Here is a 72,089-nt window from a genome sequence, read left to right as displayed (position 1 = left end):
AAGCAATGGTAGACTTTGGGCTTTAAAAATTCAGTGGCGTCCTGTGCGATGCCAAAATTTGTCCCTCCTCCTGCTTTCCATTCATCATGATTGCAGCGTCCCCTGTGGTGCCCAGTGCAGACAAACCAGTTATGGTCCCCTAAATCCGCCTCTGGACCAAGGAGGCAAAGGAATTGGGTAAAGACTTCACACGCAGGTCTTAGCAACAGAAGGGAGTTAGTGATATTGAAAGGCTTGGGATTTGGTTATTGAGGGGATATGAGATCACAGTGGGAAGAGTTTGACTTCCAGATGCGAATTTGAAACAACTAGACATATTTTGACATTCCTAACAGAACAGTGATTGGATTAGTACCATATAGTAGTATGATAAAACTGACCCGTTTGGTCAGATATAGTGAGGGCTGAGAAGGAGCTCATACTTTGAATGTGTTCTGCACAAAAATAGATTCCTTTTCTTAATTTCTTGAAACAGAGAGCCAGTCTCAACTAATGAGTCCTGCTAGCAGAAGCCCATGCAAGGACTTGGGCTACTGCAGTAGGGCTTAACTCCCTCTCCTCCCCCCATAAGCTGCCATGCCCCTCAAATTTGGCTCTGGGGTGCTGTTGGGAGAACCCCCAGAACAGCAGGCAAGGTGAGGAGAGAGGGGATCATTCTGTCTGGCAAGCTGAACTGCTTTTCATAGCACTACACTGGATTCCCCCAGAGCTTGAGGCTGCAATCATCAATGCACATTTACCTCGGAGTAAGTCCCATTTAATTCAGTGGGATATATCAGTTTCTATTCATCTTAGTCTTTTATGATGTGCTGCATTTTAACTAAACCACTTTAAAGTCTAAGAAATAGAAGGAATACCTCTGTTTTAGCTTTTCTCTTAGCCAATGTATCTGAAATGCCCTGGCATAACTTCACATTTTCTCCTCGTTGAGTATGACATTGCATGACCTGGAAATCTGTCGGTATCAATCAAGGAGCACTTTCATTTCTCTTGTTTGGTTCAGCTATTCTGTTTGGCTTCGGCATCAAATCATTAAACAATGTCAGGCAAAGAAAAGAAGGCAGAGCTGCAACAGCAAGAGCTCAGAAGGTGTACATTCTGTTCAAGGCCTCTGGTTATGCCACTTTTAGAAGTCCTGGTTGGTCTAGATTCCCAGGAGGAGCACTCTTAGGCAAGGCAGAAAGGAATGTGTGTGTAGCACAGCGTTCCCTAAAAGAATAATCTAGTTGGAAACATCTTACTTTTGAAAAGCTGGCCATAGTGGCTTCAAAACACAAAACAAACATTAGTCGCAATCCAGCCAATAATGCCCTTGTGGAGTCACACTGTTTACCGTTATGAAAAGTGTTGTGAGCATTTATTCCCACCCTTTACTTTTTGCCTTTTAACCAGTTTCCAATTCATGAGAGCACCACTCTTTGAAGTTTCCTTACATAATCTCTTGGGGTCCCGTTATGCAGTTAGACCTTTGAATCTTTGAATCTTTTCCAGCTAACTTTTAAACACCTGGTGTTAGATTAACCACATTCCTGTAGGATGCTGACCCTTCAGAGGAATCCTATACATAAACATCTTCTGAGTTCAGCAAGGATTGCTTCCTACCAATTGTGGAAAGGGATTGCAGGTTTAATAATAATTACACTTTAAACAGAGACATCTGCAGTTAACTTTATATTGAATCTGACCATTGGTCTATCCAGCCCAGTAGTGTGTACTGCAGCTGTCTGGAGGTCTCCAAGGTTTTAGACAGATGTCTTGACCAGATCTGCTTCCTGAGATCCTGTTAACTCAACGTGCATCCAAACTTGTATCACCTCCATTTCAAAATGATCCTGCAGTGTTACAGTCAAGCACACTAGTGCAGAACTGTGTGAATTCTTTCAGGACCACCAGGACAGTGACTAGTTACTATTTGGTTTGCATTTAGCAAGGCACTAGATGTTACAAGCAACACTGAAGTGCCACTTCAAACATCTAATCCAGGAGTAGTCTTCTAGATTTCAACTCCCACCATCTCTAACCTTTGGCCATCCAGTACGAAGGACGCCTTGTGCAAAGGCATTTATATTACATTCCAGGTGAGGTCCATGGGGATAATGGAGAGGGAAGAACAAATGTTGCATTTGTTAAATTTGTTAAATGAGCATTTGCTAGAAACTCACAAATTACATCTAAAATTTTAATTCCTGTGGTGGCAACTTTGAAATTCAGTTTACAAATATGGCTTGAGAAGTGGCAAGTTATTTGCTCTTTAGTCACATGACAAAACAACCAGAGTGCTATTCCACTGCAGATTTCAGTATCCACCACTGATACTGTGATTTACCCTATTAAAGTCCATTGTGTGAATTTCTGGCCTTCAGAAAGAAGGCATTTTATTGCAAAAGTGTTTCAAAATACAGAGACAACCTTCTGCTTAATGCCCCACCATGTCTACCTTTTGTTCACCACAGATGCAGGTTGTCTAAAAGTAGTTGCAGCTCAGAGAGTCATCTAGTGGCTGGAAAATAGACATCTCGTCACACTGTGTGCAGCCCATCTTGACAAAAAGTAAATATTGGCTGTTGCTGCTGTTACTCATGCAGTGCTTACACAGCCGAGACAGCTGGGACTTGGAGAAATGCAGATTCTATTTCTTCTCTGGCCCTGAGGGAAACCTTTATTAAATTCTAATCCCTGTGCAAATTTACTGAAGGGTCTTAATTGGGAAACACCATGGCTGCAAAGGTGTAACTGACAGCTTAATTTGGCCTTAGAAAGTGTGTATTCCTGCTGATGATGTTGACTGAGATGGGAAGAGTCCAGGTCTGCCTTTCAGGCTATGTCTGCTCCAGCAGCAATCACTGTGCAGCATTTCCAGACCTGGCACATAGTCTAGACAGGCAGCCCAGTCTTGTGCAGAGTTAGCTGTACCTAAGAAGCTCATTGATTCCAGTGGATTTGGAGGGTCCAGAGGTGCCTTTGGAAATCTAAGACACTGTCATGGGCACCACAAAATGCCCATTTCAGGGGGAAACTCTTGATGTTCAGAACCCCTACCTCAAACAAAAGGAAAAACACCTGCACACACCCCAGACAAATAAAATATAGACCAGAAAACCCCCACAGGTTATCCCCCCCAATGGGTAGCATGGGGCTTGTCTAACGGCACCATGATGCTCATGGGAGCTACACTGGGGAGCCCGGATCTAAATTATTCAGGAGTAACATGTCCCACATATGATGTCTGGAGCAAGCAATAGGATGGGGCTGCCATAGACCATAGATGTGTTTAGATCAGAAGCAGTGCTGGAGTCAGCAGGAATATGGGAGAAGTGATCTGACCTCACTCCTATGCAGGGGCATAGGAAGGGGGACGGTGGGGGCGGTCCACCCCGGGTGTCATCCCTGGGACAAAATCCCCCCTGGGCGGATAACCGTGCCACCCCCCTGGATGCCAATCGCCCCCCTGGACACTGATCACCGTGCCGATTGCCCCCCTGAGATGCTCACCAATCACCGCGGGCGGCACCCCCCTGGGATGCTTGCCCCGCCCACACGGGATGTTCCCCCCCCCCGGGTGCATAGCATGTGTGCCACTCTGGGTGCCGGAACAGCTAGCTCCACCTCTGCTCCTATGCTGCCACCTTGAGTTTGGGGGACAGTCGTTTTCACAGAACTGAGTGTGGGAGATGAGATTCAATGTAACTGCAACATGATACATTCTATGTCAGAAGATCCAAGCTGCATATTCATTTTATCCAGATTTGCAAGAGTGCATGCATTTGAATGAATGCACATTTCAAAAGACCCATTACTAGTTCTGAGGTTAAAAAAAGAGCAATAAAATGAATTAAAATAGGCTTTTAAAGTTTTCAAGAAGGAGGATAAGCTGGATGTAAAAATATTTAAAATTATCAAATTATCAAACAATGTATAAAATTATAAAACAATAGTTGCAAAGAGGAGACCAATGTGTAGATGCAACACTGCCCTCTGGTGGGTGGAGTCAAACTATGTAGGTCTCTCTCTGGGCAGGAAGCAGCAAGGGAGAGTTTCCTGTTTGGTGGAAGGGATGGGTCTTAGCAGGAAGAACCAAGTTATGTCTTTGTGGTTGCTTTCTTTTTCACAGCCATTGTATGTGTGCAGCAGAGTGACAACCATGAAGTCCTACACTGATTTGCTACAATACAAAATAAGCAAAAGAGTACTTAAAGGGAAACATAAGAAGCTAAAGAAAGAGTCAGAATCAGGAGAGAAGGAAAAAAGGCCTTAGAGAGATGAAAGAAGGATGGCATTAGAGGGACACAAATAAGGAGATACAATGAAACATGAACAATACACAGTATTAGAAGAGCCAGTAAAAAAAAATATTGAAAGAAAACTGGCTAAAATGCTAAACAGACAGAAACTCAGATGAAAGTTAAAGAATGTGAGGCTTGGTTTATGGTCTGTTTTGAATGTATTGTTGTTTATAGGCCAGTTTTCTCACCTGCTGATTATTAGAAATTCTCATTCACATAACTAAAAGTACAACCCTATTCATGTCTAGGCTAACTGTTTCAGAAAGCTGTCTTGTCTCCTTGTCCTACAGACATGGTACTCTTGAGAAGAACCCTGAGTCTATACAAAAAAGATGCTATAGAGCAGATGGTGCTCTGGAACTTATTTTTGTGATATGTTTTAAAGTGTCTGATAGCATGGAGAACCCGTGCCAGCCCTATAATTTGACTACAGTGGATGCTTGGGTTGCGAACGTGATCTGTGTGGGATGCACGTTTGCAACCCGCAGCATTCGCAACCCGCAGCGGCATGTCTGTGCATGCACGGGTTGTGATTCGGTGCTTCTGCGTATGCGCAAAGCGCGCTTTAACGCTTCTATGCATTCTCGACTGCCGAAACCTGGAAGTAACCCATTCCAGTACTTCTGGGTTTCGGCGTGTCCTTAACCTGAAAAAACGCAACCTGAAGCATCTCGTCTTCTGTCGTCCTCTTCTCCTTGTGCCCTCCATCTTTCCCAACATCAGGGTCTTTTCCAGGGAGTCTTCTCTTCTCATGAGGTGGCCAAAGTATTGGAGCCTCAGCTTCACAATCTGTCTTTCCAGTGAGCACTCAGGGCTGATTTCCTTAAGAATGGATAGGTTTGATCTTCTTGCAGTCCATGGGACTCTCAAGAGAAGGTGCCTTACACCAATTCTTGCAGTCCATGGGACTCTCATGGGAAGGTGCCTTACACCAATTAAGAACATTGCTCTGTCCAGTTCTGTATTGTCTATGGTAGTGGCTCTCCAGGGTTTCAGGCAAGGATTCTCCTCCAGCCATTCCAGGATATGTCAGGGACTGAACCTGGAACCTTCTCCATGCAAATCAGATGTTCTACCACTGAGCCACTGTTCTCCCCCAAAGAACCATGGGATATATGTGAAGAGTAAGTGTACATGTTCTTTTACCAATGGTTAAAGTGTGTGGGCTGCATATTTTTGAGTCAGGGTAGAGGATGCCAGAGTTTTACTAGCAACATGTCGGTTATGTATCCATTGCATGTCCAGGCTCCGTGGTCCAGAGTCATGAAGGTTTCAGCCTATGCAATTACATTTTGGAGCATTCTCATGGGACTAATGCACTCCATAGGATTTGCAGACACTGGTGTGGTGATCACCCTTCTTTTTCACTGATTGATTCCTGCAGTCTTGGTTTGTGCATGAACTAAGGACAGAAGCAACTGCCATATTTGTGAAGTAGAGGCTGATCCTCTCCACAGTTCACAGGTGTATAAGCAATTAATCTCTCTCATTGCAATGTCACTCCTTAATTTCTGACTTCCTGCCTAGTCTCAAAATCTAGCACAAACTGCTTGTCCTGGCCTTAGAAGTAATCCATGGTTTCCCTCCCTCCCAGTAGATATCCTTTTTGTGACCTTCTCACCACCTGAACCATCCTCAGCCATCTGAGGAAGTCCTGCTCCTTCAAACATCTCCACCTTCCCCCCTTGCCTTTTCCTTATGCTCTTTCCCCCATTCCAGCCAAACAGCAACAGTGAAGCATTACATCTCAGACTGAATTTGGTTTCCCAAATTCCCAAATTGGGGTGGGGGAGGGGGAGAGATAAGTTCTGGGGTCATGTGATATTGTTAGAAAGCTCAGTGATTTGCAAATAGAATCAAATGAGACCTTGGGCAAAAATGTCAGCAGACATAGTGGGACTTCTGCTGGGGCAGTTGAATATATTTTGCTGCCTGAGTTGAAGGACAAGATGGTACCCTGCCCTCATTCCATAAACCAATCTGATTGGCAGTTAAATCTTGCTTCAAAGCTAGCCATGGGAGAGCATCCTCCATTGCACCTGAGAGCAGGAGGGTAGCTCAGGTGGTGCAGGGCAGGCCATGTGGCACACACAGCTCCATCTCCCCCCCTCCTGCTGCCAACCCTTCAACATCGGCTACCTTGGGAAGCCACCTTACTCTACCCAATGGTAGGGATGGTCCTGTTTGTGGCTCTAATTCTCTGGTGTGTTTTCCCTGTGTTAAGTTCACTTCTATGAAATAGGTCTTGGGGCAATTTCTAAAGTGTCTTGATCCTTCCTTCCTTCCTTCCTTCCTTCCTTCCTTCCTTCCTTCCTTCCCTCCTTCCTATGCTGTTTGAGACTGAATTGTTTTGGGAAGCAACAATGATGCATAACCGCTAAAGAGTGGTGATGGAAGGGAAGAATAATAGCTTAGAATATGCAGAACTCATAACCTTATGAATGAAAGAACAAGCTATAACATTGCCTTCAAAGAAATGTCGCCTCTCCTCCTTCTCATTGAAATTACTGCCTGCCTAGAACCTTTCTTAGTAACCTATGCTTGGCTTCCTACCTTGGAACTCAATGGGGCAGCACAGGAAGCAGTACAGACTGTCTTTTCCAAGGTTTGAGTGATGCATCTCTCTCTTTAAGGGGGCCTGCTTATAGGCAGAGATAACACATTTAGTGCCAGCCTGGAAGGCGGGAGATGAAAACACTGGGGCCCTGATCAGTGCAGTGGTGCTTGACTGCCTCTTTCTATCTCTCTCAGGCCCAAAGACAGCTGAGCAATAATCTCTCCAGTCCCTGATTACAGCAGGGAAATCCATGACTTGGCAGCTCATAGGACTCTGGCAGCTGCCCAGGAAATATGGAAAACTCAGGAATTCCAAGCAGCACATTGGGCAGGTTTCTTGCTACCCTCCAGCATACGGCAGGTTTTGTGGTGATTGTCTACTTAAAACACTTCAGTGTCATCTTAGCCAAGACACATCAGCTAGGAAATTACCTGCTCCGTCCAGGACAGGTGGTGACTGTTGTTGAGCAATGGTTGGTTCCACGTTTGGCAGGTAGCAGAGTAATAATGTAGAGCAGGGGTCACCGATGTGGTGCTTGCAGATTCCAGTGTGTGTTTGAGAAACCCTTATGGCACCTGCAAAAGGTCTCAATAAACATCCCCTCAAAAATCCACAGTGCACAAGAGGCTGCTTGTTCTTCCTGCTCAGTTCCTCTCCTACACTGAAAGCCGCACTTCAGGGTTGGCACTTGAAGGCAAACCACAAAATGGCAGACACCCACTCCAGAAAAGAAGTAGGGAGAGAAGTTCTACAACAGTAACAAACAGGGAACAAATTGGGTACAGGGCAGGAGGAGACCAGCAGTGCTTCCTGTTTACTGAGATGTGGCTGTGGAGGCTGCCAAGGAGGTAACAGATCTGGCTTCCAAAGAGGTGGTGCGTTCCTTGGAAGCTGGAAATGCTGCCCCTTATATCCTGCCACCTGAAGTAGGTCGCCTCACCTTACCTCATGGGTGAGCCAGCCCCACCCTACCCTTTAAACATGATTATTATTTATTTAATGTATGAATCACATGCCCACCTTTTATTGGATGCCAGGATTGGCCACATACCCTCTCTTCCATTCTGGGCAGAGGAGAGGTTCAAAGATCATTGTGCTGTGATTCAGTGTGGCAGTAGCATTTCCCCCTCGTTGTTGAGGGGTGGGGAGTCTGGGGGGCATTGTGGTCCTGTATCTTATTCTGCTATTTTAGATGTGGCAGCCATTTTGTGCTATACCGCACACCCCACGGCAGCCATTTTGTGGCTGGTACCCATTACACTTCCACAGAACCCCAAATGTGCCCAGTGGCCCCCAAAATGTTTGGCAACCCCTGATGAAGCAGGACATAAGTACCAGTAACATAGAGGGCATATGCTGCTTATTTTGTGTACCAACTGTGCCCACAGAGTGCAGTCAACAGGGGCCAGGGGCATTAACCAACCTGGCGGCTGCTGAGGATGGTTGTAGCACCAGTGTAGTCTACACAGTGTCCTCAGCTGGTTTCTTGATTTCCACATATGGTTGTCCCAAGGAAAAGCTACCTAGAGAGGTGCTGCCATGCATGTGAAAATGAAACAGACACCATACCTGAGAATGCTCCTGTGTATTTAGAACTGGGGGGGAGCTTCATTCCCACCCCCCCCCTTAAGACTGGGGTTGCTTCCTATTGCCTTTGCTGAGGAGGTCTATACAGGCAGAGAACTTGTGGTGCCTCCAGCATCAAGTCTGGATTACAGAGTCCTATGTGGAGGTCAGAGAGGGGAGAGCTGTTAGCAAGGATTTTCACTATCTGAATGAAAGCTTTAGGATTTCCCTTCACTTCAAAGAAAAGATGCCAATAGAAGCACATCCTTGCCTTGTCACATTGGTAGGCAGAGGCAGTATTAGCATCATTGACATGTAAGCAGAGGAAGCCAGGGGCTCAGAACTGTGGTTCCACGCTGTCATAAACTCACAGGAAAATTTTTCAAAGCATTGCACCGAGATTCAGCCATGCAACTCCCATTGACTTATGTATTAGTAAAACAGCTAAATCCCCACGCACCACTTTGAACATTTCTCCTTAGGAGACTGAAAGGGACAGCAAGCTTCTGTTTTATTAGATCTAAAAGGAGAATTAAAGGAATATTTGTGTGGGAGTCAAGGAAACCTGCAGCATATCTTTGCCACGCTCTCCATCCTTCTGAATGATCAGTGCTGGCCCCAAGTACCCCCACGATTAACCTAGCAACAGGAAGTTATAGTTTGTTGTTTTTAAAACTTACTTGAATCTCAGTGTATTCCCTGGGTTTTACTCAGTCAACTGGGGAGTTACACAGGAATTTACCTTATGGATCAAGTGCCAGATTCCTCAGTTTAACAAAGCCCATTCCCCGGCATTTTGTTCCCAGGGAATAAATGGAGGGCATAAATGGAGAATAAATGTTGTTGTTGTTGTTGTTGTTGTTGTTGTTGTTGTTGTTGTTGTTGTTGTTGTTGTTTCAATGAATTCTGCTGGAACAGAGGAACAGGAAGTTATCCAGAGCAAGGAAACCTAGGGATCTTTGAGTAATTTGAACTTTGAAATTTCCTCCACGAAATGGTCAGATCCAGACCTCCACCAGACCTCACAGTTCTTTAAATGTTACGATACAGTTCTCAGAAGTTTAAATGCATTTAAAAGAAAAGGCACATTTGTTACTTTTAACTGGTTTTTTTTAAAGTAGTTTTTATTGTATTCTGTACATCACCTTGAGATATATACCAGTATATGTCAAAGGTGATCAATAAATAACATCAACAACATTTAAATATTTATTTTTAGAGGACTTTAGAAAGAACAAAATCCACAGATTAATGCAGAAATGGAATGGGATTATGGGTAAAAATAATGCAGAAATGACAGAGATAAAAAATAGGCAGTTTTGTCCATCCATATTAAAATCTCATCCCCTGACCATTGGTCTTCTGAGACCTCCGCGGGCTCTGTCTAGTCTGTTTCACAAATGTCCACCCCATTGCACAAATAAAATAATGTTCCTTAGCACCTTTTGAAGGTTTTTGTCCTTCTGTCTTTGATCTAAAAAAATCATTGTTGCCCACTCTTTTTTCTCCTTTATGGGCAACTGGTAAGGCTTTGCTGGGATTGCTGGGATGCTTTCCTGTTTGGTGGAACCAGGAATTCCTAAGCAGATGTGGACATTTTATTAATGCCATCACCACAAAGCTTCTGTCTGACAAACTGAACTCTTATCATCTCATCCTCCTCCCCTCCTCTGTGCAATGGCAGGGGACCACTTTTGCTTGCAAATTGATGTTCAAAGATAATAAGGGTGTTTTTTCTACACATCCCCTTGAAATGTGATATTATTTGCACAACATTCTAATAACATTTGGTTCTTTGTTTGCCTAGGCTATAATTGCTTCTACATGCAAATAGTGTGCATTGAATAAATGAAGACTTGACTCATTTATGATGCTTCAGTCTCCTTTTTTCTTTTTAGCTCTAGGATACATAGACAGCCGGGGCCACTGCACATTTATCCATAAAGGTGCATTGCATTTCCTACAGACATCACATTGGCAAGTCTATCGCCTTGATATTTTGAAAGCAGCATCTTTATTACTCAGAAGGGTGAGGCTAATCAAAGCCTTTCTGGTGGGGATTTTCACATGCCTGATTTAGTAGTGAGGCTGCTGTGTCTTGGAGTAAATGTAAGTGAGCCTATGGCTTTTCAAAACCATTTCTTGTTGTGGGATGCTCAAGCCTTCTGATTCCCTGGCTTCAGCAATGAGGAGAAGTTGCCTTTCTTCCATTTACAAATATATTTTTCTTGGTTTATCATAAACATATATACAAACTAACCACATAATCATACAAAGAATAACAGGAGCATACATGCAAGATATTCAGTACACATAAAAAACAAATTATAGAGATGCAGTTCTACATATAGCCAAGATTTTAAGATGATTCTGTACAGCCCAACCACAACGAAGTGTGTGTCATAGGAGGAGTACTTACTGTACATGCCTTTCTGATGTGGACTTTTCAAACCCTAAAACCTTGTCAGTTTTGTGCTGTGTAAATAGGAATCTGTGTTTTATATCTAACCTAAACCTAATATCCTTTCTTTCAGTAGATCTACACTCTGAGGACCATTTATTGTTATTATATTAGCAGTATTTAGAAACTTATTTTTAAAACTGCAAAAGCTTTCCCCATTATTGCTCACAAATTTTGAAATTTATAAAGCAGAATGCCATTGCGAAATAGAATTAGAACAAAAATAGAACAGAGCATTCCTTCAGACTGGCGTGAACTTCCTCAGGGAGGGAGTGCCATGATTTTGGTGCCCTTGTCAAAAAGCTCCTGACCTAAGTAGCCAAACTGTGAACAGCAACAAAACCTGAAACAGGACCTTTTAGGAAGATCTCCTGCTAAGGGTAGGTTCATATGAGAGCATGCAGTCCTTAGATGCCCTGGGCCCAGATCTTTTAGATCAAGAATAGACAATCTGTGGTCCTCTAGGTGTTATTGTCCTGTACTTCTCATCATCCCTGTCCATTGGCTAGGCTGGCTGAGACTAATGGGGATTTGAGTCCAACATTGTTTGGAGGGTTACAGATTCTTTATACCGGGCTTAGGATTTTAAAGGTCAACATCAAAACTTTGAGCTGGGCCAAGAAACCAACTGAGAGTCAAAGAAGCTAATTTCAAACTGTGAGATGTGTTCCCTACATCGCCTCCAGTTGTAACTGTAGCATCTGTGTTTTGAACCAGTTGTAGTTTTCAAGAGATCATCAAAAAGATCATGCCGACTGTGTCTTACGTTGGCATCCACTCAGCTCTGCAGCCTGTGGTCCCTGCTTCCAATTCCTCTGCTTCTTATTTCTTTGGCTACTTATCCTCTGAATTCCCATCTTTCTGTTCCATACGCACAGCATTAATTCAGTAGTTCCCATAAAGAGCTGGTGCACTCATCATTGCACTAAATGCAAAAGCAAACACCTAGCTCTTGAGCTGCTACTAATCAGAGTGCGGTTATTTTTCCCCATTAGCATGCATTGATAGGGCAAAAAGGGGGGAAGTTCCACTATTTAACCATCCTGACAGTGGCTTGGATTGTGCGCGATCACTTTCCCCATTCCTTGAATGATGCTGCATGTTTATTATATCTCACCCTTCCTGTCCTCCTCCCCACTCCTTTGCCCAGTTTTTAAGCCCCAAGTTAAGGGTTTAAGGCCTTTTAAAGGTCATTCTGTAATCCCACTCCCAGTGTCATTTGTAATTCATGGTATATTTTCCAGTGCCTTTGGGTCAATATGGGCAGCCAAAATGTGACGCTGTATTCAGGTCATGATATTTTGGCAGTATATTTTTTAACTTTTCACCATTTGTTATTTTAACATTCTGTTTGCCTTCTCTACAGTGATACCGCAGGTTGTGTTCAGTGACCTGCATGACTTGTGACCCGCCAAGATGAAGTCGGTCTACTGCTCATATATTTTTGGCCTGTCTGGTGCTTGACTGCTACTAATTTGCAGTCTCTGTTTTTGCGGTGCTAGACAAGTAGCACATAAAAAAAATTATAGCATCCCAAACACGGCCTGTGGGTTTCATTCAGCTTGGCAGGTCATAAGTTTTGTGAGACTGTAGATCTCGTTCCTGAATGACTAATTAAGAAATAAACACTCATAGGGAGCTGCCTTACACTGAGTCAGACGATTAATCCATCTAGCTCAGTATTGTCTATGGCTCTCAGCCTGTGACTGGCCATGGCTCTCCAGGATTTCAGATAGAGTCCTCTCCCAGCACAGCCTGGAGATCTCAGGAACCTTCAGCATAAAAAGCAAATGCTCTTCCACTGAGCTATGGCCCTTCCTTCAGATTAAGACCTATACTTCTCAGAATTTTATTTTGTTTGTCTGCTGTTGCCTCGGGAATTCTTCTAAGTCTGGAAACACCAGTTAACTGAAGGAACGTCTCCACCCCCATTGTTCAACCTGGACACTAAGGTCCATATTGTTGTTGTTGTTGTTGTTATGATTATTATTATTAACAACTAGATTGGTACAAAGGCCAAGTGGAAACTATTTAGTCAGAACTGAACATGGATGAAGAATCCATAACATGTGATCACTTGGGACCTAGCAAGTTCTACACTTACATCTTGCTTAAGTTGAGATGTGTTTCCAAATGGAACATTCTGCCACAAATAATCTTGCGCAGTTATGAATTTAGTTACAGGTAGGTCTGCCATAGTCAAAACAAACAAACAAACAAAATTCCTTCCAGTAGCACCTTAGAGACCAACTAAGTTTGTTCTTTGTATGAGCTTTCATGTGCATGGTATCTGAAGAAGTGTGCATGCACACGAAAGCTCATACCAAGAACAAACTTAGTTGGTCTCTAAGGTGCTACTGGAAGGATTTTTTTTTTAATTTAGTTATGAATTTGTTAGTAATATGAACACTATAAAGCACAAACAGTTCCACTGAAAATGATCAAATTATACTATGAGTGGTGTTCTCATTGGCTGCTTCTTAGTTGGTATTCCATCCCCCATAGTGGATAGTACCTGAATATCTACTGGAAAAGTTAGTAGATATCATCATTAGTCTGGTTGCAGGAGTCTGAACCAGGTTACAGCCATTTGTAAAAGGAGTTATATTATCAAGGGGGCTATGAATCCCGGATGCAACAGCACAGTAATGTGTTTCTATTAACTTGACTAAGAACAGTAACTTAAAAGCAATGATAATCAAAGATCATCCTAACTGCTAACACGTTGTTAATCTATTCTTAGGAATATGGTTGGTTAATTGCTGATACTGTGGCAGGAGAAATTGCCCAATTGGTAGTGATTCTTCCTAACAAAGGGCATTAATATGGAATGCTAAGCTACTAAATCTTTTGATGCATAGAGCTTCGAACATGCTGTTGGAGACAAGAATGCCACCAGTCATCTCTGACACCTGGGAAAACTTGTGGAAGACCTCACCAGCTTCATTGGTTATATATCATTGTAAACTATCTCAAAAACACAGCTGCATTTGTTTAAGAGTTTGTTTGCTTTTAAAGTCCTTCACCTTTCTACACTGGTACCACACTGATAGGCTCAAACTGGGGTACCACAGAGTAGGAGGAATTTGGATTTTGATCTTATTAGAATTAGAGAGGATATCTTGATGTTTTATATGCTATGTGTTGAGAACTTATTTTTATATAGTTGGCTTTTTAATTATTGTAACATGAGAAAGGATGGGATTAAAAACCCAAATTAATATTCATAAAGCACTTATCTGACTGGGGGGGAATTATGATATTTGTTTTCTCAGATAGAACTCAAATCTGTGCAATTATACTGAGTGACTCATCAGAAAAAGAAATCTGGAGTGAAAACTAGAAGCTATCCTTAGTATTTATGCAGATTTGACGTCTGTGCGTATGTAGAAATCATTCTTTAAGATTACTTCTGAGGTAAAGTTTTGTTTTGAAGAATTGTATATGAGCTGTCTAGGGCTCCAGGCTTTCGATTATGACCTGTGGATGCCTGGTACAGTGGTACCTCGGGTTACAGATGCTTCAGGTTACAGACTCCACTAACCCAGAAATAGTACCTCGGGTTAAGAACTTTGCTTCAGGATGAGAACAGAAATTGTGTGGTGGCGGCAGTGGGAGGCCCCATTAGCTAAACTGGTACCTCAGGTTAAGAACAGTTTTAGGTTAAGAATGGACCTCCAAAATGAATTAAGTTCTTAACCCAAGATAACACTGTATTAGACTGAGAGCTGTAGGTGCCTGCCTGACAGCTAACTGTCACACCACCAAGAAAACCAAAATAGTTTTGAGAGTGAGGTCCTGTTTATACATAGAGATCAAGGATTGAAATCTGGTAGATTTTGATTGGTCAAGACAGTTGATATTCTGCCTCATTCCATTGGATCAGAGTGGTGGCTTGATGAAAGGGGCATCTCTGAAGCGATTGGCTGGAGAGAGGCCCTAGCTGGAAATTATAGGGCAAACTTGAACCAGACTCTCAAGGAGAGTCACTGTGGGTTGGTTGTTGATAAGAGGAAGACCGAGGCCATCATGGGAAGAAGACAGAATTTCTTACATTCTAATGAACATCATGGCTTGGAAAAACTGAGAAAACTCAAGAACTGAAATCATTGGTTGGATCTGAGGAGGTATATGAGGGAGTGAAAATGTCCAGAGAGGCCGCCTTCATGAGTCAGTGGAGTTGTGAAGCTCCTGAGGCAGGAGAGATTGCTGGACCAAGGTGAAAACTATATCAGAAGTCCTAACAGAAACCTGAGAGACTTCAGAGATAAATAGTTGAGGGCCAGAGGGGAGACTGCAAGTGTAGTCCTCAGAGCCTAGTTGATGAGTGCTAACTGGGTTGGAGCGTGTAAAGGAAATTGGCAATAGGTTTTACATAGGGAGAGGAAATGAATACCTCAAAACTGTCTTCTTAATGATACAATAGAGATAAATACATTGTATGACAAAGGAGCTGTTGCCTGACCGTGTTTACAAGAAAGAAGATATTTATATAGTTTTCAAACAACAATGTATTGTGGCTGGAATGCTGGGGAAAATGCCTGAGCAGTGGAAGCACAATTTTGGGTGACAGTGTTTGCATCACCCACAGGAAACAAGTGACAACTGTTCTCCCATTCTATCCTGCAAAAGATCGTGTGTTTCTTAGTTGTGAGTCCAACACTTCGTGATCTCTTTAGCATGACCTTGGGGGCTGATTCCTTGTTTTCAGATATTTGGAGTGGGAAAACGGATTGCCCTCTGAACCAGCCCCAGATGTACTTACTGCCCTGGAAGGGTACCCAAGAGGTTCATACCAGTATACCTGAAGGAGCATCTCCAGCCACATCATTCAGCTCGGACACTGAGGTCCACCTCTGAGGGACCAAAATCTACATGCCTGAAACCATTGTATGCAATGACATGTAAGAGATCTAATACAATTTCCTCTTCATAATCATCCAATTAAATCATTTTAAAATAAATGTAAATACAATTGCATATTACCAAAAACCTCAGTGTTTGAGAATATATGGGAATATGCAGTGTGAGATGACTTACAACTGAATAAATGTTACCATTTTCTCCTTCATTCTCCATTACAGTAACATACAAGACTCCTATTAGCTAAATAAATAAGCAAACAAGTGTGACCTTAACTTACAGCTCCACCACTTAGAATTTGCTGTTACTGATTAAAATGGTCATCTCCTGATGAATCAAGTCAGGCTTTGACTGATTAATCTAACTGTCAAACCGGTCAAAGCTTCCAGCTCTAATTTTCATTATGATACTTTACATAAATATCACTAACCAAGGACACAAGTGTAATCTGTGTCATACCCAGCTCAAAAGCCAAAATGACAGAGACCCAGAAAATCCAGTGTTCCTGAAAATACCACAACAGATTTTCTGCATAAAGAAGAGGATCACAATGGGCTGTAGTAAATCTAGGAAACAACATCAAGACAACTTTATTATACTTAAACACCCTCCCCAGAAAAGCTAGTGATACCAGTAATTGGAAGGGGCTCCATTTTACTAACCAGGAACAGGTTAAAAATCCAGAAAGATGTTTTTAAAATTGAGAAAGGTAGTTAACACAAATTTATGCTAAGTTGTGTTCTGTGTGCCATATAATCTTTATCATATATAGAAAATACTAATGCCTGGTATAAATAATACTTAAATATAATACAGCTGCCTAGAAATGTGAAGCAATAAATGCTGGATGAATATTGGACTAAGTTTATCTGACTTTTAAGTATTTTAGGATATATGCTGACATAGTTCAGATAACCACATTTTATGTACTGCCACAATGTTCCATATAATAAATAGACCCTCCACAAATAGTATCTGCATGTGTGTGTGTTTAAAAAAATAATACTGTTTTTAAGAACATTTCAAGTTTCTCCACCTTTAAGAATACAAATGGCAGCCTCACCCAAAAGAGACAGAAACGGACTTATTTGAAACATGAAATGGAGGTTCCTTATATTCCAATATTCATAGCTTCAAGCTCAGGCAGCCCAAGACAAAATAATAGAATTATTTGTAATCTACTCTCTCTAATATCTTCAATTACTGTATATTTTGGGAGAATAGCAGGGAGCCAGGCAGAAGTCATACGCCCAATTTTCACATGTTGGCCTCCTACGTTAAACGTCGTGCTGCTTCCCATTCTGCACCACAAATCCTCCCCACTGTTTTCTTTCCACAATACTTACTGCTGTGAGGTGACTGGTGGGGATGGCTCACTGAAACGGTTTGCCTGGACAACGCTCCCCCCCCCCCCCCCCGTAAGCATGCACACAGCAGCATTTAGGCATGGAGGTTTGGGGAATGTAAGTTCCCATGACTCCTGCTATGCATAGACACTTCTGCACATGTTTCAGCAGCATCCATGGATGCAAAAGAGAAAACCAACAATAGGGAAATAATTGGATGCTCATGGCAATGTATAAGCCCCACTACAGCACACCAGTTTCCTTGAGAGAGGCAGCAACAAGAAGGGTTTGAATGGAGGGTAAGTGTTCCAGGGTGCTTCAAGATCCTGGTGACTGCTCTGGAAGTGTAGCAGGGGCCATGGGCATAGCCAAGGTGGGGCAGCTGCCCCACCATCAAGTAAATCAATAAAAACATTTTACTAACTGAGGTTCTGCCCCCCACAACATAAAGCCAGCCCCACCTAACATAAATCTTGGCTACACCTATGGCAGGGGCACAATTCACCAAACCAATTAACAATAATTGTTTTCAAAGTTTAGCCAAATTCCAAAACAAATGGAATCATTGAACATAATTGGTTTAAAGTATCAAATCCACATTCTTCCAAATAATTTCATTCGGTTGTATTCTGAATCGGACCATCCCTTACTGATATTTCACTTCTAGCTAATTATCACTGCTGCTGGGATTTCTTAGTAATGTCAGTCAGTCAATCATATTAACTAAAAACTACAAACTATCAGAGAGCTATTTTAGCATAGATGACCCAAGGCACATTGAACCCCTATTTGCATGAGTTGCCTTGTTGCAAGGCTTCTATTAGCTTTGCCTACATTTACAAATAAGGGGAGGGCTCAGAGTGAGCTGATCATTTTAGCATCTAGCGAACTGAGAGCCGCTATCTAATCCCTGTATTTTCCCATCTCTTCCACCTTCCATGGTTTTTTTTAGATTTACCTGGCTCCAAGGTTTAGTGCAGGGATATAGATAGATATAGTCTGCAGAATCTAAGGATTGTAGGAAATGCATATGAGAAAATCTAAACAATGTGTTATATCTGTCATGACATCAGGCCTTCATATAATAATTGCTGGTGGCTTTAATACCAGAATGGGACACGATTATAAGCTGTTAATTAAGCATCAGCTGATCACTTGTTGAGGAAGAGGAGGTAGAGACTGCAAATGTCATTATATTTTTCTATCTTCATAAGGGGGGAGCATCAGTTCCATGATTGGATTATTTTATGGTTGCTGACTGGGAAGTGACCAATTCCTAATCAAACTCACCCCCCCCCCAATAAGGCTGAGGTGTGCCTTCAGTATGGAAAGACATAGTTAGAGACATAGTCAGATAGCTAAGACATATCCTCCAAGGCTCTAGGCAGGTTTTTTGGTCTATTCCCATTAAAGAAGGAGTAACCAACCTAGTTCATGATTATAACTTTCCCTTAACATGACAAATTAGGTCATTTGGTTGACATCTTGAAGGCATCCTAGCCATTTTTGTTGCAGTCTAATCCTTCCTAGTTAAACAATTTAATGGTGGCTGATATGGTTTTGAATGCTGGAGAGCCAAATGTTCTATTGAAAAAAGTTATGAGTTTTCAGAAGAGAAGGGAGCCAATCTCCCCCAGCAGATTACTGTGTCCCACCCCACATTGTTCATCATGATCCACCAGAGAGGCTTTCTAGAGCATGTGTAGTGAGTTGCATTGGGGAGGAGGGGACTTCCTTAAGTTAACTTTTCTTGACATCTAACACATTTCCAGCACTTCCCACTCTCAGTGTAAATGTTAGAAAGTTAAATGTGAATTAAGAGATCCTCTGAAGCCAACAAGATTTAAGAGCCCAGTAAGTTTTACTAATTTAATAAATGTTGTTGGTTTTCTCCAAATTGTGTTCTTTATGTTTTATGGCCTGAATGTAACCCTAAATTTCTGGTGTTAGGTTGATTCCTTAGTTGTCATGCAACTTAACGTAATCAGTTAAGTACCCCAGCTAATCAACTTCTGTTTTAAATTACAGATAAAATCAAACATATTTGAACTGCTGAAGGGCCTGCCGATGCGCAGTGCAAATAGCCAACTCTATCCACTGTATATTAGTTCTGATGAAAAAGACAAAAGCAATGCCTTTTCCTTCAAGTTTGTATCCAAAACTAGCAAATATTTGCATTTAGGGAGAAATGGTTGTGCTGTTAATTCTAGTAAAAAGAACCTATGGCAACAGAAGCTGGCAGCTCTTGGCTGAAATCACTGCTGATATCACACACACACCGGCAAAAAAATAATAACCTGAATTTTTCACAATACTGATGGAACTTGAGCTTTTTTGTGAAGCTATTTGGGGATGTTATCATAATAGGAAATATCACATATTTGGTGGATAGAGAAGAAAATGAAGGTGACTCTTCCTTCTAGCAATAAGGGGTGGTTTTGTTCTGTTATTCAGTTTAATAAAATGTGCTGCCTTGCACTTAAGGAAAACTATCCCTTCCCTTCAGAATCATCACAAACACATTCCCATGGATGTTCTAGTATATGTGCACATATATTTCAATAGAACAACCCTCAGATTACTCTGCTAAAAGGTTAACTAAATCAGCTGGCTGAAACTTACTCCAAGGTACTTTCTGCTCCTTTCCCCCTTAGCTATTGTCCAGAGAAGTTTTACTGCAGTGATGCTACATAAATAAACTTTCTGCAGTGATGCTACATAAATGATGGCATATACAGATTTCCATGTAATTTAGGAAAAAATATCCAAATATATGAGAGTTATAATAATGTTTGAGAAGCAAATTCTACTGTGTTTGTTGGGGCTTGCTCCCAGGTATGTGTACATACAATGTGTCTTTACTCAGAAGTAAACCCCAGTCAATGTTTTAGTTCCAGATACTTTCGTATATGACTGCAGCCACAGACATTCATGCGTTACATATGAGTGACAGGAAAATGGCTTTTCTGTGACACAGGAGGGCCAAATTGAAGACTGTGTTAGCCTAGCCTCAGATTTTATTCTAACACCATTCATGTGGCAGTTGAAAGACAGGTGTTCATTTGACTTGCAGTGGTCCTTGAATGAGGGAATAAGTAAGAGATAACAAAATCTGACAATTCTAAAAGATGTTTAAAAGCTGCAGGCCAGCATTCAGGTGTGACTCTAGAAATTTAATAAATTTATGTACAAATTTAATGAATAATAATAATAATAATAATGTGTTTGGTGAAGGGAGTTAGTGGTTTTCTTTTGTTTACATATGTACCGGTATATTGTGTTCTCATTTTGTATTTTGTATTTTTTATGTTGCGTACCATCCTGTGGTCTTTGAATGAAGGGCAGCATAGAAACTTAATAAATAACAATAATGAAGCGGTTGTTTGTGAAAGAAACCAAAATGCCAGCAGATGTCAATGTGTTTGCTTGCAATTCCAAAAATAACACTGGCATTTATATGGAAAATAAGAACAGAGACTTGAACTTAGCCTCAGCATGTTATTAACAAGTTACCCCCTCTAAAATCAACTGGACTTTCTTCATGTTAATATGTTTAGGACGGTGGCCTCTTGAACAAGGAAGAGGGCTTTGATCCATGACTAAGGGCTATCTATTAACTTCACTTATCTTTTCTCAGGCTAATTCAGGCTAATCAGCAGTGATGCTCAAAGTGATCCTTTGAGCATCACTGCTGTACCAATGCCACCTTCAACCATCCTTAAAGATACAGGAATAGATGGACCAAAGAGATGGTAGTGGTCATCGTCATCGTGGTTATTGGTGATGATGGTGATAATGGCAGCATGAAGAGTGGTCGGATCTCTTCATTGCTTTAATAGTTTTGTATTGCTTTCTGCTGAAACTATTAGCCCTATCCTAATAATTTTTAATCAGTGTAAGTCCCATAGTTGCCAATACATATTCAGGATCGCAATCTTAAATGCTGTTACTTGTAACTACTCTGGGGACTCTCCGAAAGAAGAAGAAAAGGATTCAGCGCCCGCACTTATTTTAGTGGAGTTCGTGGCATGTAAATGTCTGGATATGCATTGCATATATATCGCACAATACTTCTGGTCCACATATTTTCATCAAAATGCCGCTCCAGAAAACCGCTTCTCACATCGCCAAGGGAATTAACTGCATGTGTGGAGTATGTGAGGACAGGGAATGGATTGTGATGCTGAAGTTCTTGACAGTGTCTCGAAAACTTCTTACGCACCCTCTGAGACCCATATACTCCCCCGTTGACTTTGCTCTTTTGTGCGTGAAAAGCAACGCACTTTAAAGTTGATTCATTCTTAGCATTGAAACGAAGTGGTTAACTTGCTCCCCGCCCCCCGTCTCCAATTTAACTCAGAACTTCTCCGGCGCGTCCAGTTAGATGGGTGCCGAGAAGAGAAGAATATATTTAACCTGGTCGGTCCTTGTCCTGTTGCTTCGCTGCTATTTTCTCCTGCCCCCGAAATAGCAAGCGCGCCCAGTTCTAAACCGGGATGACATTCGCCTGTGCAGAGGGCGCCTCCTAATTGGGCTTGAACGCGATTCCCAAAGGAAGCTGGACTGCCTTCGGGCGCAGCATTTACTCATATCTTTTGCTCTGCGGGAAATAACCCCCCGCAATTATAACCCCGTCCCCACCCTTCTCTCTTGTATACCTTTTGGTGGAAAGAAGCGAGGGGAGGGGGAGCCAACCCCACAAACTTCCTCGCAAGCTTGCTGAAGTCGAGCGATTTGTCTTTGCAGCAGGTGGGAGTTCTCTTTTCCTGAAGACGAGGTCGCTGGAATTCCATGAGGGACTTAGTGGGCTATTCAATAGAATCCCCCATTTGGGTGTTCCTCCCATGGGAAGGAACGATGTGGACACAATGCAAGAGAAAGTGTGCGTGCGCGCGCTCTCCATTTCCCTCCCAGGCTGCTTAAACGCGCCTAGACGAGCGTCCGGGAGTTTATTGGCAGAGCAATCTCGCTCCATCAATAGTCCCAACAATTATGGAGTGTTTTTTGAAAGGGTCTTCGACAGCCAACAAAGGGCAGCCTTCAACTCCCAAACGATTGGTCTTGCTATCTGGATTATTTTGTAAACCCAGAGACCAAATTTCACTTGTTTCTAAGCGGGGATAATGATAGCAGGTCCCTCCCCCCCCTCAAATAAATACATACTTCTCCTCCCACCCATCCCCAATAACAATGTTTTTGATAAAATAAATAAATGGATAAAATATAATTTGGCAGGAAAGGAGGAGGAAAGAACCGATATGTCATCGAGCCTGAGTCAAAGGGACCGCACACCCAAGCTCAGATCTGTAATGTGATTTTCCTGCCTTTTATCAAGCGCGGGTCTTTGCCTCGTGGCTCTGCGCACCTTGGTCCATGTGAGCTCCCGACCTTGCGCTACAGTCGGGAGACAGCGCTTCCCAGCCAGACCCTCGCAGCAACCCCGGCTGGAAAGATCCCAATGCTCTTTGGGAATGCGAGCAATCCGCGCGCCCGAAGAAGGGATCGCATTAGGAAACTGGTTGCCCCGCGCAAGGCGCATCTGGCTGCTGACTAATCCCAGACTACGGCCATGAGCCGCGGGAGAGACGTTTGCCTTGGCAAAGGGCTCTGAGTGGCAGTTTCTCTCCTATTGGTCCTCCGATTCTACCCTCCCCAGCTTTTTTTAGTTGCTGGTGGGGAATTGAGGCAGAGAGGGAACCTGCCCCGAGGCTAAACAATCATTTCGGTTTGAGACTTGACGTTTCAGCTGACGAATAACCCCTGTCCATTTAGGCTAAGCAGGAGGATCCCTCGCACAGCGTTGCACCTGAGCTGTCTTGGAGCTTTCCCAAGAAGTCGGAGGGGGCGAACGGGCAAGAGGGGAGCTGCTTTGGGTAGCCCCTTACAGAGACCCGATTTAGACCTGGGATTATTTTCGCAGTTGAGGAAAGAATGTGGAAGTTGCGAGAAAAAATCAGTCAGGATCGTGAGCTGTGTTCTAAAACAGGGCGCAAACTCGGTTCAAGAGCGCGCTTTACGAGTATTTTGGAGAGGACTTTTGTTCACCCGGAGACAAATAGCATCTGTAGCCCTGACTAAGCAACAACACGCCGACCGCTGTCCCACCCCACCCCGCTTCTCTTTGCCCGCCTGGTTGGGGTCTCCTCCTGGCCTGATAGGCACCGTAGTTTCTTTCCCAGTCCCCACTTCCCAGCGCCCTAATACAATCAGGCAAATGGCGTGAAGTGATTTATCCAGGAGTTTTCTGACCGAGGAAAAAGTAGTGTGCGTGTGCTTGCGCGCGCGCCCTTGCCACTGCGGGTGCGTGATGGGAGAGAGGGAGCGCTCACCTGTTCCCAGGGTCCCCGCCTCCAAATAGCCAACGAAATTTACTAAGAAACGTCTGCTGCAGCCTTTGAATCATATTCCAATTCCCCCGGGGGTAGGATGTGAGGGCAAGGGACTGCGGCTCCTTCCTCCGACCTGGTGAATTATGTATCTTATGTGCAGTGATTTTTTTCTTAAAAAAATAATGTTTAGGAGCACTCTCATTTTCCGACTCATACTGAAATACTGCCCTCAATGAGGCCAAACTTAATTCACAAAATGTTTTTTGTGCGTACCCCCGCGTACCCCCACAAAAATCACTGCTTATGTGTATGTTTAGCGCCGTGCCGCGCGCAATCAGCTCTCTCGTCGGTGTTTTGGTGCCCGGGAGGGAGGGGAGTGAGCTCATAGATTATCGCTATTGGTCATCTTAAATCTGGAAGTATAAAAATCGACAGCGGAGGAAAACCCCCCTTTAATCACGTCCGTTTACTTAAGTTACACATTGCGTTCAAGCCGTCTACGCGGGCCCTTGCAATGAGACCATTCTTGCCGCGTAAAAGCGCATGTCGAGCGGGGCCGGCCTGTGCCAGGGTTTGCTAGCTGAGCACCGCGCCGGGCTCAGAAATAGCAGGCGCGCGCGGCCATTACTTGAGCTGAGCCCACAGGACGGGAGCACGCCGGCGAGTGCGGGAGGAATAAGCTTTATAGAGCCTTATTCGCGGGCGCCATCAATTTACGACGGTGGTGGGAGTTGGGGAGGGTGGGAGAAGATGTCTGATGTCTCAAAAAGGTACGTATGGACGTGCATCGCCACAGGCAGAAGACACAAGCAGAAGCCAGGGTCCCAGACTTCAGCTATTTAAATCGTGGCAGCTAACGAAATCCATGTATATCCCCCTGAGCATTTGAAATGGCATGGGTTTTCTTTCTCTCTCTCCCTCCTGTTAGTGTAGTTTTCATTCAAGAGATCACTTCATATATATTACGCACATGCACATGCAATTCAAGAATCAAAGGCCACTCTGCCCTGCATTAAAAAAAACACCAACACCAACAGTGAGGTGGTTTTTTTGCTCTAGACACTGATATATTAGAAACCTTCCTTTGGATAAAAGTGTGGCAGAATTGAGAAGCGGGGGCGGTCGGATGGAGGATTCCGTTCGAAAAAGACATACCAATACACACGCAGCACAGCACCGATGCGTTACATATGCATGAACCAGCCGCTCGTATGGGGCATGTAACCTCTAAATATACCTTGGGGAGCAAAACGCAAAGGGCCCCGGGCGCAGAGGGAGGGGGGAGAATGTCTCTGGCTGAAAAATGATTGGTGTTCTGCAAATATTTGCGATCTATTACCTACGCCGTTGCCAAGCGCGGGGAGAGCTGGTCGCTGCTGTTTCTTCCCAAGCTTGAAAAACAACAACAACAAAACAAAACTATGGTTTGGACTCGGCATCGGCACTGATTTCGAGAGAGAGAAAGCCGGCGGCACGGGGAATATTTGTGTGCGCGCTTCTGTGTCCCGTGTGTGTGTGTGTGTGTGTGTGTGTGTGTGTGTGTGTGTACTTCCGAGATCTTTTAATATGAACCAGGATGAGCTCGGCAGCAGGTGTTGCCTGCGGGGAGCGGTTTAAGACGCCTCTCTGTACAGGTGTAAGGACTGAAACCGGCCTTCCATTGCTTTAAATAGGAAGTTGAGTAAAATCAGATCGTCAGTCGAGGTTGGGAGAAGGGGGGCTAATGGGTAAGCATTATTCTACAGGGCCCCCCATAACAACGGAGAGGAAAGAAAATGACAGGTTCCCGCCCCGCCCCTTAGACAGTGCTGCAAATCATATGGTTTTATATTTGTAAGAATGTTTAACACCACGGGACATAGTGGATGATATTATTATTATTATTATTATTATTATTATTATTATTATTATTAATTTATTTGATTGACATTTTAAAAAATGGATGAGGCGCCTATATTTACATCCTGACAGCTTTAAAATCACGGGTGTAAAATTACCTGGCGTGCTCTTTTTCCATTTTTTGTAAAAATCAAAATCCAATTTGAACCATGCAGTTGGCTAAATGAGCCTCAGAATTCCTATATTTTAAAACATCCTCTCTCCTCACCCCCACCCCGAGACGCGGAAAAGGCATCATCAAAGATCCGGATCTACAAAAGAAGGGAAGGTAACCCAACTCCTGTTAACTCTGACGCGCCTTTCGAACGAGAGCAGCTACAGAGCGAAAGGAGGCGATGGGAAACTATGGAAGAGGGTCGAGGGGCGGGGCGGGGGTGTGGAGGAAGAGAGAGAAGGCTGATGTTGGACCAGTTTTAAACTCGGCAGGTGCACAGAGCCAATAGGCCCTTCAAGAACCCGGGCTCTTTGGGGATTCGAGGGAAATGGTTTCCATTTAATAAATATTTTCCCCAAGGGCATTTTGCGTTAGGCAGCAATTATTCAAAGAAAACAGGCGTGGAGGGGAGAGAGGAGGGAGGGAGGGAGAGCTCCTGTGGGTATTTTGTTCTCTTTAGAAGCCAATCTTTTAATAGTTACCCGCCCCCCCCCCCCCAAAGCAACAACAAAAACCCCAGGACAGAGAAAGGCTTGGATTTAAAGCAGAGGAGAAGAATGAGAGAGCGCATCACAAAAGGGCATCGTCACCAAAGCGCAGGGGACAAATGTCTTCCTCGCCGCGCCCGCCCCGTCCAGCGTCCCCTCCTAGCCCAGTTCACTTAAGTCGGGCAGAACTCGTGATCTTTGAGGCTCTGTAGATTTTCGCCTCCATAAAGTACGTATTGACTTTTGGTATAAAAATGAACTCCAAATAGCGCTGGAAGTTTAGGTCTATCCTGTTCCACTCCCGTCCACCCCATCGAAGTGCCAGACCCCCTTAATGCATATGGAGACAGCTTCGTCCTTCCACTGCCCCCGCTCAGCCCCGTTTCTCCAGGTCGGCATTTGCCAAGCTCTCCCCGGCTCTGCCCAACTCCTTGAGGGGCAAGAGGGGAAGCTGGAGAGAGACGCGTGGCGACCTTCGCGCGGCTCTGCTCACTTTTGCTTTTCAAACAATCGCCCCCCCCCCCAGTCGCCTGTCATTTCTCTCTCCCTCAGTGCCCCCCCCCTCACATCTCTCTCTCCAGCCAGAGCTGGTGCTTTTCTGGTGGGGTCGAACACAAGGGGGGAAACATTAACAAGGACGCCCTTGTCCTTGGCTCGTGCTCTTGCCCCATTGACAAATTTACTCCGTTTGTTTGGACCCCACTCCCCAAATTAGGGGGAGGGTTGCCACCACTCTGCCATGCCCCCTCCCTGCTCAAAAGAGCTCTTTTCACCCACTCCGCCCTAAAACGAGGGGATGGGCGGAGTTTTATTGGCTGCTGCTATTAGCGCGCCGTCTAACAAAAGCGGCCCCTTTAATCCTGTGTCTTTAGTGATTTCTGCCCTCTCCCCTCCTTCTCCCCCTCCTCTTTTTTCCTCTTTCTCCCGCTCTCTCTCTTCCGAAGGTATTCGTTCTCTCTCGCTCGCTCTTTCTCTGGCCGCTGATTGGGCGATCAGGTGAAGGGAGTGAACGCCCTACTCGCCGCTCCGTCAAGCTTGCGCGCCGTCCCGAACAGCCTCGCCTTTGAACTTCCCCGCTTTTGGCTCCGAGTCCGCTCCTTGTCCTCAGTCCCTTGCCAGCCGAGCCAGACACCCTCCGCGTCGCCACCGATCCCCGGTTCCAGGGCCGTCGAGGGGACCCCCCGGCAATCCTCTGGAGAGAGGGAGAGAGAGCGCTCGCTCGCCGGCGGACTAGGCGCCCCTGGATTGCCTTTGGCCTCGCTCCTCGGGCTCCTTCGCCCTGCGGCTGCCTCCTCCTCTTCCTGCTGCTTGCTCGCTCGCTCCGCTTCTCTCCTCTCCTCCCCTCCCCGCTCCCCAGCCATCCATCGGGGTACCTCGGCGGGGACTGGATCGCCCGGAGAACTGGTATGATCAGCTGAGCGTGGTGGGGGGTCGCCTTGGCTGGAAGGCAGGAGGAGGAGGCGAAGCGGAGCCAGGTGCGTGGGGCTGGGGACAGCTGGCGGCGGTTGGGCTGCTCGACGAGGCGTCCGTCCGGCACACCACCATGTCCAAACCTTCCGACCACATCAAGCGCCCCATGAACGCCTTCATGGTGTGGTCCCGGGGCCAGCGTCGGAAGATGGCCCAGGAAAACCCTAAAATGCACAACTCGGAGATTAGCAAGCGCCTGGGCGCCGAGTGGAAGCTGCTGTCGGAAGCCGAGAAGCGCCCTTACATCGACGAAGCCAAGAGGCTGCGCGCCCAGCACATGAAGGAGCACCCCGACTACAAGTACCGGCCCCGTCGCAAGCCCAAGAACCTCCTCAAGAAGGACAGGTATGTCTTCCCTTTGCCTTACCTCGGAGACACTGACCCCCTCAAGGCGGCCGGGCTCCCCGTGGCAGCCACGGACTCTCTGCTCGGCTCCCCGGAGAAGGCGAGGGCTTTCCTGCCCCCCACCTCCGCGCCCTACTCCTTACTTGACCCCAGCCAGTTCAGCTCCAGCGCCATCCAGAAGATGACCGAGGTGCCCCACACCTTGGCCACCAGCACCCTGCCCTACGCCTCCACCTTGGGATACCAGAACGGGGCCTTTGGCACCTTGAGTTGCCCCAGCCAGCACACCCACACCCACCCGTCGCCCACCAACCCCGGCTACGTGGTGCCCTGTAACTGTACGGCTTGGTCGGCGTCCAGTTTGCAGCCTCCCGTGGCCTACATATTATTCCCAGGCATGACCAAGACTGGAATAGACCCCTACTCGTCAGCGCACGCCGCAGCCATGTAACCCCCCCGGCAAGCTCCCATCATTGACAGCCCCACATAGGGCAGGCGGCCTGGAAACCCCCACGTCGCCATAGCCTTGGCTTGCCGGTGGAATCGGAACCCCTCCGTGGTGCATGTGATATTTGATGAGACTTCAGAAACAGAGATATTTTAAGAGCCTAAGCGAAAGCCACCTGAGCGCGGGAGAGATGTCCCGGAGACCTGATTTCACCTGGGGAAAGACTTTTAAGACTCGACTTTTTCCGAGGGTGGGAGGGCGGGGATGGGGAGACTCCGAGACTTTGTAGTCGAATCCAAAAACAAACACACAAAAGGTATTTTTCTTTCTGCACTTGGGGCTCCGAGGGGCCCCGAAACTTGTAAGAATTGTAAATGTGTCAAACTTTTAATTGCCCTTTTTGGCCGAAAGGCCAAAGCATCTTTGATGATGATGATTTTCTTTTTTATTTATTATCTCAATGTCTATGAGTTTATATGATCGGATGTGAATCGGACTTGAATTCCTAAAATCCCGGAAGTATTCTGACTTAACGATTTCCTTTTTTTGCACATTAAAAAACAAGAGTTAGCTGTGTTATATATATCTATATATCTATATTTTACCATCCAGCACTAATAGCTAAAATTGCTTTTCATGTCAAAAAGATTAAAAAAGAAGCTCTTCAGAGATATTAAAAAAGGGTGAAAAACGTTTATATTTCAAACATGGTATGATAGTGTTTGCTTAATTTAAAACAGATAGTCCTTCAATTTGTGTGAATCAGTGCAAGTAGACCTAAGTTTACTTTTAGACAGAATGTCAGATATGAAGTCAGGCAGTAGAATTGTTTTTTTTAATGGAAAATAAAATTTAAAAAAATGAATAACACGGTGGTAATTTAAATATGTTTTAACAATGTATTGGGGGAAGAATTGTATCCAGAAGGATTTTACCTCGTTAATTCTGTTCATTTGCTGAACAAAGACATTTTGAATAAAGACAATCTGTCGTCGAACACGTCAGTTATGTGCTTGTGAATCCAGTCTCGATCCACACAAAACAAAACCTTCTAGACAGCGAGGAAGCTGGCCAAGTCTACCTGCGTCTTGGCGGTGTGGCAGGGCCTGCAAATACTACAGAAAGTAGCGTCAGGATACAAACAATTTCTAATATCGTCCTGAAAGCTCGAAGATTTTTAAAGATCTGGGCACAATCTTCCGGGAAATTATCCTGCTTACGCTCTATTAAAATGAACTGGGTTTTTGTGGGTAGCGAAAGCAGTTGCTCAATCTTTCCTGCCGTGGACGAACTTCCAGGGAGATCGTGCCCATAGCTTGTCAAACTCCTTTCTTTCCATCCATCCACCCACCCACCCACCCATCCATCCATCCATCCATCCCATCCATTTATTTATTTCGATTTCTGGGTTCCTTTGCTTCTAAGGCCCAGGGGCGTGTATGGTGCTACATTCTCTCTCTCTCTCTCTCTCTCTCTCTCTCTCTCTCTCAAAACCAACTCTTCCTATTTTACAGATTGGGAAACTGAGGTTGAGTCAGAGACAATGACTGGCTCTCGGCCACTCAGCGAGGTCCCCAGCTAGCGATCTGTCCTCTGGGCCTCTCTGAGGCCGCAACCCTAGTGCAAGCTCCATGGAACACAGAGTGGGGGCGACTTTTGAGCAAACTCGTAAATGCTTGTGCTAAGGGGAGTCTTTAATAACACACTGTTTGCATATTTACTACGAATGATCTCTCGTGCATTCAGTGGGCTTACTCCTAATTAAGTGCGCGTCGAACCACAGCCTGCCTTGCAGCAGTGTTTTAAGAGACTGAACCGGTTTAAAACAGGGTAATCGGTTACAGGTTTACCGTTTACTCAGCAGTTAAGTCCCGTTGTGTTCGGTGGGGACCATTCTCAGGCATAGGATTTGCAGTCTGGTTGAGTGGCAAAGGAATAAGTCTCACCTTGTTTAGGATTAGGAAGGAAAGAGATTTAAAGGGAGGTGCAGGAAGGAAAAGGAACAGTGAAACTCAGTTAGACGGACTGGTCCATATTTTGCTTCAGGGCTGAAAAGAACTGATCAAGTTCTCGAAATGTTTCCGGTACAGTTGGAGGTACCCAAATATTGACCCCAAACTTAAGCAGCTAAGCGATTATGTCTTGGCGGAGCTCTAGATTTCCAAAAGCGAGGCGGCACAAAAAAAGCTCCGAAGGGCTGGGATAGCCCGAAGGAATTCACCTTAGCCCCGTCTCCCTGCCCAGTAAAATGTAGGAAGAGAAGAGCGCTTCTGAGAATGTGCAGAATCCCTTCCGGCTGAACTAACGGCAGTTTGTGGGGCTTCTCGACCTCTAGAAATTCCGTTTCCTCGTCCCTCGCACGTATTGCAATCACCGCCCACTTCGCCCTCGTTTTCCAGGTCCCAGGATCATTTAATGTAGACTCCACACCTGATGATTTGATGACCTCCGCTCTTTCGATGGCAAAATGTAGGACTTCACTTCTTTCCAAATGGGGCGAGACAGCTCTCTTGCCCTCGGGTCCCTCTTGGTCCCTCTGCTGAGTGGGGGTCCAGGAGTGCCTCAAAAGCGCCCCCACTCCCAATTTCCACCACCTTCCTTGCCCACGTTTCCACATTTCACTCCCCCTCCCCAATATCCCAAATCAGAGGGCGCAGGCCTGGAAAGAGGAAGAAACATCTCGGAAGGGAGGCTGGAGCAGGGCAGATTAGCATCTTGTCCCAAACAATTAACAGTGTTTGGCGCCCCTATTCATCAGGTCTCTCCTTTTGTCCAGGAAAGGATTTTTCATTAAAGGGGGAAGGAGGGGAGGATAGAAAGAAAAGATGGGGGGGGGGGCGTGAGGTGGGGAGGGCGAGAGAGAGAGAGAAGAAGTAGCAGTTGTCCATCTGGCTAAGCTGAATAGCCAACGTGATCCATGTTGTAGATGTTTTTCTCATTAAGTGCTCTTTGGAGACCGCTGTTAGAATTAAATGGCATAACACAATTAACATACACGGGACCTGAATGGCAGGGTAAGCAGAGGAAGAATAGATAGATAAATAAATGAGAGATCAGGCGAAGGTAAACAAAAGAGCCGAGGAGAAAAGCTTTGAAAGGCGAGGTTAGAATGGCTGAACCACGCTTGTTTAGCATGACAAAAAGAGAGAGAGAGAGAGAGAGCCCACTTACAAATGGGCGCAATTAAGACCTGGCTTGACTCGGAGGCGACAATCAGAGGCACAGTTGCGAGGGGACACTCCGAGGCAAGCCGCAATGAATGGACCCCACAGCGGAGGCGGAGGAGCTGCGCGCCCGGGCTGATTTAACCCCAGTTGACAGTTGCTGTCAGGCCCTGTGATAACACTCATAGCTCAGCGTCCTTTAACATCTAGCTAGATTAGTCTTAACGCTGCCCTCACAGGTACAGGCGGGAGGGCTGCCGTCAGCTGTCTCCTCCTCTGGAGATTTGGGGAAGAGAGTCCGGAGGGCTGGGACAGGAGCGCCAGAAGCCCCACGGAGAAAGGCCTGGGCGCGCGGGGTGTCTGTGTGTGTGTGTGTGTGCGCGCGCTGGAGACTTGGTCTCCTGGGTTCCCTTCCTGGGCGCTAACGCAACGGGCTGGCTGGACTCCTCCGTTTTGGTTACAGCGTTGATTTGAAAGTGCGAGATGGAGAGGACATTAGGAGGTGATGGTCCCGGGGGAAACTTGGCTGTTTGGCAAAATGGAGTTGCGTGTGTGTGGATTTGTGCTTCTCTAGAAAATAAATAAATAAATAAATAGGTTATATTGCACCATCACCACCAACGCGGCCTCTCAAATAAATAGGTTGGTTAGCTTTGTAAAATGCTGTCGTTACTGTGGTCATCGTGTAGTCGATATGTGAAGCTGAGATTTACCTAGTTGTTGCCGCGTCGCCTCAAGGGAATGCAAAGCAGGAGAGGGGAGGGACCGATTTTTCTTTTCGCAGGATCTTTCTCCTGGAACTTTTGGGTCACACAGGACTCTTCGTCAAGGGGAATGGAAAAGGGTGCCGATTGAGCAAGGTTACATATTCCACTGCTCAAACTCGCCATTTAAACATATTCATTTTGCGAAATTCTGTTTTGATTTCAACGATAGATGTGAGGATGTCATGTCCACACGGAGCTAGAGCTTCTAAATACTTCAGCACCCCAGGTCACCCCTCTTCTATTTTATTATGTATTTTTATACGATCTGAGGTGAAACCAGAGTGCAATCCCAGATATTCTATGGAATCCCGCTATGGGTCCAAGCATATAATAGTGATTTAAAAAAGATTCACTCCAGCTTTTTGAGACGTATTCTTGGACTCCCAGCTGCGATTAAATATGAAACAATGTGTGCAGAAATAGGCATACATACAATGGAATACTGGGCCTGGTCCACCTCAATAAAGTACTGGTTACGCTGCCATTTTCGCTGCCCTCCATCAAGTCTGCTTGCAGATTTGCTCAAAGACTCCTACAAATCAAGATGGTATCAGTACCTCGAAAAAAAGATTGAATCTTTAGGCATCGAGCTGGAGCCCCTGTACAATTCTAATGAGCAATACATTTTCCATAATATCCTAACTAGACTAAAGGATGTCGAGAGGCAAAATATTATGGCAGCTGTAAACAAAATTTGCTCTCCCATATTCTATGGTTTAAATATCTTAGCTGGCAGAGCCAATTACGTCACTAAATTAATAATCCCAGCCCAACGTAGGGCTTTTATGCTGGCCCGTTTGAATGTTTTTCCCTCAGCATTTGTCAGGGGAAGATATCAAAACATTCCCAGAAACAAGAGATTCTGCAGATGTTCTATGAATGTCCCGGACACCGTAGAGCATATTCTCTTTCATTGCCCATTGTACCGTACGCTCCGTCAACGCGTGCTGTCCCCTCTTTTGGGTGGTCTGGAACCCCAGCAAGGTGAATGTGTGGGATTCTGCCTATCCGACGTTGACCAAAGGGTAACGGCGGGGGTAGCCGAGTTTTTGGTAGCAGTTCTCCAAGGAGCAGGTTAACAAGGAAAACCACTGACTCTATATGCATATATATACATATGTATGTAGCCAACTGCTGCCTTTTTATATATATTTCAAGGCTTTTATATCTTATTTTCTCTTTTATGGTTTTATTTGTATAATGCCTAATAAAGGTTTGATAAGTAGTATTATGTATTTTTAACGTCAACCCAGCACCAGGAGCTCCACGGAATATACAGCTCCTGCCCATATTTTCTACAATCTAACGATTTTGCCAAGTTGATGCTGGATAGTTTCCACTCTGCTCTACGAAGAGTCCTGTGTGATTCGAAAGTTTGCGCATTGTTATCCTTATTTGTGTTCTAGACGCCACAGAAATTGACTCGCGGAAGTTTGTGTGATGACTTTCCTCTCAACAGAAATCCAGACGAATGCCAACAGGGCAAAACTTTAGGACTGTCTTGAAACTTCATCGCTTGTCCCCCCCTCGCCCCGCCCCTTGCAACATTTCCTCATTCCTCCGCCAAATTACCACCTCTATCCGGCTCCTTCGTTTGCAGGTGCGTGTAGCTATTTTTATGCGTGCAGAGATAAAAATATTAAATAATCGCCATGACACCGAAATGAACCGATTACCGACTTTGATGTCAAAAGAATTGCAAAAGAAGGCGAGAGAGCGCGCGAGAACTATTCCCTAAAGGGAGAGAACGAACTCCTTGTCAAACCTGTTTCGCCACAACTGTCTCCTTCTTTCAATAAAATCATTAAACAAAAGGCTGCGGGGGTTAGGAGACACCACGCCTTCCGTGCGCTTCCCAAAGAGCAGGGGAAGGCAAGAGGATCCCATTTAGCCCTCAGTCCCCCCCCCTCTGAGTTTGGGTTGTCTGGGGTGCTCAGCGTGCCCAGCCCCTACTGGTCAGCTGGAGAGATGAAGGATATGGACCCACACAGCTGGAGAGGAGGGAGATTGGGGAATCAGGCGGAGAGATTTTATTTCATTTTTAATGATGGGCCTAGGATTCTGCTGGGCGAACGTGCGCACACCTCGCTGGTGCTGGAGTTTTGAACCGCTACTCAACTCTGGGGTTTGGGAACAATGCGGTCGCTCAACAAGTGGACACGATTGGTACACCCTCCCCTGTCTTCCAAAAGAAATCTCAGTGTGATTCTTTGGAAGGCAGTCCCGCTGAAAGCAACGGGCCCTTCCTTCCCAGTAAGAGAGTTGAGGAGTGAAAGGCCAGCCCGATTGACAGCAGGGGGAGTGGCACCCGATCCTCAAACCTGTTTGCTTGAGAGCAATCTGGCTGAGCGGAAATAGGCTGCCAATGGACGCGAACCTGGGAGCAAATCTGCTTGAACGCAGCGGGATTTACTCCCTAGTAAACACGTTTAGGGTTACACCGCCAGGGTCCAATGCGCAGCCCATTCTAACCGGCAGCAAAATCCTCTCTAGGTCTCAACGATTATAGATTGCGGTGTTATAAGATCGCGCTATATATTCAAGCAACCTTGATGAAGTGGACTGAGGATCTGGTCTTCTTCGTCCACAAATCATTGATTTCAAATAAACTCCCCTTTGAAGGCGGGCGGGGCTGGAAGTTCTTAATCCATTTCCCTCCTTTCAGGAAGGAAAGAAGCTATTCCTAGCTAGCTGCAAACTTCACTGACTCCCACTATTTATACTTTTTCCTAATCCTCCCCAAAGGCCACCCCTCTCAAACTCCAGCCAGGGGGAAAGTGGGGGGTGCGCGCGCGCAAAAGAAGCGCCCCCTCATTTAGTTGCAGATGGAAACGCTGGATTCTTGGCCAACTTTGCTGCGGAGGGGATTAAACGAGCGAGGCCACGGACGTGCTGGAAACTTTCCTTTGAAAGGACACATTAAGAAGTCTCGGAGAGCTATTACTGATTTCTGCTGATTGGTGATAATAAGGGCGGAAATTCGCCGCCGAGGACTATCAAAGCCATTCAAAGGGGCTCTGGGAGATCAAACAGATCCCAGGTTGTGATTTGACAGTGCGGTTTTTAAAATATATTTTTTAATCCCTGCCCCCCTCCCTCCGGCTAAATTTCCTTCATTGTACTGGGTTTTTGCTTGTTGTTGTTTTTCTTAAAAAAGGGAACGGGGAAATCAGTAACATCATCTTCATTCTCTAGCCCATGAAAGTATTTTTTAAGCAACGTCAATGTCTAGAACACAGAAAAAAGGTGGGGGGAGGAGGAAGAAGAAGATGGAGACTCTTCTGGAAACGAGACTCCGAGAAATAACCCCAAAACGAATGCACCCGCGCCGCCGCCGCCCCTCCTTGCCGAAAGGGGTTCTCGATTTGGAGCTGTCAGCTCGGCAGACGCAGCGAGCCGTCGCTTATCGAGCTGCATCTTGTACGGAACATCTGGCGGAGCAGCTTCAAAGCGGCGGAGGAAAGTTGCGCAGGTAAGAACACGTTCTCCGCCGCATCGCCAGACCGCGATCGACGCAGATCCCGGGCAGCTGCTGCCTCCGAGCTAGGTGGGAGCTCGCATGCTGCCTGCAGGAGTCTCGTGGGGAGGGCTGGGGTGGAGGAGGATGTGTGGGGTGGAAAGCGACGCCTGGCGACGTGGACGAGCTGCGCCAACCTCCCAGGCGCACCAGGAGCCCTTCAGCCCAAGGAGGAACTTGGCCCACAACTCCTCCAAGGCCTTTCCTTGGCGAGGCGATGCGCCAAGCTGGCTTCGTTAGGCTCCCTTTGGGATTTGCTTAAAAAAGAAATGCAGGAAAAGTTGATGTGGGTGTGGGTGTGGAATTCTGGGTTTGTGAAATTGACTAGACCAGCGGAAGTGGGCTAGTTAATCGCAAAGGTCAGGAGATTGAAATGGGTTTAAGTCCCTGGCCGCCGGTTTCAAGAAGGCCTTCCTACCACTCGAGAGGGGAGATTGTCGGGACGGAGGAGATGGTTGAGGAGGAGAAAAATAACAGCAAGGGAGACAGATGGGTTGAGAAGCGGGTGGAGGATGGAGAAGCAAAGTTTTAGTGGCACGGCTTCCAGTCTTCGAAGGGGATGGGGGCGAAAATGAGGGAAAGGGGCGCAGAGGCGACCCCGTAGCCGGGATGGAGGAGATTCTCAGACTGGGGCCCTGGGGTGGGTGGGTGGAGGCCTTTCCCCGCAGATCCCGTGGGAATCGGTTAAGCCTTGCCGGCCAGTCGTTTGCTTTTCAATTCGGGAGCGATGCGGTCCCCACGCAAGCTGCAGAGGCGTTTGATCTCTCTGGAGTTTACGGTTTCTCCTGCTAGGTCTTCATCTGCCTTTTAAAACGTTTGTGTTTTAATAGCATCTTCCTCCCTTTCTTCTTTCACACGCCTCGGCTTCGGTTCGGTCTGTTTTATAAGCACATCAAAGGCAAGAGCCAATCCTGCTTTCTTCTTTTTATTTTTCTTAATTTTTTTTTATTAGGACAAATCACCCAATATACTTCATTAGGGCCGAGCACGCCTCCTTTGAACCAGCTAAGCAAGAAATAACGTGCAAGTTCCGAGGAGGGGAAGATCACATTCCAAAAAGTTTGAGGGACTAAAAGGGGCCGGGAATGAAAGACTGCTGCTGTTGCCAAATTTTAAACCCGCGCACGGAAAGAGAAGCTCCTCAACGGGCGTGGAAGGAGAGAGAGAGAGAGAGAGAAAGAAAGGGATCAGGCGGCGCCAAGGAGAGGGAAAGAGGAGCGAACGTGCACGCCGGATTCCAGCGTCGTCGTCTGCACCCAACTGGCACTCCGGCGCAAAAGCGTCGAGGGCTCATCTCCGGATGGGGCTCGCGTGCGCTCCCTTGTCTGGGCTTTGTGGTCCGCCCCCTCCCCCCCGCCCAGCCCATTGTCACACTGCAATGCAATGGGATTTGCACACTTGAGGTGTAATAGCATTACTGCATTAATTAAAATTTTCATTTCACGTCCAGATTGTTTACTTATCTGCTGGAAACATATGTTGAGCGAAGTTAAGATTCTGGACTCTGCACTGTTGCCCAAGGTGCAATTCAATACCGAGGGTTGGGAGTGGGGTTGTGGGGCTGGTGGGGAGGGGGGGGGAGCGGAGGAGAAAGAGAAGAGACGTCTTCCGATTTATTATTATTATTATATCCTCCAGCCTTATCTTGGTGGCTATAAATTATAAGGATACTCCATTGAGCTGAATATTAAGATTATATTCTCTCTCACCCCCAATTCCCGCGCCCCTGAACATCGCTTCCTAAAGCTGGCCAGATCTCTGGCTCTTTGAAATAACCAAGCCTGCCTCTCTCTCTCTCTCTCTCTCTCTCTCTCTCTCTCAATCCCCCTTCCAGCAATCCTACCTTGCTTAGCAGCCAGGGGGTACCCCATGGCAGACAGACTCCCATCACCTCTCTTTGGCCACGGAGAGAAGGTGGAAGAGGAAGTCCCGGATGCCTGGAGCGGCTCCTGATGCTGAGAAGCTCTGGATCATTTGTGTGCCTTCAAACGGAGATGCGCTTCTTTAAAAAACGTGCAAAAAGGCGGATATATTTCGACGGGAGAAGCGTTGGCTTCACCGCCCAAAATGCTTCCCCCCCACTTCATTGCTTTTATTTTTATTAATTTTTAAAAGAAGTTTAAAAAGCGTTCTAACAAACCGCCAGACATTTCATTCAGATCCGCCCCCCCCCCGCGCCGCTGTATCTCATCCGGATGGACCGGAGATGCAAAACCTCTCCCTCTCTCTCTCTCTGGTCTATTTTATTTAAGCAGCAGAGCTGCTCTGGAAGAGGAATCCAATCTCTCCTTATCTCGCCCAGGCCTCCTTTCAGGCTGAGATCAGAGCAGGGAGGATGGAGGGGGTGGGGAGGGGAGGGGGCGAAAAAGAAAAAAAGAAGAGAGAGGGGGGTAATTGTTCTTTATTCCCCCCTCCCCTTTTAATTTAATACGGCAGCCACCGCTTTCAGGTCATTTATATGCCTAATTTAGTGATAAAAGTCAATAAGCAAGGATCACAGCGTTGTCCCCTCCTTGTAAGTATTTCAGAGGAAGCGAGGCTCGGGCGGAGCGCGGGTGGGGAGACAGTGAGAGGAAAAGCAGTTTCCAAATCCTGGGCTTCAAAGCGTCCTTCTGGCTGCTCAAAAAAAGAGGGTTGTTTTTTTTTAGTGTAATGAGGCTGATATTTGTTTGGCGGTAGCTGTCAAGCCAGTGTGGCTCTTTTCTTGTAGGCACCGCTTGCCTCTCCCTCCCCACGACGCTCCGGCAGGACCCACCGCGAGAGTCGGAGAGCGAAGCGCACGATAGGATGATAGAATCGCTCCTTCCCCAGGATTCCCGCATAGGAACACCGCGGTGTGTTTCACCCCGGTTTGGACCAAGCCCCTGTCACGAAATAAACAGATTGCTTCTCCGTTTGGGGTGCGTTTTGCAGGGTGGGGAATTGTCGTATGTGGTATAGGCGGAAGAGGCATTTCCCTTCTCCCCCCCACCTCTAATTTTTAAAAGAGGAACGGTAAGGTGTCACCCTCCCTTCCTGGTCTATCTGTAATTGAATCTAGGTCAGTATTCTAAAGCAAGAAAAGTATGCTTCTGACTTTCCTATATCAGCCTAGAATTTAGGGGAGGGAAAGGGAGGGGGGTTCCTTGCAATTTCATTTAAAATGTAATGGTGGATGAACTGATAAGCAAATGGTGGGGGAGGGGGCCACTGCTTAAAAGAAAAAAAAATGGCACGGTTTTAATATGCTTCCAGGTGGGGGGAAATGATTTACATGGGAGTTTATTTCCTCTTTGCTGATATGAAAGAATTACAGATACAAAACCCACTGATCTATAGAATAAAAAAAAGAAAAGAAATGTTATTTTCCTGTAAAGGTATCAGTTCATTTATATTCATTTAACCATCCATCCATCAATTTAGTTTCTCACTCCTTGCACATACTCCTTAGCTCTGTTAAAGCTTCCCAACCAATATACTTTTCCAGAATATACAATGAAGTTCCCACTTAAAAAAAAATAAAAATCATGGGCTGAAGTAGGTAAAGATGAGACCATTTCCACCCTAGGGGAAACTAACCCACACAAACACACATTCCCCCCTCTAGAGAGAATGAGCACTGCTGAAGTTGAATCAGTTGCATTCATTCATATACTGTTTATGAAACTGATTCACCTTTACCAGTACTCATTCACAATATAGAAATATGTATGGTATAAGCACCCCTCTTCATAACATTCATTTTGTTGATAATAGACTTGATTAATATGCATTGTGCATTTATATTGTAAATGTAAGATGAGTATTCAAATATATAGTACAATACAGTATTATATACACATACAATGGGATTGTGTTTTTATATTTGCACAAGCATTTTATACGCATATACATTGGGTGATATGCATATCCTGACTTACTTAAAATCAGTGAACTTGAGTGTCCATTCATGCCAGCGAGTCAACTCTGAGTGTGACTAACTCTGAATAATCACCCAGTATATTTATATTGTGTTTATTTTCATCATTAAACACAACAGCTATACTGCAGTCAACACAATGTAAATGTGTGTATTTAATCGTTAATGAAAGAAACGAAAGTATTAATTTTTTTTTCATTTAGAAAGAAAACATCAGATTAGAGTCTCATAAGAATAGTCCCATCTGGTTTTAAAATTGGTAAGAGATTTTAGCTGGGTTGGGGTGGGAGGAATTGAGAAAGAGAGAGACACTTTGCTCTTTGTAAATAGTATTAAAGAATGCAAGGCCAACCCCTTTCTTCCCATCAGCGGAACATCCTAACATTAAAGTCAAGCAAGACCATTATAGAAAAGCTCATTCTTATCTTTCGCGTCTGCACATTTGGTCAAGATATGGAGTGCTTTAAAGGGCTTTTCTCCAGTGTTTGACTCTGGCAGGCTTACTCAGGTGAGAGGTTTCAGGAAAGGAAGCGGGATTATTCACCAGCAGGGGGGGGGATGGGGGGAGTTACAGATTCAGTCTGCTTGTAATTAATGGGTTGTTCTTATATGTGTATAAATATACTTTAAAAGCTGGGGGGGGGGGGAGTGGGGAGTAGGAAAGCTAGATGTTTTAAATTGGACAAAGACAAACAGGGTAAAACCCAGAAAAAAGCTAGCGATAATTAAGCGTACAATCCTGTGTACCCTTAAGTATGACTAAGTCCCATTCAACTCAGCTGGATTTACTTCCGAGTTAACCTGTATAGACTTGGGCTCTGTGTCTCAATGGAATTAAGGAAATTTACAGTGCAATCCTATATATGTCAGAAGTAAGCCCTATCAAAATCAGAGACGCTTACTCCCAGGTAAGCACTTATAGAATTGTGGCACAAAACTAAATACTCCCATCATTATTAATGCATATATGACTTCCTGCCAGGATAGGCTTCTAGGTGGTTTACAAAATATTTTTAAAAAACCCATTTGCACAGTTCCATTTTACTTGTAAATAAGTCCCACTGTTTGGATGTACACTCAGAACTAAGTTCCATTGTATCCACTGTGACTTACTCCCAGGTAAGTAGGCCCAGGATTGAATCTTTAGGTTTAATTAATTTTAAGTGATTGTGCCTAGCTTGTGTCTCCATATTTTTTTTTTACTTCCAGCAAGAGTGCCTATTTCAAAACTTATGTTTCCTTTTCAGTCTTTCCGAAATATACATCTAAATAACATACTTGTAAAATGCTCCAAATATTCTTAAAACCATGACATGAGCAACGTGACAGAGATTGTTCTTGTTGAAATTTATACCCAGAAAGAGATCAGGGTCTGAATGGGAGCTGCATGTTGTGGTTTGAGCCCATCCATGCACCTCCCCTGCGCACGATCATTTCATACAATAGTAAGGTTAGCAAAAGAAGAAACCCCAAAATGCTGGAAGTTAATGCATTTGGAATGCAAGCAGTAGTAGAAATCAGAAAGATCGGCACCAGCAAACTATAGTTCTTTTACTTAAATGGTATTATCAAAATGTGGGTTTTGTGCTTGACTTTGGCAGAGGGTTTCTAAAGCAAGCACATGAGCCACACAAAAGCCTTGCCCTTCCTAACCAGCCTCATTTCAATCAGTGAGAGTTTGCCCATCCATTGCCATGAGCTCCCAGAGGCACTCCAGAGACCCATTTGGGTTGGGAACTGAAACGCTGCTGCAGAGTGTTTAATTTTATTAATCTTTTAAAGCCCACCGCTTTTGAACAAATGCCCATTTAAAGCAGTTTTGCATAATTACACGTTTCAGTCGCATTTGAGTTGATTCTTAATTTTTATTATTATTATTATCTTGGGTTGCGTGGAAGTGCTCAATTTGCTGAAACTGAGTCCGGCCTCTCTCTGTCTTGAGTTCTCCCCCCCCCCCCCCCGAGACGCTTTTGGAATTCTCTGCCTTGCCACAAGAAGCTTTGGTCACGCAGAACTGTGCCAGCTCCCAGGACTGGTGAGTAAATCATTCTAGCATCTTTCAAATGCTTTCCCTCTGGCTGTTTCTCTGCTGCATTTGTCCCAGAATATCTAGAAGTTGCTCCAGTGCAGGGTATATGCTTCTTTATTTGATGTGTTTCCTTTCTTTATGATCACACAGGGCTGGCCCTGCAGTGTGGCAGGGTGAAGCAGGCTGTTTTGGGGGTGAAATTGAGGGGGCACAGCTGAAGCAGGAATCGATGACTGAACAGGGCAGCCAGATTTTCCAAAGTGTTTGTCCGAGCATGAGGTGTATGTGCGTGTGTGCGCCAGCCATTTGGTGACTTGGTGCAGGCAGCAAAATGCTTTGGACTGGTCATGTAATCACTTCACTTATTCCATTTGCAGAACCACACAAAACACTGCAAAGCCAGCTTCATCGGATTGGCTGTCCTGAATTTTGCTTGGGAATTCACCTGAAGGTATTGTAACAGAGCTGCTTGACACATCACAGATACAATCCTGCCCAAATTAAGCACTTTTATAATACACTGAGACCGTGTTCATACTGTACACTTAAAGCACCCCCAAAGAATCCCAGAAACTGTAGTTTACCTCTTAAAGGTAAAGGTAAAGGGACCCCTGACCATTAGGTCCAGTCGTGACTGACTCTGGGGTTGTGGCACTCATCTCGCTTTATTGGCCGAGGGAGCCAGCGTACAGCTTCCAGGTCATGTGGCCAGTATGACTAAGCCACTTCTGGCAAACCAGAGCAGCACACAGAAATGCCGTTTACCTTCCCACCGGAGCGGTACCTATTTATCTACTTGCACTTTGATGTGTTTTCGAACTGCTAGGTTGGCAGGAGCAGGGACCAAGCAACAGGAGCTCACCCTGTCGCGGGGATTTGAACTGCCGACCTTCTGATCGGCAAGTCCTAGGCTCTGTGGTGCCATCCGTATCCCCCTTGCAGAGCTACAATTCCCAGCACTCTTAACAAACTAAAGTTCCCAGGGTTCTTTGGGGGAATCCATGTGCTTTATATGTATTGAGTGTACATGGTGTTTGATGAGAGAGTTAAGCACCTGCTTAAATCTCTCTCCTTGAAATCAGAGGGACCTAAATTTGGCTAGATTGAGCCCTACACTTCAGATGTGCATGTGAAATGTTTGTTTCCTCCCGAGAAAGTTAAATGGGAACATGCAGAAATATGTATGTAGGCACACCAGTGAGACCACAGCTCAAAGCTTTGGCCACAGCTCAAAGCTTTATGCACATCCAGTGGCAACCACTGGGTAATGTGAGAAGGGCCCTGTCAGCTTATTGAGACCCGTACATGGATACTGTATACTTGAAGGATCCAAGTGAGGGCAGCACAAAACAAATGAATACTTAAATCAGAGTGTTTGTATCACACATGCACACATGCTTCACACATGAGATTCTTCCCATAAGTTGCAGCCTTAGACATCCAAGTAAATTCAACATTACAAATGCAGACTGTGGGTTGAAGATCCCAGTCACAATGTTTGTGGGTTCTTTCAATTCAGTATAAACTGGGTGTTCTTGAAGTCATCTACATATTGTTTGTCAGGTTACTGGTCCCTTACAGTTGCTTTATGCAAGTGACCTAGTTTATGGCAATTGATTCTTTTGGGTTTGACCACATTCCTTACTGGCTAGTTCAAGTTGCCTTCTCTGGTGAGCTGCTATGGGTCATAAGTGTCTGCTGGATGTAGGAATCACACATATGTTCATGCTTTCTTATTAACCTGTGCTGTTGTTCCCTTGCTTTCTGTCTCAGCTCTGCATCTCATCCCTTGTCAATTCCTGCTTGTCTTAGCTGCGTGGGAACTAACCTCTGGGACCCTCCTTTCTGGAGAACCTTCTTACGTCTCCTTGTCTTGTCCTGATGCCTCTAAAGCTTCAACCCAGGGAACCCATCTTGAACTCTGGAATTTTACTAGGAAAGGTAAGCACTAGAAATCATTAATTTAGTAAGTTGTTATGGACTGTTCCCATTATGGCCATTGACACCTTGTCTCGTCTTGTATATCACTCCAGAATCTGAAAATGATCCTGATTTTTAGTCTTCTTCCTTGAAAAGTCTTGATATGCCTTGCTGGCTTAGAGCAAGGAAATGATACTTGCAAGATAAGAAAACCTTAAAGTCTCATGCCTTCGTTCTCACTATTGTGAGGGGAAACATTGTGCAGTAGAAGATCACTGCCTAAGCAGGGGAGCAGAAGTGATGGTTTGCAGGCCAAATTTGGCCCCTGGTGCATTTCCTACTAGCTCTCATTTGAAACCACTGCTCAGCTGTTTCCTGAACAGCTGGAGGAGGGAAATTGTGTGGAATGGAGAAAAACTTCCCCTCCTCATGCTCTCTCTCTCTTTCTCCCTCCCGCCCCTGACTCTTCCATCCTCTTTAGATTAAAGAGTGCTTTGGGTGACTTCCTGTTACTTTTCACTCTCCAGATCATCCTGCCCTGCCCTGCCCTTTTAGCACTCATGAGTAAAACTAGGCCAACCTGCTGCTCTTTTGGGGCCTAACTTTATCATTTGGTGACTGGGGTTTCTTGGGGTCCTCCCAAAAGGTTATATGATGTGGACCTGTGCACACCCTTCTTGCTATTAAAGGTCACTTTAGGACAGTCCATCATTACCTCTTCTCTTCAGTGTTATACTGAACACCCTGGCAAGGCATTTGGCTTGGCCAGAATTTTGATCTGTTCAAGGACAAACAATGAAACTATTGAACCAAAGCATTATTTATTCAGGAATGTATAATATAGCATCACGCATGCCCAAATAAACGTGTCCCTGCAGTCTGACTGGTACCCCGATACCTCCTATGATTAATGAGGAATTAGTTCACAGGGGCATAGAAGATATTAGAGAGCAAAGAACTATTCCTAATCTGGCAGAGATTGTCTGCGACATGCCCATCAAATGGTCAGTGAACAAAAATGAATGACAATGACAACCGCTATTCTCTCCTGAGCCAACCCAGCAAGGGAAGATTGACCTTTGGAGAGCAAATGACATATCACAACCCTTTGTATTTGTTCAGAATTTATACTGTACCCTTTGCTGTGATCACTCCCACCACTTCTGAAATTCTCATGAACGGTGGACATTTGGGAAAGGCATGAAGTCTGAGGCCGCCCCACCAGTAGAGGTTTCATCCAGAAAATCAAAACAGTATTGGCATCCTTATTGATTCAAGTACTTCTTAAGGGAAATCTTAGATGTATGCATTTCACAAACAAGGGATAGAACAGGTTGAAATGGTTTCAAAAAATACGTAGGAGGCAAAGGAAGGCAGCACTTTGTGATCATAAGAAGGTTTTACTGTCAAGATGCTTGCTTGTTTTTAATATCAGGAATGAATGTTTTATTTTGCAAAATGTAAGAGCTAGTGACTGTTTGTCATGGAGCCAGGGAGGGGGGAGTAACTTGCTTCCTAAATGCTACAGCATCCCAGTTGTCAGTTGCCAGGTTGATTTTTTTTGTTTTGTTTCTTTTCTTTTTAATCTGGTTTCCTTGATAATGCCGTTTTGCTGTATTTTGTTATGGTTTTGACTGTAAGCCACGTTGAAAGGACCTTGCATAAAAATATTTTAAATAAAGGAGGTACTAGTGGCAATGGAGAACCTGGATTTTTGCACCCTGGTTATAGCAGCAGTAGCAGTTGTTATTAGCCCACGAAGTAAATTTGCACATGTGTGTGGATGAGAAAAGGAAGGAAAACAGAGGACAGAGCTCCCGACCTCTGAGTTCCTCATCCAATGAGCTAGGGGACCCTGCAGAGGCCGGTCCTGCTTCTGAGAGCTCTCAGGATCTGGCGCCAGGATACAGTTCCTTTACCTGATCCATGGAGTATAGTGTCAAGGCCTCCTCAGTGTTCCCTCATCTTCCATGAGAAGTTCAGGACTGGAGGGTTTGGTGCGAGCTCCTCTCTCTTCTCTCCAGTCCCAAGGCCATTGCAGGGGTTTGTCTTGGGACAGCGGAGGGCAAACAACATTCAGCACCTGAGTCCAAGGCACCTCTCCATGACAATGTTGGTGAGCTTTTGAGCTTTCAGAATCCATCCTATGGTGCTTGACAGGCCTCTTGCTTCCCTTCAGCCATATCTTCTTTGACTTCTGGTGACTGAGGATGGTGCCTGATTGCTGCTCTCTGTTGACAGGGATTTTGAAACGATAGCTCATGAGTACAAGCCTGGTTCCACAGCAACAGGTGTGTGGGGGGCAGCGGGGGTCAATCTGTTCCTTGCTTTTATTCATCAGGGGAGTCTACTATGAATAGACAGCCTCACCATGCCAATGTTTTCTCATTCCTCATTTTTGCATCCTCGGAGAGTGGTGGTGGAGGGAACACGAGATGTGCTAAGTCAACATTTTATCGAACAGGGGGATCCTCTGTGGTGTGTGGTGTAGTGGTTAAGAGCGGTAGTCTCGTAATCTGGGGAACCAGGTTCGCTTCCCCGCTCCTCCACATGCAGCTGCTGGGTGACTTTGGGCCAGTCACACTTCTTTGAAGTCTCTCAGCCCCACTCACCTCACAGAGTGTTTGTTGTGGGGGAGGAAGGGAAAGGAGAATGTTAGCCGCTTTCAGACTCCTTAAAGGGAGTGAAAGGTGGGATATCAAATCCAAACTCCTCCTCCTCTTCTTCTTCTTCTTCTTCTCTACAGATTTCAACTCCCCTCATCCTGCAGCATTTGCTGCTGCTTCACTTTGCCTAATAGTTAGGACTAGCCCTGTGTACTTGTGCTATCGGGTACATGCAATCTTCCCTTGGGTGCAGTTCTCTGCATGTAGGATGGCCATTGATGGGGAACATGCGTTGGTGATGAAGGGCTCCCACAAATGGGCAAGGGAGGGGAGTATGTGAGAGGGAACTGGATTATTCTTCCGAGTGACCAATCATTTGGACGAAAGCTTCATTTACAGTGAAATCATGATATGTATCTAGTCAGAAGTAAACCCCTTTGCATCCAGTCAGACTTATTTCTTTAAGACACTTACGGTATATGGGTTACAGCAGAATTATGGAATTAATTGTTAAAATAATATTGAAGTTTTGATGGCAGGTTTTTTCTGCAGCTTTAACTAAAAAACTTTAAAAATGAGATTTCAAGTATTGTAATGAACGCAATGTTAGCGTAGAAGAACAACTTCAGAAGAATACATGATTTATGTTACTGTGTCTGTCTTTGCACCTGCCTATCCCCGAAGCTATTCAAGTTTTTCTTATTCAGATTTGGTTTCCAAAATAATCCATACTGGTAATAACCTCACCACAATTAAATCCAACAGCCTCTGGCCAAGCTAATCTGATCGTCAGTAGTAACATCTAAATTAGCCAAAAATAATTACAGAAACAAGATTCAAAATCAGGGAGAGAAATGGAAGCATTAATTGGGCACATGCGAGGAGGCAAATGTTTCTGAGCAAACGTCCTGTAGAATGGGAACATTTTAGTGGTGCATTTTCTGGGCTGGCTTCTTGAACAAACCTGTTTCCAATGGTATAGATTTTGCTCTGTTTGATAAATGGCCTTTTGCTCAGCTGAATTTGCATGGTCACATTGGCAAAGTGAGCAGTAGGGGCCTTTGTGTGGAATGTCAGATAGTTTTTGTTCTCTAGATGTGCTCAGCGACAGCCAACGTATACTTGATCTCATTTTTGTGGGTTGCCTAGACAGGGAAACATGACGAATTGTAGGCTATATTTTTCCTCTTTTTGTCAGGGCGCTGAAATGGCAAGGCAGCTCTCCCTGTAGACCCGTGAGTAGTTGCTAGAGGAGGTATAATAATGATCTCCTTCTTAACTAAGGCTTTGATTATTCCAGAACTGGAATCACCAACCTTTTTGGGCTCTTGGACCCATTTGCAAACCAGAGAAACTGTTGTTGACAGGCATCCTCAACAACCAATCATTTCCCCAAACCTATTTGATTGGCTACAAGGCGAAGGAAGGGGGAGAGGACCCTGTGAGCACCAGGGAAGGTCTCTTGGGGGAACATCTGTACTCAAGGGCTCAATGTTGGTGATGCCTGCTCTAGAACATGGAGAGGGACTTTTCTTACCTGTAGCCCAATCAATATAACTGGAGATGATGTCTGCCCTTCTACTTGTATTGATTGATGGAGATAGGGAACAATGGAGTGGTGTTTTTTGGCAGAGCCTGTTGGTGTATTCTTCCTTTGAGGATGTCAAAGCATGCATTTGCAGGGAAAGAGCCAAAGCTTAGTGGTATAATATGTGCCTTGCAATTAGGAAGCTCCAGGTTCACTCCCTAGTATTTTGAGATTGGATCTCAGGTAGCAGGACTGAGTTACTGAGACCCAGTTACTGAGTTACTGAGACCCAGACAGCTACTGCACTCAGATTAGATTGCACTGCGCTCAATGAACCAATGGTTTGACTCAGTCTAAGGCAGCTTAATTTTATTTATACCCCTCCTTTCTTTCAACATGGGACCTGTCTGACCTGAGACAGTGTACAGGGGGTTCCTGGGTGGCTGCCCATACAGGCACTGAGCGGTTCAGTGGTAGCCTCATGTACCTTCAGACCAAACACTAGGACAATATGTTTTCTGCTTTCCTCTTCTGTAGTTTCTGTTCATTTAATGCATCTCTCAATGTTTAAGTCAGATTGTAAAAGAGAGACGGGTGAGGAGAAGGCCAGGGAGGGTAAAAGTGAGCAAATCATTTTGAAGTTCCATGATTGTTAAAATTGTCACCGGGACTTGGTGGTTATCAGAACTGGCCCAAACTGGAGCAGCAGTCCTCCAAGTTATTCTGGCAACTAAGGCAGAGAATCCCAAAGGGGAATTTTGAATGAAACTTATGGCATAGCACAGTGTGTGTGTGCCTTTTCCAGTGAGTAGGTATGCTGTCAAGTATCAAAAGAAGATTATTACCTTGGACTTCATATGTATTAGAGAGACTTCGTTTGTTGATAGCAATCAATACAATGTCAGGGATGTCTGGCTCTGAGGTTCACTAGAAAAGAGGAAGGAAAAAGGAGTGATATTTGTGGTACTATTCCAAATCACTGAGATGTTAATGGTTTTATTGCCCTCTTGGGAATAAATCTACACAGATAATAGCTAACATTGCTAACAAATTTCTGCCCTTTCAATGACACACAGAACCATCACTGTGTGGCAAATGCCTTGCTAAGCCCAAGTTTATGTAACTGAAGTGCTAATGCACTTTTTCCCTGTTTCCCCAACCTCTTCTTCTGTTCCCTCACTTGTGTTGAATTTTAGACTGTAAATAAAAATGAACTGGCATTTTTTTTTTTAAGAGTGTAAACTCCTCAGGGCAGTGATGTGTCTTTTTGTAAGACACACCTGTAAAGTGTGCACCCGTTAATGGCTTTCTGCTGCTGCTATTGTGATGGCGGATCCAAAGTTCCCATGTGTGGAACTCTGCTCTGGGAGGCAGAAGCAATATTTGATGCTTCTGCCTTCTTCCTGCAGCCCCTGGACCTCCCTCAAAATCTCCTCTGGAGAACTGGAGGATTCTCCAAAAACCGTGTGGGAGGAGTTGTGGCGGTGGTTGCGCAGTAGGGAAGCAAATCAAATGAAAATGGCTACCTTCTCCTTCCACCAGTGGCAGCCCTCACTAGATCCCAGTCCCTTCCATGAATGGAAGAAAGGACATTTGCAGAAGGACAGTTCTGGATCCAGCCCATCGCCCCCACTATGAGCAGCAGCAATACTAGCATAGGAAGAAATGATCACCATCTTAACCACCCCTTCACATGATTTCCCCTCTCTTAAAAAGCGAAACAAAAAACAACAACAGTCACACACCAGCCTTAATATATAGAAGTCCCCACATTTATGATTCAATATCCTTGCAGCAGTTTTGTGAAGCAATCCCTGAACTTGATGGTTCCCAGATTGGCACAGTGGCTCCCCACACAGGAGCCTTCATCGGCTTGGTCTTTCCACAACTGTTCTGCCCCCCAACCTGAGGTGCACAAGAAGAATCAGAAAGCAAACAAATGCCATCTTTACAGAGAGTGAGATTCCCCCCCTCCCCAAGTTGACCGGTCTCTCTCAATTCCTCACTTGGAATTTGCTGCCAAGGAGTGTGGTGGAGTCTCCTTCTTTGGAGGTCTTTAAGCAGAGGCTTGACAACCATATGTCAGGAGTGCTCTGATGGTGTTTCCTGCTTGGCAGGGGGTTGGACTCGATGACCCTTGTGGTCTCTTCCAACTCTATGATTCTATGATTCTATGATTCTATGATTCCATTAACTAGCAACACTTTAAGGCAATTATATTACATCAAAGGATGATTTTATTATGGAAAGTAATTACAAGGAACAAGAAGGAGGAAAAGAAAGCAAGAGGCTTGAGTTGGCCAGCCTCCTCAGCAGTTTATAGCACCCACTCTGTACTTCCATTCCAGGCGAAATGGTCATCTGTTCCCTACAAATCTTTGGACTGATTCCATCTGGGACTTCACCATTGATTTAGGACATTTCCACTGCCAAGAACAGAAAAGCCTGCTGGATCAGGCCAATGGCCCATCTAGTCCAGCATCTCAACAAACAGGTTGAGAGCCAGTGTGGTGTAGTGGTTAAGAGCGGTAGACTCGTAATCTGGTGAACCGGGTTCGCGTCTTTGCTCCTCCACATGCAGTGACCTTGGGCTAGTCACACTTCTCTGAAGTCTCTCAGCCCCACTCACCTCACAGAGTGTTTGTTGCGGGGGAGGAAGGGAAAGGAGATTGTGAGCTGCTTTGAGACTCCTTTGGGTAGGGATAAAGCGGGATATCAGATCCAAACTCTTCTTCTTCATCATCATCCTGTTCTCACAGTGGCCCACCAGATGCCTGTGGAAACCCTACAAGCAGGCTTTGAGCATAAGAGGACTCTCCTCCTGTGGTTTCCAGCAACTGGTATTCAGAAACAATGCTGTCTGCAGCTGTGAAGGCACAGCATTGCTGTCATGGTCTATAATCATCTATCAGCTCTCTCCTCCACAAACTTCTCTTTTATTATTATTTATTAAATTTGTATAAGCCTCTTTAAAAAAGCAGTTTTGCTGTGGGATTCTGTCACATACTGGCAAATTCAAGATACACAATTAGACTTGATCTGGTGGTCTTATCCAAGAAACCTCCTTCCCCCCACATATTATACTTTTTGCAAAAGGGAAAGGGATGAGCAAATGGTGCTGTGAAGTGTGGGATGAGACTGGCTCGACACAAAATTGTCTAACCTCCTCACAAACTAATCAGGAGGAATACTCACTAAACTGCCAATGTCATCTAATAATGTCCTTTCAGGATGAACGCTCAACAAAAAGGTTGTCAGGAAGCACACTTTAGTTTGTCCAATTTACCTTTTCTGAGGGGAACAAAAGGCAATGTAACTCTCTTTTCTCACTCTGAATACCAAATGGGAACTGAGATTTCTTGGAGCGGGACAGATTAGGAGAGATACAGTTTAATTGCAGAGCTGGGGATAATTTCCTGGTTTGTTAATACTTTTGCAGGGAGTTTAGGAGCCGGGACACTTTGGGAACCTCTCATTATGATACCACTGCAGGGCCTGGATGTTCTCCCTTTACAGAACTATGAATGTGGATGAATTAAAGTTGAAGCCCACCAAATAAATAGAATGCCCAAATGGGATTTCACCCAATGTTGGTCACAGCTCTGTCTCAGAGATGGGGAACCTTTGGCTCTCCAGATGTGTGTGGACTACGTCTCCCAGCATCCCTGACCATTGGCCACGTTATGGGAGTTGAGAGCTCATGCCCTGCCTGCTGGCTTCTCATAGGTATCTGGTTGGCCCACTTTGGACCGCATGCTGAGCTAGATAGGCCTTTGGTCTGATGCAGAAGTGCTCTTCTTAAAGCAGGAGGAGGAGACTGGAGTGCGCTGCCCCCTAGATGAGGTATTTCACAGAGATAGAAAGACAACTGGCTGAGAGGGGTGGTTATTGGGTTGTTGTTTTTATTTTGATTATGTATTTTGTGGTTTTATTTATTGATTTTATTCTGTGAACTGCCCTGAGACCTCTGGGTATAGGGCGGTATATAAATTCATAAACAAACAAACAAACAAACTTTGGGAGTCAAAACTGCATTAACGTAAAATGGAATACGACAAGTCCTTGGGGAAGTTTGAAAAGCAGGCTCATCAGTCTGAGAGACCCTAACCTAGACAAATGGCTGTGACAATTGCGTCCCATTTCTCTCTCTTTTTAACTTCCTCAGTGATCAGATGCAGATTCTGAGAGAGCAGTGAGGACAACCATGGCCTCAAGCTGAGGACATTTCTAATTTTGCTGACCTTCATTTTTTGCTACATGATCTATCTTCAGGATGGCTTTTTGTCCCTTGTGTGAACATATGTGGACTTCTTCAGTGATAACAATTCAGCCTGTTTCTTCTGTTATAAAGGATCAGGGTGGGAGATGGTAATAATGCTCTTTTTCTTGCCAAGTGGGTGGAATGTATCCTCTCTCCCTCTTCCACAGTTTGGAAATAATTGCAAGCGTATTCTTTCATTGAATTGGATGTAGCAGATATTCTCCCCCAGTCATTTTATTTGAGGGCAAACAAAGAATTGTACAGGCTGTCTTGCTCCTATCACTGCTGGGGAATGCTCCAGTCACACAACCTCAGTGCACAAGTGGAGCATGCTGCAGCACAGAAAATACTGGGCCAGCCCATGCTCATGAGAAGGTCTAAGTGGCCAGTGCATCTGGCTGTGAGGTGGGTTAGGCTGAGAGGCAGCGACTGGCTCAAGGTCACCCAGTGAGCTTCATGGCCAAGGGGGATTTGAACCCTGGTCTCCCAGGTCCTATTCTGACACTTACCACTACACAACCCTGTTGCCAATAGGCTTCACAGCTGCAGATCATAATGGGCACAATATTTGGTCCATACTCCAAATGCCTGGTGGCAAATGATTGGCATAGCTAGGCGATGGTTCTATAGTTTTATCTCCTTTTCTTCAGTTGCTTCATGTTACTGGCAGCTGTCCCAGCCTCACATTTCTTCTTTCCACATCATTCCATTACATATCCGAAAGATGCAAGTGCTAACTTGATGATAGAAGGAATCATCTCCCTTTCCAGAATAAGAACTTGATAGGATGCAGTTTGGGAAGAGTGTTTGTGTGTGTGAGAGAGAGGGAGGGAGGAAGGGGGGCTCACAAGAGCCTCAGACAGCAGGGCCAATGGTCATAGATGATGGGAATTGGAATCTAACAACTTCTGAAGAGCTACAATGTGTTTTGATTTCCAATACTGCTGAATGCCACCTGATTGCTTTGTAGATCATTTATAATCAGGACTTTTCCTCCAGCCAGAACTGACTGGAACTCAGTTCTGACCCCTCTCAGGTGGGCCCCATTGCCATTATAAGAGAACAAGGGAGGCGTTCATGGTGATTTCCGGCACCTCTTTTTCTAGAAAAATGGCACTGTTTATAATACTTCATCTAAGGCTTATAGTACACTTATTTTTCAAGTGTGTTTAATTAAAACGAGGAAGGCTTTCAAACTAACTGCGCTTAGCATTGGGACATCAGAGCATGTTAACTGTAGATTAATAAACTGACCCCAGATAACATAACCCTGCTTCATCCACTCTCTTAACCCCAGAGCTTAAGCAGTCTTTTCATCTCTGTGTCATCAAAATTTATACAAAGCAGGAATCAAAGGCAAATCCTCAGGAAGCTGGAACTTTCTCTGGAAACTGCTGGAAAATGTTTTCAGTCTTAAATGGAGGGAAGTTAAAGAGATGTTCATAGACAAGAATACTAGCAGCGCTGTGCTGAAATCTGTCCTCTCTTTTCTCAGTTTTTAAAATTCCACTGCAAAAAAACAACTTCCATTTCCCTGCCTCTTTCACAGGGCACTTTAGAATTCCTTTAGGATTTTGGTGAGTGTTGGGTTGGGCCTATTTTATTCTTGTGAAGTGGCTGTGGGGTGTGTGTCTGTTTTGCTCCCCACACCCACACCCCATGGATTGATCATATTTGGGCTTTACTGAACATACAACATTTCATGGCATCTATACAGTTCAGTTGAAAAGATCGGTTGATTGGCAGGTAGGGCTGAATGGAGACTTAATTCAGTAGGATTCCTCCCTCTATTAAGGTGTTGACACCATCTTGTTGGCCAGAGCTATGTTCACAGGGCAGGTTCACATGGGAGTTTTTCTATTCATGGAACATTTTTCTGAGCCCTCTGCAGCCTCCCTGGCTGCCAGGGCTTCCTAACCTGAATAAGCCCCATGAGAGAAGCTACTTAATGATGTCTTCCCCCAAGCTTTGTTTGAAGCCTGGGAGGCCTTCCCCAAGCACCAGAGATCAGTGCAGTCACTGATTTTATTTTTAATGGAAGTCCAGACCACTTGAGCATACAAACCACTGATCTTTGGGTCTTACAAAGCCCCTTGCTAAGAGCTGTTCATTGAGTATATGTTGTTACACCCGCTATGTATTCCCAATGGACCAAATTATATGTGTAAGCAGCCTTCAAACAATATATATATAAAAGTGCAGCAGGGTTAAACTTTTTTTGTGAGGGATGTGGTGGAATACAATGACAATAAAGCAGTAATATCAATCAAAAAGGGGATCTTGAAAATCAGCCCATGATTTAGTCCCCCTTTGTCCTGTACTTTTGGGGGAAACAGTTTTATGCACCCCAGTTTGTAGGATACTTCAACCATACACATGCAGTCAGTAATATTATCTGCCTTTTTGCTTCCATACACCTCATGAGCTAAAGACATCCTGTAGTAACATCTCATTAACAGATGCCTTATTAATATTGATGGTTTCTGCAGTTTAACTTTCTGTGGCAAGGTGGACCCCCCACAGCTTTTCCTTTTCCTCTAAAAATAAAACCAAGTGTGCTGAATCTAGCTATGACTGCCTTAGTTGTTGGGTAATGCTCTCATTTAATGGCTTTATTTAGATCCATTTTCTGTATGCAAATCCTTAGGATTTGGCTTTGCAGCAGCCAGTTTAAAGCAGTGTTCATCCAGCCAGCTGCATTTGTTCAAGAACTCTGCATGTCCTGCTTTTTCATCACCTCTCTTACAGGCCTGTGTGTGATGCAGACATTTTGAAGGCCCTCTGTTGTTGTTTTTTGCATTAGCATGCTGGATTCTTACTTCATTAGCGATACAAGCAGCATGTTCATAGCCCACCACACACAGTGCGTGTCATCCAGCAATGAATGTCTGATATTCTCTGAAATCATAGTTGATGGCTGGAGTACAAGCCCTGAATTTGGGAAGCTGACATTTTAATGTTGCGGTCTTAAAACTTACCAACAAAGCCTTCAGGTTTTCCTTAAGATCTGTATTTCAAAAACAAAACTGGAACATTCTAAAATTTCAAAGTTGAATCCTGATTCTCTCCCCTAAATTTGAACTTGTGCAACATTTCAGCTTGTTGACCACACCGCCAGGTCCCAGTGTCATCATGGATAAACAAATCAATGCCCATCATTGCCCTGTTCATCTGAAGGGAGTCTTGTGTCCAGTTTCTTTAAATGAATCTGCAGGTGAGTGGGCTTGGAAAAGTAGGGACCAAGTATAGAAGTGTCTATTTTTGAAAGCGATATTCTTCAAATTTACTGACAAATGTCTAACCATCTAAGAAAATACAGCCATCGAGGAACGAATTGGGTGATGGAGGATTTTCAACTGCTTTTCAGTTTCTTCTAAGTAAGAACTGTTTGACAGTGGAACAGTCTCCCTAGGGAGGTTGTGGACTTTCCTTCCTTGGAGGTTTTTAAGCAGAGTTTGGGTGGCCATCTGTCAGGGATGCTTCAGCTGAGATCCCTGTATTGCAGTGGCTCAGAGCAGAAGATCCCTGGGGTTCCTCCAAATCTACAATTCTATGATTCTTCAAGTTTAGAAATGCACATTCCTTTTTTCCTGTACATTTTCCAGTATTTTCTGCTTTTGTTTTTTCCCCCTTTCTGTTTTTGTCTTCAGCTTAAAATAAATGTACCTAGAAAGAGTTCATTCTGCAGAAGAACTGGCTGCTCTCCAAGAGAGGTGGAGCAGCTCTACTCAGTAACCTGCTCAACTCAAGCAGCTTTGTTAGCAGTCTGCCTATGCTGTAGTTGACTCTCGGTGTAGGATTATCGGATGAAAGGAAAGGTGAGCGGAATCAGTCCCCTCGTTCATCCAGCTCAATACCATCAATACCAGAAGTTGCCAGCCTGTGGCCCTCCAGGCATTGTTGGAATACAACCCCCTCTAGCCCCAGGTAGTATGACCAATGGTCAGCAACATGTGGAGGGTCAGAGGCTAGCAACCCCAGTTAGCAGTGGCTCTCTGGAGAGTTTCAGACAGAAGCTTCATTCCCAGTACTACCTGCAATGGCTGGGGAGTGAAATGGGAGAGAGGGAAATGCTCTCCTGCTGAGCTAAAGCCCTTTCCCATCTCTCTGGGCGTCTGCATGCCTGCTTCTATTTACCTGGGTGAGCAGGGCCAGTGGGAAAGAGTCTGGTTTATGTCAGGAGTGGGAGTCAGGAGCAGGCTGGCAATAAATCACACAGAGTCAGTGAAGTTAACCTCTTTAAAGAAGGAAACATGGTCAGCTCAGGAGGCTAAGCCTAGAGAGCACAGCAATTTGTCCTGGTAGATCTTGCCCCAATCAGGAAGTTGTGGAGACTGAAGATCTCTGCCTTCCCAACAGTTGCTTAAGTCTCCTCCTCTCCCAGGTTCTTCCCAAGTAATCAGAGACTCTGCCGCTGTGCCTGTCCCTGCTCCTATCTCTTCATACCTCTTCTGGTTCTGGGAGACCAGGGGAGAGGGGAGCTGGTCACAGCAGGAGGGGGAGAACCCTCTGGCTTCTTCATCAGCCTGACTCATCTCTGCCTCTTGGTCCCCCTTTGCAGCCTCCGCTTCTGCCTCTGATTCTGGACTGCCGTCTAGCACATAGTCTTCCTGCTCACTATACCCTGCTGCGTCGTCAGCTTCCGACACCTCCTCCTTCCAGTCTGCCCCCTCTTCTCCCCCAACCAGTCATCCCACCACCAACCCCCTAACTCGGAGCCTTCTTCCCTGGGGATTCCCTTGGGGGGGGGGTGGTGTTTCCCAGCTGGCACCTCCCACTGCTCCTTGGCATCCGGCCAGTCAATGACAGTTGAGCATGTCTCCCTGTAACCATTATGACAGCAGAAGGGTGATTCTGCATGTATCAAATCCATCATTATACACCAAGGTCTCTATTCCCTACTCCGCTTGTCACCTGATGTAGTCCCTGTGGATATGCTAGAGCTCCCATTTGAACTCCAGAGTCCCATTGAGACTCTGGCAACAGTGTTTATGTGCTATTCTAATTCTGGTTTGAGCAGCCTAAGTGCTTTTTAATGCATAGCATTACAGCGAGTGTGCCTTATTCTTTCCCTTGTTGAATGGGTGTCTGGAGGAATGTAATTCCAGTCTCTTGCTTCTGCACATCATTATTTACAAGGCACAGGAACATGACCACACCAAGCATGGAGAGAGCCACTATCAAGCTGTAATTTGGCAACTGGCACATGTGTGAGTGCAAGCAGCAGATCCATCCTCTTCAGGCTGGATGTATGCATGAGATGGGCTAATACTTTTCTTTATTTCTGTAGAGCAGCAGTGGGGAGCCTGTTTCAGCCCAAGGATTACATTGCCTTCTGAAAAACGTATTTCAGGCATCCGTCCAAATTCGTACGTATATCCGAATTGTGCAGTGCAATGTTCTCCATGCAAACAACATGTACAAAGTTGCGTATTTTTTGGGAAAATAAGCATAGAAATCGATGTATTATTGATGTATGATATGGTTGTATGAAATTAACATGAAATGCATAGCATTGGGAGAAATTGCTTGTAAATACCTTCACACCAGTCAAAACACAGTAATAAACTGTGTTTATTAGGAGAAATTCACATTAGAATGCTGAATAATTTTCATGACAATAAAAATAATAATCCATAAATTGCTGCAGAAATGTGGAGAACTGAATTTAAGGCTGGAAGAAATGAGAAACTGAGAGAACCAAAACTGCCAGGTGTTTCTAACCCTTGTCCGACTGCTGTTCCAAAAGGTGTAGATGCTGCAAGTCCCACCCACCCTGTCAAGCTGTTTCTCCCACATCTTCCCTTGCTTCCACCCATCACGAGCTCCTCCTATCTGCTGCATCTCAGCCGCTTCCATGGAAGGCCCTCTTATTAGCCATGGTAGCTAAATGGAAATTCAGAGGTGGGCTACCTATGAATAAGACTTGATTGTGAGGACAAACTAGAATGGAAGACCATTCTTACCAGTGGGCAATGTCTGGCTGCTGTTGCAAAGGCAAGGCTGGTCATGGTTTGACCAGCACAACCTTAGGTCCTGATGCAGCTTTCACCAACATGGCGCCCTCCAGATGAAGGGGCAGGGCACCCAATGTGCTGCCCTCCTGTTGTTGCTGATCCAACTCCCATCAGTCCCAGCCAGCACAGCCCAATGGTCAGGGAGGATGGGAGTCATAGAACCATAGAATGAGCTCCAGGGGCCATCTAGTCCAACCCCCTGCAATGCAGGAATCTCAGCTAAAGCATCCATGACAGGTGGCCATCCAACCTCTGCTTAAAAACCTCCAAGGAAGGAGAGACGACCACCCCTTGTGGGAGTTGAACAGCTCTTCGAAAGATTTTCCTGATGTTCAGTCAGAATCTCCTTTCTTGTAACTTGAAGCCATTGGTTCAAGTCCTACCCTCCAGAGCAGGAGAAAACAAGCTTGTTCCCTCTTCCATGTGACAGCCCCTTAGATATTTAAAGATGGCTATCACATCTCCTCTTAGTCTCCTCTTTTCCAGGCTAAACATACTCAGCTCCTTGCAGTAGCCAGAGGTGGATACAACCAGTTTGGTTGTACTGGGCGTGGAGCTTTGGGGATGCCACAACTATGATGTAGAATGGAAGACAAGAGGCAGGGTGGGCATCAGATTCTGGCACCCCACAGGGATGCCACTGAAATTTGAGCTACTGCAGTAGGTATCACTTGCAGGCTGCGCTTGCTGCAATTCTGCACAATTATTGAAAATGTAGGGACTTCTGTATCTGGCTATCCTAATTGGAGGCACTTTCCCTGGTGTGGATGAATGAATGGTGGACAGGATTGCATGCTACCAACTGGGGATTGCTCCACATGGCAAGGTGCTCATGTGAAATGTGCGGCTGCACCAGGACAACAGGCTAGTTCCTTTGCCCATTATGCCTCAGTAACACCATGTTTCTTGTTGCAGGAACACCCTCCCTCGCTGCTTGACTTGGGGGTGGTGGGATGCTCTATTGCTCCTAACCCCTACTCCGCTGGAGGAGACACAACAGTATTATGGTGCCATCTCGTGGCCATAGCAAGTAGGGGCATTTAACAGCAATGCCGCTTGAGAGAGTCACATTAAAACTGTCTTCCATAACATTGGACATGTCCCCCTGAAACATGCGGCAGCTGCATCACAAAGGACACATTTCTGACTGATGAAGAGAAACCAAATCTGACAAAAGAGCGACAAAATCTGCTGGGGAACAATTGATGAAATGTTCATGACAATGAAACAAGTTTAATGTTTTTTCAAAGGTGATGTCAATAGCCTGGCGACCTTGTCATTTGCCTGATTAATTGATGTCCTGTTGCTTTAATATTTGTATGCACAGATTTTGAAATGAAAAGATGGATGCATATTCCAATAGAGAGGTGGGATGTTTGCACTTTAGAAGCCTCTACCTCATTACTGCCTTCTGTTGTTGTTGTTTTTTCATGCCATGGGGTTGCTGAAGGGGGATTACACTACATTAAATCACATGGCGCTTTACATTTTCAATCATCTATTTGCCCAGAAGCAAATAAAACAAATACAGTATAGTGCAGGACATCAGTTTCAGAACTCTGGGCTGGTTCATGAAATATAGCTCTCCAGCGCCACACCATGCTTGGGACAGCTTTTCTCTGCCCTTATCTCTGAGAATTCCTACTATTGTGGGGATAGTCAGTCTCGTGCGGATTTGGGATTATAGAGGCAAGGCAAATTTTAGCTTTGAGATTTTTTTTTTTTAAGTTTTGGATTGAAAAAATGGCTGCAGCTTTATTCAAATCTCAATGAAAAGGCATGTGGTTATGCAGAGTTCAGTCAAGCAGCAAATATCACATTATGTACCCACTCCTTATAAACAGGCCATCCTGCCTTCCAGACAGGAGCTGCCCATGTTTGCATATCTGTGTCTGCAGTGAGAGTCATAATGGAATGTGCTGTGGCTGGTGGGAAATGGCCTCGGATGTTTTATGACTTCCCATTATTATACCAATAGACATCACCACCACTACAACAAGAATACAATGGTGTTTTTTTTAATAAAAAACACATTTATTTGATTCCCCGCCCCACTTATGGTTCAAAAGTACCACTCAAGGCACCTTTCAAAATTTAATTTTACAAATACAATTGAATTAAAGCATTACTTAACAGTCAACCAAGGAGACAGGATCAGTGGTTAAAAGCCAGCATAAAACTGGAATTCAATTAGGTTTTACTCAGACCCACAGAAATATATAGTCTTAAACATGTTCATTAGTTACAGTGGGTCTGTTCTAAATAAAACTAGTTGAATACCTCCCATTACCATAAAAGCCTAATAGAATAAAGTGGACATCCAATGAAAAACAATGAGGCAGGGAGTCAACCATACTTTATGGGGCTAAGCGTTCCATAATCTGGGGGCAGCCACTAAGAAGGCTCCCCCCCTCAACCATAGGAGCCAACTCCTAGGGGCTAAGGTTCCTTTGCCCCCCAATAAGATATTTCAGGGAGCCAAGGATCTGCAAAGTGGAAGGTCATTGCTATTCAATTATGTGGGGTGTGGCTTAGCTGGCCCCCCCAAATTTTTTATACAAGTTAGCACCCCTGCCCTCAACCCATTCTAAATGTGCTTTTGCTTTAAGTGGGACTTCTTCTTATCTCAGGGAGTGGACAAATTATATGAAAGGAGGCAATATTCTGGATCTAAGTCATGCAAGGCTTTAATGCTCTGAATTGTGTGGCTATTGCAGGAGTAGTGTAACATGGCCCCATGCACCAACATCTATTCTGGACTGGCTGGAACGTCTGGAGAGTTTTCAAAAGTGTGCGTGCTGCAATAATCCAACATGGATGTAATGGAGGTATGTGTTACAATGGCCATATCTAACCTTCTCCGGAATGGGCACAGTTGACAAAGGCATTCCTGGACACAGTGGCCACTGCAGACATGCCAAGCCAAGTCCAGAAGCGATCCCACAGTGTGAACCTCCTTCTGTAAGGGGAGTAATATCCCTTCTAAAATAATGTTGTTCTACAGTCCCCCCCTTCCTTATCAGGAGCATCTCTTTCTTATCTGGATGAAGCCTTTCTTATCTGGGTGAACCAGCCCACTACTACCTCCAAGCATTGATCCAGAACATCAGCACCTTCCTTGGTATTAGAAAAACCAAGAGAGAGAGTTGTGTGCCATTTGCATGTTAGTGAAAATGCACTTTAAATCCTTGGATGATCAATTTCAGTGGTTCCATGCAGATGTTTAATAACATGGGGGACAAGTCATTACTGCGGACCAGCAGAAAGCTAATGGCCAAAGTGCTTGAGCACAAGTTCCCCAACACAACCTTGTGGAACTAATCTTCAAGGAAGGACCAGAAGTGTAGCAAAACTCTTCCTCCCAATTCCACCCCTGCCAAATAGTCTAGTTGGACAATAGCAGCTGCAATGTTTAACTGGTTAAATTTTAAACTTTTGATCAACTAAAAGGGGGCACCCAGTTAATTGGCTAGCAGGTTTTTAAAATAATAATAATAATAATAATCAAAGTTTTAGAAACGGCAGATGGCAAACTTCATCATAAAGAGGTATAGGAATTTAATATAAGTAAATAAATAAATTGCTGCAAGAGGCTTCAACTCTGAAATTATTTAACAAATATGCTCACTCAAATGAGGACTACTGGTCATGGTCACCGGCAAAAGCCAGTTGTCTCCCATTTAGATGTGTACTCTTTTCATATACAGTGGTACCTTGGGTTACATACGCTTCAGGTTACATACGCTTCAGGTTACAGACTCCGCTAACCCAGAAATAGTACTTCAAGTTAAGAACTTTGCTTCAGGATGAGAACAGAACTTGTGCTCCGGCGGCGCGGCAGCAGCAGGAGGCCCCATTAGCTAAAGTGGTGCTTCAGGTTAAGAACAGTTTCAGGTTAAGTACGGAACTCCAGAACGAATTAAGTACTTAACCCAAGGTACCACTGTATCTTCTTTATTTCACCTTGATAAATAAAGATATACTTCCATAAACATCCATGCATGTGTATTTATGACACTCCAAGGTGGCTTGATGAAGGAGCCTGTTACCTATGAAAGATCATGCAGTGATGAAACCAGCAGATCTCTAAGATACCAAATACAGACCTCACATGACATAATGCAGGGGTGGGGAACCTCAGGTCTAGTGGTTAAATGTGGCCCTCCAAGTCTCTCTGTGGCCCCCAGAACTCTTGCTAGGCCATGCCCCTTTCCAGGACAACTCTGCTACACACCATTATTGAGTGCTTTTGCCTGGCCTCTCAGATGTGTTCTTGAACTGTTATGATGCCTCTAGCATGGCTAGATGGAGAGAGGGCCGTGCACAAACATATACGTTCATACTGTAAGAATCACATCTATTACTCCATTCAGTTTTGCCACCTTTTTTTTTTTAGCAGAGACAAGTGGCCCCTGGGATGTTCCCTACGAAAGAAAGTGGCCCTTGGGTTGGGATAAAACAAAGTTCCCTACCTCAGTTTTGATGTGATCGCTCAGCTACAGGAAAGCTGAGTGATCAAAAATCCCACAGTTCTATAGCTGGCTGCAGTGAAATGAGCTGTGGCACGCCTAACCCAGAGCGCTGGTCTGTTTTTAAAAAATGGCAATGTGAAACCGAAGTATCGGGTCCTGCACATTGATAGGTACGACGGGTCAAGGGAGCAGTGCTTGCCCCACTCCTTTGCCACCCTGCATGCGCTCCAATGAAAAGGTGTCGCTGAAGGGGTTTCATAAACTGAGCTGCATGCACTGGGATGATACAGGATGGTGGCATGGGGGACTTGACGCTTCTGAAGAGCTGCTCAATTATTCATCCCTTATTTCTGCATATACGAAAGGTTAATCCACCCGGTGCTTCCCTACGCAGGGAAAGCAGCTCTTGGGAGGCTGTTTCACATTAAGGTCCCTCCTCACTCCCTCCTAGTGGTTTATCGAGGATTATCTGTCTTCTGTTTCTTCTGTTTGCAGTGGGTTGGGGGGGACGTCGTAGCTCATGCACTGTTGCTCAGGACGGACACTCTCTGGGAGGAGACCCACTACAGAGAAGAGAGAAAGTGGAGATCAACTTGTAAGGTTTTAGTGCCCCTAGCAACTGCTTCCCCTTTGTTGCCAAGGAGGTCCATTGTCCTAAGGACGTATGTGCTTGCACTACCCATTGCCCTAAGTGTACCTGCATCCTATTTGCTTCATTCAGTGAGGATAAACAGCCCCTTGTAATTGAAAGATGAGGGGCTTTTAGTTCATCTCAAGATACCCATGTTAATTTGGGCTGGTTCCAGCCTCAATGCTTTTGCCTTCTTCCTGAGGGGCATGAAAGGCTGGCAAATGTAATCATGACATCACAAGAGCTTTTTCACTTTCAGCCCAGCCCAGATTGTGCTAAAATGGATGACATGCTGCATCCTGGCTCTTGCTTTACAGCTTTCAGTTTACCTCCAGTGCAAGGTGTGCAGAAACAGAATAGAAGATTAGCTCATTCACTGGGTGTACAGGAATACAGGGAGAAGATTAGCTCAATCACAGCTTTGTAACATTGCTAAAATCCAGGGAACACAAACATTCCCTCTATTTCTGATGGTCCCTCTGCTCCATGAATACTGAATGACTCCTGGAATGGGTTGGGATGAGTTGGAGAGAATGGAATGGTGTATCCTGGAAAAGGGCATGGTTGTCTAGCTGGCAGGAACACTGAACACCATCATTCCATGCTACAACATTTTCTTGCAGATCCCAATCATATAGTGAAATCATAATTTTTAAATGAGTCCCTGTTCCCCACACAAAGAGATGTATAGAACTGTACGCATTTTACTTGTGTTCTCTTTGTAAACATGGGAGCTGGTGGTGAAATCTGGCAGGAACATACCAGTGTTGATAAGGAATTGTGGAAGTCCAGAAGGGAAAAAACAAAACAAAACCCTGCCACATCTATCACTGAGCTGAGTACTGCGCTGACCTTAACTCTCAAACACGTCTTCTTTGAACCCTGTTGTTCATTGTGAGCCCCAGAAGTCCTGCATTAAGAGCAAATCGTCAGACTTGAAAAGCTGTATTTATTTGTTTAATTTGGAAACTTTAACCCTGTTACATGGCTGAACAAAACCCTTCTCTGGAGAGCCTGAAGTCATTAAAAACTGTTGTCATTATTTCCTTCGATTATTATTAAACGGCACAAAACACTAAAAAGGGAACACAGAGTGACATTGATCAACAGAGATGAATAGCTTAAAAAAACAAGCAAAGTTACAATTGAGGTCAAAATTACAGCTGAAGGGCTCTGTTATACAACAACAACCATTATGCTGATGTTTCACCATTTTTTTTCTGACACTCAAGACAGAATGGGCCTTACAAACTGTTTTTGGGAGGTAATTCCACAATGAGGGCGCCAGACTCACTGAATTGGCCCTGATCTGTAAGGTTGCCCATTGTGGCTTGATGATGCTGGTGTTTGTGGGGTGCCTGGAGGCATCTGCTTGGGGATACTAGTCTAGATAGTCAGATTTTGGTCTGACTGAGTCTTGCTATATCTTCAGTCAGTGGATGGGGTGAGGAGGAGAGGGTGAGAAAAGGCTCCTAAGCAGGCTGACCCTATAGCCCCCCCACCAACCATTTAGGTCTCCCATTGGTGATGACACTACTACAACCACCAGCCTCCCTCTCCCCACATGTACAAACAGACTTACCCTGGTGTGGTGGTGCTAGGGCTACAATGGGCTGAGGAGCCCTGTCACTGGTGAGTATGAAGGAATGGGGTGACGATCAGCCCTTCCCTTCCCCTTGACAGGGACTAGAGTGTCACCTGGGGAACTGAGGCACTGAGCAGCTCCTGGTCCATCAGAGTCCCACTGCTAGGAAAGCTGGCTTGCTCATGAGACTTTTGCTCATGAGACTGAGCAGTGGCAGAAGCCAGGGGGCATATGTCATAACAGAGACTGGTTGGCCAGTCATAGCCTGAATCTCGTAGGGCCTTGCCAGGGTGTGTGGGCCAGTATCCAACACCCCAGTATGTTGGGAGCGAATGCCAGGTCTAGAGAAAACATGCCCTGAAATAATCAAATGAAGATTACTGTGGGTTGAGCTTTCTTCGGCAATACGCTGCTTCATCAAATGCATGCAACAGACTCACACACCCTCCAACATTTCTGCAATGAAAACTGGGAGTCCTGTTCATTATTATTATTATTATTATTATTATTATTATTATTATTATTCAACCCATTTGACCGGGTTTCCCCAGCCACTCCGGGTGGCTTCCAACATATATAAAAACATAATAAAACATTAAACATTAAAAAACTTCCCTATACTGGGCTGCCTCCAGATGTCTTCTAAAGGTTGTATGGTTACTTATCTCCTTGGCTCAGGGGTTGCATAACCCTTCAATAGTTCTCTGATGAAAATAAGGATGTCCTAAGGAAACGTGGGCCATTCTGAGATCAAATCAGAAACCGAAACTGCTTCCGTAAATCTGGGACTGTCCCTGGAAAATAGGGGCACTTAAAGGGTCTGAACTCAGTGGGTATGTACATATGTTTGAGGTACAATGTAGGATGGAGTAACAAAGTGTTGCTCCATCTAATGCAACAAAGAATGCATTAGTTATAGGAACAAACAATGCATCCTGATAACTATATTTAAAAACAGAACATAAGATTTACTAAAGCATTGAAACATGGGTACCTTTCAGCTGCTCAAAACAGGAATATAACCACATTTTAGACGGTTATTTGCAACAAGGGGAACATACGCTACCTGTTTAACACGCAATAGCAATTTGGATTCCTTGCCTAACATGCTCGGTAAGGTCCCTCAGCAGTTACCATAATGAAGATACTGCTGCCTTTCACTAGCAGTACATGCTCTCAATAAAATAAGTGCCACAGCCTAGGGCTTTGCCTACAACAAGAAATACAGAGCCAAAGTTGAAGAGCTTTTAAGTCCCACGGAAACCCATGAAACTGAAAAGTGCTTAACGTTGGGTGGATTGTGCCCTGACTTTGCTACAGCTCAGAGGCCAGTTTAAATCTAGTGCTGTGCTATTATGATACATGATTCTGCCAGTTGCGTAAGGGGGGTGGCGGAGGAAAGACGGGGAAATGACTTTGAACTGCTTTTCATCCCACTAGATATGGACGCCAGCAAAACTCTTGTTGCTTTGAAATGGAGCTTCAAATAAGGGATAAGGGAACCCTGAGAAGATTTTATTCAAAGGAATAGACTTCAGATGTGAATCACGTAGAAAAGCCACTGAAAAATTATGTTCAATAATTTTTATACCCAAAGCAGCAAGGGACTATAACCTTTAAGATACTGTGTTTGCAAACTGGTTCACTAGTCATTAGAGAATTGGTAAGCATTGGTGACTCCTCTAGTATGTAGTTCATGGACCAAAAATGATCAAGGTCATTTCCTGGTAGCTTCTTAAGTCTGCAATCCTATGCACAGATACTATGGAGTAAACCCCACTATACAAAAAGGGTTTTCCTCCCGAACAGGGCCGTCTTAAGCATATCCGGTGCCATGGTGCAAAGATTCCTCCGGCGCCCCACCCCCTTTCCCCCAGAGTTGTTGACCTTTTCTCAAGCCTCTGCGGGGATTGTTCTCCTCCTGTGGGGGCTTGGGAAGGAAGCTGCATGCCCACCAGCCATATGGTTGGTGCAGCTGGCAGGCATGCAGGAGGGAAAGGGGAGGTGGCCGGCAAAGCCGCGCAGTTCCCCCACTCACTGGGGCGCCTCTGAGAGGCTGGCGCCCTGGCGCAATGCGTCAGTAAACCCAATGGGAAAGATGGCTCTGCTCCTGAATAAAAGTGAACAGGATTGTGATGTTAATGGAAAATCATGGCTGTCATCCATAAATTAGCTACCCTGAAGCTGTTACAGAGATGCTCTATGTGACTTCTCCAAAGTATTATATTATTATTATTATTATTATTATTATTATTATTATTATTATTAGACTGGGTGCCATTAAGAATCATATGATTAGGGAATTAGGAATGAGTGAGAAAAGTGTCACACAGAAGCATCTTATCGCCTAGGAATTTGTGAAAGGGAAAGCCAACATTTTGTCTTGCTCAAAGGTGTTGTGTAACTTGGTGTGTGCATCACAATACCGTAGAATCACCATGGGATTTTTGATCATGTGAAGGACTGCTCACGGGAGAGGTAAATAGGGCAGTTCTCCTTGGACAAGTCAAAGAAGGCCTGCACCTTGGCTATCCTTTGGGTTATCCTTCGGGGAAATTGAGGTTTAGAAATAGCTCAAGATTTGTGATGGGATCCAGTGAATCAGCACAGTGCATACAGGAACCAATGCCCCTCTTAAAAGCTGCTAGTCACACTGGATTGGTGACCCCTAAAATCTGGTGACCCTAATGCTTTTCTATTATTCATCCCACCAGGCAGATCTCACAGATAGGGTTAGGAAGGTCAGCCCAATTTTAATATGTTGAACTGGAAGACACCATAGGCTAGAAATTGAGCTTGTCACACCAGAGTGATTCTCACTGATGGTATTTGATTTGTCATTAATATTAATTTTTTTCCTTTGATGGACACTTAAAGAGATTGCCACATACTATCAGTCTGTGACTGGCTAGCATTTAGCTTTTGAGGAAAAAACACACAAACATGTTTCCTGTAGGGTTATTATAATAAATGCAATAGCATCCCGTATTCCCCACTAAGGTGATGGGTGAAGAAGTTCCACAGGCGTGCTGTATTGGAGTGAACCTGGGGAGACCAACTCCTTCCTTTCTCCTACAGATAGATTCATCTTACAGAGGCGCAGAGTGAAACCATGTGACAAAGCATAGATCCCCCTCAGGGTTGCTTCTGATAGTCTACCTGTCCTTTGTAAACCATCCACAACAGAGGGTTGAAGGTATTTTTACTGACAGACAAACCCTCTTGCATTTTGACATGCCAAACTGTTGCATTCGGCTTCCAAATCACCACCAACATTTCAACATACTCCTTTGCATAAGCATTTCAAAGTGGAAAATGGAAGTTTTTCCAGAATGAGCTGGAAAATGGGAAGCAAACATTCTTGGCAGAATGTGTGGTCAGACAGAACTGCAGGATGAGATGACTGTAGACTGGTGTGAAATCTTCTTGTCGCATCTCTGTATGACCCAGTGAACAACACACCTTTGCTTCACATGACAGAAACCCAAGCATTGTAAAAGAGGTCCATGGCAGGATAATAGTTTGCAATTTTATCAGGACAAGTTATTTGTTGTTTACTGTTGTAATAATTGTTTTCTCAAATTTATCTTCTGTACCATGAAATTAAATAAAAATATTATGAAAGAGGGTGGGTGCTTTTTTTTTTTTTTGCACTCAGGCTGTCCATTAGATCTTACCACAGTTATTGCTTAAGATAGGGGTAGCAAATCTGGTGCCCTTCAGATGCTGTTGGAATTCAGTTCCCACCAGCCCCAGCCAGCATGTCCAATGGTCAGAGTTGATGGGAGATGTAGCCCAACAGCATATAGAGGGCACCACGTTGGATATGCCTGATCTAAAGGCCAAAACAAATGCAACATAGAATCTGCTCCCCGACTGGCCCTTGGCCACATATGCCAGCCATCACTTTTAAGATCAACCCTATGCTTGCCCACTCTTCTACAGGCTCTGCCTCGCCTATAAGCCACAAATGATCTTTTGGATTGGGATCTTTAAAAAAAACCAAAACACATTTTTTTCAGTACTTTGCACCAAGCAGCTTCTGACCAAAACCTTCATTGCTCCCCAATGCACTGCAAGTCAAGTCGTTCTGTAGACATTGTGGCTAAATCAATCAATAGGTAAGTAAAATGACTGCTGCCACAAAAAAACATGGTGGTCACCAATGAGGTCCACTGTGTTTTTGTGATGGTAGCCATTTTTTTAGTCAGTGTTCTGGAATAACTCATTGATTCATGGCAATTACAAGATCTTCAGGTGCCCATGAAGATGGATAAGAGGCACTTAAGAGACTGTCTCTTTAGGTCCGATGCAGAAAGGGATCAAACCATGATTGCTTCTACCAAGAGCTCACCATGGTTCCCACTTATCAAAACGGAGCATGCTCGAGCCAGATACCTGACAAAGCTCCCACTTGCCGTACTAAGAATCGCTTTTACAGAACTATGATTCCAATCGATGCCCTCGGCGGTGTTGGATGGAGGGTACCGCAAAGTACATTATGAAGAAAGACACTGTCTGTGTGGACAACCCTGCGTCGAGGACCTGTGCCATTATTTATTGCAGTGCCTGTTATATATAGACCCAAGAGACTGATTTATAAAACCCCTGATTACGAATGGAACACGTTTGAATAGGGTGGAAAGGGTGAAATGGCTGCTGAGTGACACCGACGACTTATAAAGTAGCACTCTATGCGCTGACAGCTAGGAAGATCAGGAGGAAGGAACTAGACAAAATAGTGGTCAACTGCAAAGGGGATTCGGATATTTAATTTGGCACATCTTACGTGAGAGTCTTCTGCTATTCTATTTTATTTAATACAACAAATAATTTTAGTAGCTGTGACAGTGGTTCTGAGGGACGCAGGTGGCGCTGTGGGTTAAACCACAGAGCCTAGGACTTGCCAATCAGAAGGTCAGCGGTTCGAATCCCCGTGATGGGGTGAGCTCCCGTTGCTCGATCCCTGCTCCTGCCAGCCTAGCAGTTCAAAAGCATGTCAAAGTGCAAGTAGATAAATAGGCACTGCTCTGGTGGGAAGGTAAACAGCGTTTCCATGCACTGCTCTGGTTCACCATGGCTTAGTCATGCTGGCAACATGACCCGGAAACTGTATGCCGGCTCCCTCGGCCAATAAAGTGAGATGAGTGCCGCAACCCCAGAGTCGGCCACGACTGGACCTAAAGGTCAGGGGTCCCTTTACCGTGGTTTTATTGTATGTCTGTGCCAGATGATTTTTATGGTTATTGTTGGTTTCTTTTATCCCCCCTTCTGAATGATGCCATGGCCTATGGCTAGTGCAATAAAAAGTTTAATTGGAATTGGAATTGATTCATGGGGGAAACAAAGATGGCAACGGAAGTCACTTGGTGTCAGGTAGCATGCTCAAGAGTCTTGACAAAGTAAGTTCCTCCTGGTCAAACCCCCATGAACCAACGGCACAGGAGGGACACACAGAATGGCCCTTTGCCAAGGCTTTCTCTTTCTCCCTTTCCATTCCCTAATCCTGGAGCTGTCCCTGGTTCTTAAACATCAAAGAAGAGCACAAACTGCAAATTGAAGTCCTTAGGAGTCAAAGTTAGTTTAGCAACAAGCAACTGCACCTTCCCCTCTCTGCTTCTCTTCAACCCACACACACATTTAAATGCAAGATATTAGTAAGTATTAGGTCCCTTTAGGTTTATCAGAGAGCACAGTGTCCTTGTTAAAATAACACTGTGCAGTAGAACAGAAAATAAGATGTCACGGCAAGCTAAACTCTTCCACTTTTGCAACATACTAAACAGCCTTCTGGTGAGAGCTGAAGGCAACAGACTCATCTACCTCTCTGAGGTGATTTCGTTATTTAGTTTGTATTTATACCTGGCCACAGGACCCAGCTGACCATTTAGGGGAACATAACAAGTCACTTGTAGATAGGTTATTACTATCTTAGGGAAAAGGTGTGCTGTTGGGTGGACCCTAGTCTCCTCACACGAGAACAGGCTGGGCTTTGCTCTGAATGTCCATAGTGTGCTTGCTTTAACATCTTATTTTCTGTCTCATTGCACAGTGTTATTTTAATCTGCTCTCTGATAAACTTTGAAGATCACTCCACTGAGCTTCAGTGTACGAAAGCCCTGGGCACTCTGACTTTATTTATTGGTTCATTTTATTTTCTTTATTTTCCTGCCATGTTTAGTATGACTGAGTGGCCAATTCAATAAAAAATGGAAAACTCGTGCGGTCTGTATAATAAAGTGGAGCAGGTTACCGAAGGCTTGGTATTATGTTTTTCAATATTCTTTTCAAAAATACAGATCTGAAATACAGATATGCCGGATAAGATGGGCTGCCGATATTTCATTTCAATTCATATTATTGCTAAGAATAGGAAGAGTCACTGGCATATAACTGTGAGATCTCCACAGGGAATACATTCTTGGGAACAACTCAACCAGCTATTGGAAAAAGAAAGAGAGGTTCGACTCCACACCACCACCCGCCAACTATAAACATACAACAACACTACTGCACTACAGTTAGTGTGCTATATTGAGAGCAACAGGGACACTTGATTAGTATACACTGTATAGAAGCAAATACTGCAGAAAACACTCTGCAGTACAACAGAGGATTCAGATGACCCTCCCCATACATGTGAGGGAGTCTGCAGGGTCACATGGGCTGGTCATGACCCTTCCTGCCTCTGCATTTGGCACCTAATAAAGTTATAAACTCAAACAAAAAAGCAGCCAGTTCCTGGCAAAGTCCCCTGGCTGGCTTAGCCCTCTGAGGCCCAGGGCAAGTGTGCCTGCCTGCCACCCCCTCCTCAATACAGGCCTCACACCCTCCAAGTGTCCCAGTTTTCCAGAGACAGTCCCAGAATTACAAAAGCTATCCCAGCTCCTGATTCGATACCAGAATGAAGGAGCATACAAGCAATTTGGGGGTGCTCCTAGCTCCATTTATGTCACTAGAGGTCCAAGTGATCACTGTGGCCAGGAGTATTTTTTTTTACCAGCTCTGGCTGGTATGCAAGCTGTGACTGTTACTGGACAGCAACAGTCTGACCACTGTGGCCCATAACCTCAGTACTTTAGTACTGTAATGTGCTTTATATGGGGCTGCCCTTGTGTCTGGTGTGGAAGCTTCAACTAGTTCAACACACAGCAGCCAGACAGCTTAGCTCATAGGTGCAGACTATTGGCAGCATGTTACTCCATTGCTGAGCGAGATGCACTGGTTGCCAATTTTCTAACAGCCAGGTTCACAGTGCTTGAGTTGTTAGGAGCTGGGAGTTGTTAGAAGACCCAAAGACCCCTATACCCCTAATGCTCAGTTTAACAATCCACCCCTTTTCTCATTGATCTCTGCAGATTGTAACTCTGTGAGGAGAATATGGGTCTCCTAACAACTCTCAGTACCCTTAACAGATGGTAGTCCCTTGGCCCTTACCAGGGCCGGCCCTAAGATGAGGCAGAGTGAGGCAGTTGCCTCAGGCAG

The 72,089-nt window shown here is 44.9% G+C and overlaps 1 protein-coding gene and 2 long non-coding RNA genes across 5 annotated transcripts; all 3 read left to right on the top strand.

Moving 5' to 3' along the window:
- The first annotated feature begins 26,744 nt into the window (after positions 1-26,744).
- SOX14 (SRY-box transcription factor 14) lies at positions 26,745-29,497 on the top strand. Its single transcript, XM_083441244.1, has one exon. It carries the CDS (start codon positions 27,490-27,492, stop codon positions 28,210-28,212), a length of 723 nt encoding a protein of 240 aa, XP_083297370.1. The 5' UTR covers positions 26,745-27,489; the 3' UTR covers positions 28,213-29,497.
- A 3,875-nt stretch (positions 29,498-33,372) lies between these two features.
- On the top strand, positions 33,373-38,557 carry LOC310677986. 2 transcript variants are annotated; one of them, XR_014511548.1, is made up of 2 exons: positions 33,373-35,612; positions 38,368-38,557. It is a non-coding gene; the product is annotated as an uncharacterized lncRNA (long non-coding RNA). The 2 variants fall into 2 exon arrangements; XR_014511549.1 differs by lacking the exon at positions 38,368-38,557 and adding an exon at positions 36,610-36,832.
- A 1,644-nt stretch (positions 38,558-40,201) lies between these two features.
- On the top strand, positions 40,202-59,305 carry LOC310678896. 2 transcript variants are annotated; one of them, XR_014512009.1, is made up of 6 exons: positions 40,202-41,590; positions 41,962-42,035; positions 43,358-43,525; positions 55,550-55,717; positions 57,190-57,268; positions 58,832-59,305. It is a non-coding gene; the product is annotated as an uncharacterized lncRNA (long non-coding RNA). The 2 variants fall into 2 exon arrangements; XR_014512010.1 differs by lacking the exon at positions 40,202-41,590 and having other exon boundaries at positions 41,736-42,035.
- Positions 59,306-72,089: the final 12,784 nt, after the last annotated feature.

The sequence above is a fragment of the Podarcis tiliguerta genome (assembly GCF_965153285.1).
Source record: "Podarcis tiliguerta genome assembly, chromosome: 5".
NCBI classification, from domain to species: domain Eukaryota; kingdom Metazoa; phylum Chordata; class Lepidosauria; order Squamata; family Lacertidae; genus Podarcis; species Podarcis tiliguerta.
Note: the sequence above shows the minus strand (reverse complement) of the source record. Positions and strands in the feature narration are given on the sequence as shown.

What these genes read in the sequence shown, in the direction of transcription:
- SOX14 (XM_083441244.1), top strand. Translation starts at nt 27,490, where the DNA reads ATGTCCAAACCTTCCGACCACATCAAGCGCCCCATGAACGCCTTCATG.